At 38.2% G+C, this 72,089-nt stretch overlaps 1 protein-coding gene across 1 annotated transcript; it reads right to left on the minus strand.

Moving 5' to 3' along the window:
• Positions 1-4,140: 4,140 nt before the first annotated feature.
• Positions 4,141-52,646, minus strand: LOC149299793 (solute carrier family 23 member 1-like). The gene is made up of 12 exons (XM_089486056.1): positions 52,617-52,646; positions 43,679-43,834; positions 38,944-39,101; positions 38,467-38,629; positions 35,149-35,330; positions 33,885-34,002; positions 31,477-31,633; positions 18,394-18,647; positions 17,634-17,798; positions 16,886-16,994; positions 7,368-7,463; positions 4,141-4,316 (listed from the first exon to the last, which is right to left on the minus strand). The coding sequence occupies exons 1-12, from the start codon at positions 52,644-52,646 to the stop codon at positions 4,141-4,143; spliced, it is 1,764 nt and encodes a 587-aa protein (XP_089342182.1).
• Between the last annotated feature and the right edge of the window lie 19,443 nt (positions 52,647-72,089).

Here is a 72,089-nt window from a genome sequence, read left to right on the forward strand (position 1 = left end):
TCTGCGTGATATAATAAGAACAAGAGTATAATTCAGCAATTCGACAAGCCATAATCATACACTGGGTGCTGAGATCTATGGATATGACCCATACAATAGGCAGAACAAAATACATTGTCTTTCTTGTTTGTTACTGTAAGTATCAGCAGACAGAAAATTGGTACATAGTGGCAGATTTGATGCAGATAGGCACAATGGTGCTCAGCAGAATGTAGCCAGCATGTTGACTATTGCAACACTCTTCTGGTTGGCATTCCACTGTCTTGACTCTATCCTATGCAGTCTATCCTAAATGCTGCTAGGCATATCTTCCTTGGACACTGTTCTATTTTTGCTTCCCCACTCTGTGAAATCCTCCACTGGCTCCCTATTACCTTAAGAATTAAATTTTAAATCCTTGTACTAACATATAAAGCCCTCCATAATACTGCGCCATCGTACATTTCTGCCCTCATAAAAAATACTCTAAATATGCATTGTAATGATAAAGGTGCCAACTTTCTAAAAAAAAAAAGATGTCGTAACACATCATCATATTTTATAGTATTTTCTAACTTAATGTTAACCCAGTTAAATACTTACCATAGTGTACCACATGAATTCCTAGAGACAGTATATGCTAATTAAAAAATTGCCATTGCAGCATGTCATTTGCATATGACTTAGGCTAATTTTCCAAAGACCTTGAGAAAACATATTTAATTTGGGAAAGTGGGGAAAGTATTGGCTCCTGTAATATTCACTCAATTGACACTCTTCAACATGTGATTTTGGTACCAAACCATATAGACCCCATAATCATTACACAAGAATAGTTAAAGTGCTTCATTGTAACATTAGACCTTTATTAATAAACCCGCATTTCTCATTAGTTGATCATCTCCACAATTTTCTTAGAACAGCAGTGGCTTATCTCAACGCACTGAGATTTAAAGAATAGATACTATTATAAAGCATTGCAGCAAAAAAATCATCCAGATATATTAGCTAATTCTATGGAATACAGCATACAGTGCTGTGTTTACACCAGAAAAAATAGAATTTCTTGAAAAACAAGTTCTTTTGGGGCTTTTTAAATATAGGGGCAGGTAAATTTACAGTAGAGTACTGCATGCTTTTATTTGGATTTCATTCTGTTTGTGCCTTTGATGTGAATCTAATTCTGCATTATGAAGTGTTCTTTGAACTTCTTACTATTAGTTACTGCTTTGTTTCTCTTTTGGAAAATTCCTCACAGAAGGACTACACCCAGACCTTCAACATGCACTCAGTATGCTTTACAATGAACATAATCAATTACCAGTACATTTACATGCTATGACATCACTTGATTTTTTAACCATTTAAAAATATTAAATTGTGAAAATCATGTTTGTATGGTAGGTGAAAATGAAGAATGGAAATATGGGTTTACTTGAATGCCTGTTTCTGCATAGATTGTATTATACAATTATATTTTATGCTTGTTATTACTAAACTGAAACATGTTCAATATGTTACTGCTACAGATACCACCATATCATTTTACACTGTTAAATGGAATTTGTAAAACTGAAAGGTGCCCAGATAAAGGAAAAAGAAAATACAAGGTCCAAGGCAGAAAGGGGCATATATGGACAAGATTTGTATTGCAATGAGTTATAGGGAAAAGGGGAAAAGTCACAACAAGAGAGGGATACAATAAAACAAATATAGCAGAGGGAAGGAGCAAGAAAGCAAGGTCAGAGTGAAGGATAAAATGTACAAAGGGAGGGGATCATGTGTCATGGCTGGGCTAGAAGAAAAACTAGGGAATAAGACTGGATGATTAAAGTAAGCTCAGCTTGGAGGGGAAAGGGGCATAATGAATTAAAAGGATACTTTATGCATATGATAGGTCCCTTAAAAGTTCACTGTGGTTCCATGCAAATGAGGAATTCAGCAGAATGGGACCACAGTGGGGGTGTTACACTGCAGCTTCTCCTAAAGGTAAGTACTTTAACATAAATACATTATTTCACAAATCAAACAGATCATAGATGAACATAATCCTTCACAGTCCTGAAGAAGCAGTTTTGTTAATGGGTTTTTAGTTAATATTCCAATTAACAATATCAATAAAATGTTTATATCACTTGAAAAAACTGTGAACAAGCAACCAAATCTAGTATTTAAATGTTTCCCATACAGCAAAATATTGGATTGTCAGAAAATGTAAATGCTTTCATACAACTGTAGTATTTCCTTTTTAGTGAAACAGATTATGATCTTGTGCTGCCAACAAACAGTAAGGGAGCCCATTTAAAAAAAAAAGTGACAATCTTCCTTAATATATGGATACTGAAAGAGATAACTCAGATATGAGTTTAATAATAAAATAATATCAGCTGCAAAAGCAGTAAAATAATTTTTGCCATTATGACATCCTATGCTGTCATGATAACGAGTTTAAAGACTACTGTGTAGGCTTGGAATGTCACACATAAGGTAACGATGCATACTAAAGTAGAGATGCACTTCGATGCATTTCACCTTTTTCTGGGCATTCCTTTGGGAACCAAAGGATGTCAGAGTCACCTGATTGCTGCGATCACCAAATTGCAGTAAGTACATGCAATTTAGTCAAAGAAGCATGTTTGTCATTAGTGGCCACTATGCACAGGGTTGTGAAATGGTTAAAACTACAATGTGTTTAACACATAGTGTATAACTGCCTGAACTACAGTTGTGTAAGCTGCCTATATTGGGTAATAAATGTTAAAAACTAAGCATGAGAATAAGAGTGTTCTATAAAGACTTAAATAATACATGGAGCAGGATGAAACACACCAGTAATGCTACACATTATAAAAAGAAAAATATCAAACGTAATCTAATATGTCTCGTTATACTGCAGCTTTGGGACAGAATGAGGAGACACACTTCCTACTGCTACAGTCATGCTAAACCTTAATGCACCAAAACCAAAAGGGTATAAATTATATACTTATGAACACCTGCTAAGTGCTCTAAATTATTAATACATTAGTAAAAAGAATGCTGATGGTGATTGTAATATGTTTGCGTTTTATGACTCTGGGTATGCAGCAAGATTTACTTTGTCTTTACTAAAAGTAGATTCATGATATACAATACATTTACTGTTAAGCTACAGCCTATAGGATAACATGTAGCACCCTTAAAAAGCATAACAATACAGGCTGGTTTATCAATCCACAAAATGGCACTAGGAGAATGCCAAGCTACACTGAGCCTAACCAGATTATAAAGACAGTATTACAGTTTATATAACCTAGAGAACGTAGGACAGCTCTTGTCTAAGGAAAATACCCAATATGTTACTTTCAATTTATTGAATACTACTTATAAAACAAGGAATGTAATTATCTTTAAAATCAACATGGGAAACAAAAATGGTGGTCACCAAGGAAAGCTGGAAACATCAGTAGATTTATTGTTATAGAAATGTATGTTTTCTTCAAGGGTTAGCAATAAATACTTTGTATGGTTTTAGGTGACCAGTACCCAGAGATTTCACTTGCTTCCTTGTTTAAGGCAGAGTTGTTTGACTGTAGACTGGTTAAAAAGCATTGGGTATAGATATTTTAAAAAGTTAAAACTGACAGCCTTAATTTCCCATGATCATATTTGTTTAATACATTGTTATTCTGCACATTGTAGATTTAATTAACAATACTTACATCTTGTAAACCTAATATGTTGACACAAATGTAATATATTATGTCTAATATAGACATGTGTCTTTCAACTGTCCCTTTATTCAAACAAGGGGATACTAAAATGCTCCTATGCTTTAAGAATAAAAAAAGGTCATACAGGATAGGCATGGGAAGTAAATAGGTCAAAACATGGCAAAATGTATGGTCAAAATGATCAATGGAGGGATGTCATCATTGAGGTCAGAAGATCCAACCAAATGTACTATTAAAAGAACAAGAAATGGGCTTAATGGTACTTGTAAGTGCAAGCAGGGCTACCACAAGATCACCTACACCGTACTCCCCAAAAATGCTATGTAACCAAATGTCGCATCTGTCATACAGAGAAGCCAGCACTGTCTACAAAAGGGTTGTATCTTCACATTATTTTATATAAAAAGTTACTGCAATGTAAGGAAAACATTCTACTGGAAGAGCAGAGTTAATTCATCTCCATTTGAAATGTTGGTAAGAATGGAATGTATCGGCTCCATGAAAGTCTTCTAAGGTATTTTGTGACAAAAGGCAGATCATAACAAGATTGTCCTGTACTGCCATTAGTCTTGCTTTCGTGCATTTGTTTATACCAAGCCGAGGTTCCTCTTTCTTCATCTGACCCTAAGCGGAAATAAGAAATAAGGTCATCATTTCTGGCTGAGCAATATTAGGCTTTGTTGGTTATAAGCCAAAATAATGCAAGAAAGGAAGCACTTAGGAATCAGAAGCGTGTACACCATTCTTACAGTCATACAGTAGTTCTATTTTAGTTGAACAGTGCTTAAGCAATGAATCCTGTATTGTAGCATATAAAGAACATCCACTTTTGATCACTTAAAACTGCACAAAACATAATGCCACATTTGGTTTTATACTCTATAAAAGTAGACATTATCAATGAATGTGGCAGAACACGCCTTCAACACACCACAAATCACATATGTAAATAAGTTTCTATTATTGAAAGCACAGTGTTAAAAGTCATCCAAAGTGTAGGCTCATTTTCATTAATTACACAGCTGTGCTTGGCTGGGATCCAATGTTCGTTATAACACTTTTTGCTTTATATCCTGTTTTGCGTGAACAAGACATATTGTCCTTGAAGGCAAATATTTTTTTTGTAACGCAGAGCTATATATTAGGTGTATCAAATGACTAAGAAGTACAAGCATTTAGATATGATCATTAAGTAGGCATCATTGGGGCTGAGCCTCAGGGAAGCTGATTTAAAAGTCGACGGTGTTCCCAGGTTGGGTATAGATTATAAGCGCTGTATACAATCAACCTCTGCATTATGTATCTGTCTAGTTCGTAGTTTGATACTCAAATTGACATCTAACTTGTATCTGTGTCTGGTTTCAGGTTTCATGACATGTGTTCTGTATGTTGCCCACATTAAGAATGATTAATAATAATTAAAATGCTGTGATTGCTTTCTCATTAAACTATGTATGACTCAAAGAGAAATTTGAAACAGAACATATTTTAGCTTCTCATGCCTTTTTAATGACAGTCTTACCTGTGGAAAGTTCCTAGCAGGTGCTGATCTTGTTGTGTTGCTGCCAAAACCTTATAATAATCAGTCTTCATCCAAATTAATAAAATATTTCAAAAGCTTGAACTTAACACACAGTGGCCTGTACATCATACATGCGTACAGGGATCTAATTAGCAATGCTGAAGCATTAAATTAGGAAAATACGTTTGTTTGGGTGAGCAGAATGTGGCCATATCCACTAAAAGGTCAGATGCATGCAATTTTGCTCCTTCTCCTACCTGCTTAGAGTGGCTTCTCCTAACTTCTAACCTCACCTTCAGCCACTCCTGATTCCCATGGAGGGGGAATGGAAGACCTTATGGGCCAGTTTCCATGTATGAACATGTCCATGCCTATCCAGAAAGGATTATAATAAAATGTTTAGTATTTCAGCCTGTTACAACCCTGTAGAGCTACATTCTACTCTTCGCCTTTTTATTACTTTTCAGTCCATTATACCCTAAAAGTTACATATGGACTGTGCTCTTCACCTATTGCCAGTATCTGCCTTGACCATATACTACTAGCATATTTCATTTTTGCAATGCACAGGTATAACAATCTTGTTTAAATCAGACAGACATGAGCCAATATGTTATTCCTCCAATGTAAGTGTATAATTATATACCAGTATGTGTGTATATAATACAGTCTTGGCCAAAAGTTTTGAGGATTACACAAGTATTGGTCTTCACGAAGTTTGCTGCTTCAGTGTTCTTTTGTCAGGTATTTTTTTTGTCAGATGTTACTATGGTATACTGAAGTATAATTACAATAATTTCAAAGGTGTCAAAGGCTTTTATTGACAATTAAGTTTATGCAAAGAGTCAATATTTGCAGTGTTGACCCTTCTTTTGCAATCAGCCCTGGCATCCTGTCAGTTAACTTCTGGGCCACATCCTGACTGATGGCAGCCCATTCTTGCATAATCAATGCTTGGAGTTTGTCAGAATTTGTGAGTTTCTGTTTATCCACCCGCCTCTTGAGGATTGACCACAAATTCTCAATGGGATTAAGGTCTAGGGAGTTTCCTGGCCATGGCCCCAAAATGTTGATGTTTTGTTCCCCGAGCCACTTAGTTATCACGTTTGCCTTATGGCAAGGTGCTCCATCATGCTGGAAAGGGCATTGTTCATCACCAAACTGTTCTTGGATGGTTGGGAGAAGTTGCTCTTGAAGGATGTGTTGGTACCATTCTTTATTCATGGCTGTGTTCTTAGGCAAAATTGCAACCCCACACATGAATGGTCTCATGATGCTTTATTGTTGGCATGACACAGGACTGATGGTAGCACTCACCTTGTCTTCTCCAGATAAGCTTTTTCTGGATGACCCAAACAATCGGAAAAGGGATTAATCAGAGAAAATTACTTTACCCATGTCCTCAGCAGTCCAATCCCTGTACCTTTTGCATAATATCAGTCTGTCCCTGATGTTTTTCCTGGAGAGAAGTGGCTTCTTTGCTGCCCTTCCTGACACAAGGCCATCCTCTAAAAGTCTTTGCCTCACTGTGCATGCAGAGGCACTCACACCTGCCTGCTGCCATTCCTGAGCAAGCTCTGCACTGGTGGCACCTGATCCCGAAGCTGAATCCTCTTTAGGAGACGGTCCTGTCGCTTTTTGGACTTTCTTGGGCGCCCTGATGCATTCTTCACAACAATTGGACTTCTCTCCTTGAAGTTCTTGATGATCTGATAAATGGTTGATTTAGGTGCAATCTTACTAGCAGCAATATCCTGTGAAGTCCTTTTTGTGCAAAGTAATGATGACAGCACGTGTTCCCTTGCAGGTAACCATGGTTAACAGAGGTCCTTTTGGGGCAGGGATGAAATACAGTGGAAATGTTTTTTGGGGATTAAGTTCATTTCTATGGCAAAGAGGGACTTTGCAAATCATCTGATCCCTCTTCATAACATTCTGGAGCATATGCAAATTGCCATCATCTAAACTAAGACAGCAGAGTTTGTGAAAATTAATATTTGTGTCATTTTCAAAACTTGGCCGGCCGTATATATTGTGTATATCTTGTGCAGTTGGACTACCCAGACTATTTTTTAACACAATCAGCACCCAATATACTATACCAGCTAACAAGTTCTCAGTTACATTTCAATTGTCTCTTTTCTCTTTTGTACCTGGTATTGTGTTATCCAAAAAACATCCAAAGAATCCTCCCACAAACATATTTGTTGTGAGGAGCACAGTCAGTGTTTGATCAATTTCCTTTATACCTGCAAAATACAAGATATACAATTTAGAGGATTATGTATATGAAAGCATTGTGATTTAGATGGCTTATAATTCTCAGAGGGTATGCACATGGGGAGCACTATTCACAGGGTAACCTAGGCTACTGCCACATATCTAGCCATGGGCCAAAGGAAGCAATATTTGATCATGAATAGTAATTATGCCCCCTTCTCCCCAAAATGATAACCAGTCTACATGCATGGGGGATCCTAATTTGTCACTGCCTATTGACCTTTTAGTATCTACAAGGAAACCAAGTCATCCAAACAATATTGCAGAGAAGAGTTTGGAAATTCTTTTGTCATGTGGAAGATTATCGGGGCTTATTTGGTAAATCATGAGTTTGTAGAGCCATTGTATTTTTATTTTGCCTACTTTACTATGCCACTAAGCTGACTCTGTATAATGAGATGAGTAAGGTTCTGTTTGATTTATTTATATATTATACATGGCTAAACAAGTGTTTTGTTGTTGGTGTTTTTAGGGAGAAGCCCACTGAGGTTGATCCTTCATAATGTATGGTGAGTCCAGGGTTCTGCAACCTTCAAGTTTAGCGAATAAACGCCTTTAGGTGTTGCATTATGTATAAGTAACAATCCTGAAGCAAGTTTACAAAGAGGTAAAAATGGCATAAGAATATTCCTTTGGTTTGTGACTGTACAACTTTATACCATAAATGCTCCTTATTCATAACCCTTTTACCAATATTGTTTTAACCGGGCCTGTACATGACCACATGACAATACTGTGGTCACTCACATAGTGTGCAAGCAGCTAGCAAAAAGACTTTGATGAAGGTAAGGGTGTGAAGATGGTGTGATTTGTGAGATAGGGTGAGTGTTAGAGTATGTGTTTGCATAAGTGTGTATGTGTGTTTGTGTTAGCATGAGTGTGTATGTGTGAAGGCGTCAGCCCTCCCCTGTCAGCCTTTGATTAGCTAGAGGGGAATCAGAGTTAGAGGATGTATAAAAAATATATTTCCATTCTTTAAAATGAGGAATAAAAATTATTTTAAATAAAAAAATTCAAATAAAACATAATAGATACAAATAATTAGCTATAGGCCCCTAGGATGTCCCTATGACATCATCATGAGTACCGTCTGATTCGAGGAGAGATTCACGAGGTCTGTAAAGACCCTAAAGGAATCTCTAGCCAACACAAGTTAAATATAATAAAAAATTCTTCATCCCCTCATAGTAGTCCTGACATATCTAAAAGCAATAGGTAGTTCAACAATTGTGGTTTTTTTTTTAGATTTTAAGAATACCCCCATCATCGAGTAACAACCAGATGGAATTGGGATGTTCCAGATCGCTTCTACTCTGGCAAAAAATAGACATTAACAAACCCTTCCATTTCTAACTTTTTGTTCCCTGCATTTTTCAGTTCACTATACTTTAGTAGTTATGTAATGGCTTTGGATGAACTACAGAAACAAAATAATTAGAAAAATAACAGACAAGCAAAACATTTTCCAGGGAATTTCTTGTGTATTTCTTGGAGCAGCAGCCAAATATTTCAAGCAAAAATAACTCATACTACGTTGTAATATCCAAATATGTTTGAAAAATCAAAATTCACGGTTAATTTTGATCTGTAAGTCAGATTTACCGATGCACATTATGAAATGTATTACCAACATTCCATACATTATTAAAATCTCCATTTAGCAGCATATTTAACCATAGGGCTCTTGTCTCGCTGCATGACTGATGATGTTACCTACACTTTTTAAGCAATATTCTTATGAGTTTTTAGGTTATCAAGTTAGGAAGCTTGAGGCACATTGTTCCAGGTGAGCAATGTATCTTAAACTTGTTTATCTTAAAAAAAATGTATATTACAAGTCCTTCTATAAAGTATACTGTAATTGTAAATATGTTAGAGAAGTACTCTGATATTAAAAGTCAGCTATCCGTTCTTTTAATGACACACAATATGTTTAAATGTTAATTTTTTATTATGTTATTTTGTGACAACATAGGAAGCAGTAACATATGTTTAGTCCATGCTTTATGGGTAGTAGCCATTACTATTACTACCAAAAGCTAAACATTCATTGTTGTTAACTGTTTGTGAAAATAAATGGTTTTGGGATTCTCCTTCTAAGTTTGCATTAGTGGAATCTAATCAGCAAAAACAATTAAAAAATATATATATTCAAATAAATAGGAAACAACTTCACCTAAGAAATTGAATTAGATATGTAGAGTATTAGAGCAACCTAACACCTTCATGATAAAGGTTTTTTCATACCCTAAAGGCTTGAGCTTATTGCCATTTTTACCATTGATATTTGTGTGTGGAGAAGGGGAATCATGGTTTAACAGTTTTTTGGTGTTTTTTTTATATGACCACTTACCTTTCTTGTATAGTACCCTTTCAAAAACTTGTTTTGGAGGCTGTAAAGTTGTTTTTTTAGTGGCAGAGCTATGGGTTAATGGGGCACATTTCTTATAGTAAAACTAGAGATCCCTCAGAACCTCAATGATGTTAGTTTCATTTTTGTTACTTTTCTTTATTTTGTTGGAGGGTAATATTTATTTAGTTACTGGTGCTTATTTTGGATATTTTGGAAAGGGTTTTTTCTGATGTCAAGATTGTAAGCTTGTTTGACTAGGGCCCTCCTCACCTGTTGTTTCTGTAAGTAAAATTGTTATACACCAATGAGCCAAAACATTATGACCACCTGCCTAATATTATGTAGGTCCCCCTTCTGCCACCTAAACAACCCAGACCCGTTGAGGCGTGGACTCCACTAGACCACTGAAGGTGTGCTGTGGTATCTAGCACCAAGACGTTAACAGAAGATCCTGTAAGTCCTGTAAGTTGTGAGGTGGGGCCTCCATGGATGCATCCTGGTGCCATGTGTTCTTCAGGTAAGCGACGCACATGGCCATCCACGTGATGTAAAAGAAAACATGATTCATCACACCAGGCCACCTTCCTCTATTGCTCTGTGGTCTAGTTCTTATGATCATGTACCCATTGTATGTGCTTTTGGTAGTGGACAGGGGTCAGCATAGGCACCCTGACTGGTCTACGGCTACGCAGCCCCATACACAACAAACTGAGATGTACTGTGTGTTCTGATACCTTTATATAAGAACCAGCATTAACTTTTTCAGGATCTGGGGTACAGTAGCTCATCTGTTGGATTTGACCCCACAGGCCAGCCTTTGCGTGTATCAATGAGCCTTGGCCGCTCATAACCCTATCGCCAGTTCACTAGTTTTCCTGCCTTGGATCACTTTTGAGGTACTGGCTGCTGCTGCTGCCCGGGAACACCCCATAAGAGCTTTAATTTTCGAGATGCTCTGACCCAGTCATCTAGCCATCACAATTTGGCCCTTGTCAAAGTCGCTCTGATCCTTATGCTTGCTCATTTTTCCTGCTTCTAACACATCAACCTTGAGGATGAATGTTCACTTGCTGCCTAACATATTGCACCCACTGACAGGTGCTACGATAACAAGATTATCAGTGTTATTCAGTGTCAGGGGTCATAATGTTATGGCTGTTCAGTGCTTACTACTTGTTATGTCCTGTCTACCCATTGTACAGCACTACAGAATATGATGGCACTATATAAAACATTTAGTATTAAATAAATGTATATAATTGTTAATAATTAATATTAGTTATAATAATAATGTCCTTTTTTATATGAACATTGAATAGAACTATATAGTGTGCAATTAGGCATATTGTCTGGAAACAGGAGGGAATGGGGCATCAAGAATAAGGGTGGGATCAATTACTTCACTACAATTTTTTATGGGGCAAAAAAAGCCTGCGCCCAAGGCTCATCACCTCCTACTTAGTAAGTTAGATGTGAGTCTATCAAGGCAATTCAAATTGCACTATATTCATGCAGAACTTGAGCAAAATTGTACCATTTGAACTATTAGCAAAATTGAATAAATGCAAAAGCCAGCTCACCTCCCTATATATTCATCTGCACGGATCCGCACGGACTTGATGCGTGGAATGAACACAAAAAAAACAAAGGGATCGATCCAGCATTTGAAAAAAAAAAAACTTCCAGCTTTATTTTACTTAATGATTAAAAAGCATAGTTCACACCTGTGCATCCAGTACACAGGAAACCCCAAATCTGACGCGTTTCAAGCGGTACCCCGCTCTTTATCACAGTGATAAAGAGCGGGGTACCGCTTGAAACGCGTCAGATTTGGGGTTTCCTGTGTACTGGATGCACAGGTGTGAACTATGCTTTTTAATCATTAAGTAAAATAAAGCTGGAAGTTTTGTTTTTTTTCAAATGCTGGATCGATCCCTTTGTTTTTTTTGTGACCATTTGAACTATGCAGTATATGGTTACGCCATGCAGAACTGAAACTGTAAGTACCCGTTGGGTACCTAGAGAGATTCAATATGCAAGTTATTGATTGAGAATATCTTGCCCTGAATTTATTGATTTCCTGCTAAAATTGTCAAGAGTCAGCAGACAAGCAGATGCATGCAGCCACCAACTTATCAGTCTATGGCTTTAAAGTGCCAGGGGTCACTTTCAGCCCCAGTCTATTTTCGTAATATTTGTACATATGTATAAAATACAGAATATCAATAACACTTCTGGAAATGATTTAAATAAAAAAGGCAATATGTTAGATAGTTATAGCAACTAGAGTCTAATTTTGCAGGTAGATCTTCTTACCAGCCATTACATCTTCCATTGCGGTTGCGATGTATCAGTTGTGCTAAAAATAAAAAATGATCTAGATGATGACTATATAAACCAGTCTATTTCACATTAGTAAAATAAAAAGGAAGCTGTCCTGCTAAATGTCCCTTTTCACAACAAGGTGTTCCCCCAACAATTCAATAACATTGGTTGGCAGGCATGCTTTGTTTGACTCAGTTTATTTACAGAACAAAAGAGTAGACTATGAAGGAAAGTAACTTCTTAGCCACTAAATGGACCGATAGTGAGTCGGGGCGAAGCCAAAGCAAAGAATTTATCTATTCATAAACAATGTTTCATAAATATTAGTGGAAGGAACGTTTATGCCATGTAGGTAATTATTCAAGAACTACTTGCGAGACGAGGTAATTCTGTACCAGTCAAAGCTCATTTTGTGTTTGGGACGCAAGCCAAGCAGAATTGTAGCTTCAATTCAGTTGTTGAAGTTGTGCAGTGATTGCTTCTCCCAGGCAACAGAGAATGTTACTCCTTCTGTTTCTTTTGCTCTTGGAACAGAAAGGAACATTGTAATTGTTGCCAAACTAAATTGTTCATTGACATTTTTTCAGAGTGCTTTTTGTGTGAAAAGAGCTGCCTGTTTGGCATTAGAGAAAGTGTCGTTTACACAACAAAATGTTGACAAATCACTCTGGGGTCATTAATGGACAGTGTACAATGAAGCCAAATGCGTTTGATATTTAACAATGGACTACAGGAATTGTTATTTTATTGCAATTTCCCAGCGAAGAAAGAGTGAGAAAATGAGGCACTTGGAGACAGTCATGCCACGAAAAGAGCAAAGTATGCCTAGTTGACTATAAATCTAAATTATCTGTAAAGAATCTATATTTTAGACAATAGTGTTTCAGACTGCTCATAGTGTGAATTAATATGATACTATTTCAACAGTTTTCATTCACATTTTGTGTATTAAATAATTTAGATTTCTATAACTTTATTATAGATTAGCCCTAGTTAGACTTCAGTAGGCAAGATGTAGGCAGGATGTGTAAACCAACAGAGCCTAAGTAATGGAATCAGAGATATTTACCAAGACAGGTAACTTCATTTATATATATAAGACTTGTGCAAATGGACTAAGAACGATTCAGACAAATTTTTTATTTCGTTTTTGGTCCATTCATTTTGGGACAACACATTTAGTTTTTTGCTCTTTCAATTTAGATAAAATTCATTTTTCATTTGGAAAATTGTCACTCACCATCACTCATGCTCTCTCACACTCTCACTCGCGCATGCTGTCTCACGCTCTCATTCATTATCTTTCACGCTCTCTCAATGTCTCAATGTCTCCCCCATCTGCTTCCATGTCTCTTATTCCTTAGCTATTCTTCTTCTCTTGCCTTTTCTTGTTCTTCTGTCTTTTTTCACTTTTTTGGTATCAGCTCGATTATCCACTGATTTGTGGAAGTACCAAGATGCCAGAATATTGCAGATGGAATCACAGAAATTGGTTCAGAATAACTTTTTTTTCACGAATCCGACTGCCTTTTGGAGTACGTCAGCAAAAGGGCAGAGCCATGGTGCGCACACCACAGGGACAGCTCCTCCACTTGTTCCTCCAATCAAGGGAGAGAGTATATACAGAGGTTTTGCCATTCTGCTGAAGCGCTCTGGAAGGCCTGGTCAATGGAGCTGATACAAGAGAAAACCCAGCAGAAAAAGAGATACAACAGCAGAACAAGAAGAGGCAAGAAAAGTAGCAGAGCTGCAGAAAAGGTGACTAGGACACAGAAGTGGTCAACGGAGAAGGCAGGAAGGAATTGTGTAAGAGAAGGTAAATGAGAGTCTGAGGGTGAGAGAGCAACAAAGACAACAAAATGGAAATTTCAATGGGGTCCCTGCTGATTTTTGGAGGTTCAAATGCACAAGTCTAATATATATTATTATGGTACAACTCTTGTACTATATAAATAATTCCGTATGTGGCTGTATATGACCCTGGCAGCACTGAAAGTGGCTGACTGTGCTCATTACCTTAACAAAAGGTAAGTTCTAAACAGCTGTTCTGATGCAGTGCAGTGAGTACTCTTAGCTAGCTTACTGTAAATGATATTTACCAATAAATTGGCACTGAAATTCTTATTAACTCTGACCAGTGCCCTGGGACTAGTCAGGAAAGCACAAGAAAGTCTGCATGAAATCAAATCACACTGTGATCAGATTTCATTTTACAAAAGGGAAAATGATTTTATTTTTGAGTAGTGAATTGTAGTAACCTCTGCATTGCCATAGAAGGTTTTAGTATTCTGCACAGATGGATACCAAAGGGTTTCTATACAATTAACACTCAATTGTAATTATTTATTGTTTTACATAGTGACATCATATTCAGCATTGCTGTAGAATTATATAATACACTCTTTATATAATCTATATAATAATTGAATGGATTAGCACTAAAAAAATGAAGAAAGATGTACAAAAGTACATGCAAAAAGTAACTCAGGGTTATGCCCTCATTGATACATAAAGAATCAAACACAGAAAATGCCCAAAAAGGAACTTACATTTGGAACTCAATACAAGCATATGTGGTACAGGAGCGGGCAATGCTAGTGAGATTCCATATCACTATAGAGGTAAGTTAATGCACAGCTTTCTTTACAGGCACTGAAATGGTTAATTGTAATAGAATATTAATTATAATCTGTTATGTAATTTTTATAAGATGTATTAGTTTGATAACATTTGTCCCCTTGCCCATAAAGTGTAACACCCATTATTATGGAAATATGTGCCTACCTGTTGGGAAAGTGTATCATGTAATTTTCCTTTTTTTTCTTCTTTTGTAGGCAAACGTACAAAAATCAGAGCAGATAAGACTCATTCAGCCCATATGGTCTGCCTGTTTTATCTGCGACAAAGGCTTAAACATTAATCAGTTCTTGGTCTTGTCTTAGATCCAGGAACTGTATGCTTATCCAAAGCATGTTTAAGTTTCCTCAATGTATTACAGCATCTATCACTTCTGCTGGAAGTATGTTCAACTTATTCATCACCCTCTTAGTTAAGTTATTTTTCATGAAATTAAATAAAACTTCCTTGCATTAAAGTAAAAATCACAGGGATGGTCTCTACCTAAAGGTACTAGTTTTTAAAATTTAGTCTGCGCTACTGCCGTGGGAGCACTACAAGATTCTTCAAAGATAACAAACAGTTGCTTGAAAATTAAACCATTGTTGCATAACTCAGCTGCCCTAAAATAAATGTAAAAAAGTTTTAATTATGTAAGGAAGAATTACTTTATTGAGAGGGTAGTGGATAAGTGGAACAGACTCCAAGAAGAAGTAGCTTGAGGTCCACAAAGCCCCTGAGATTTTTGTTTTCTTTCTTTCATCTTTGCATCTCTCTAATATAAGTTGGTGTTTTGGTTCAGATTTTTAAATATATTATTAAAAGTTTAGTTTTAGAGTGATATATAGTAGTTTTTTAGAATGAGATCTCTGACATTGCAATGGTTAACTATAGCTTTTCTTTCCTTCTGCTGTTTGTAAGAAAGTTTTTCTTATCTGAGGAAGATTTACTTTACTGAAAGGGTGGTGGATATGTGAAACAGCCTCCCAGCAGAAGTAACTTGAGGTCCCTGATATTTTTTGTTATTATATTCTTTATCGTTGCATCTCTGTATTATAAGTTGGTGCTTTGGTTGAAATTTCTAAATATATTATCAAAAGTTTAGTTTTAGAGTGACCTGAGGTAGGATTTTTTTTTGGTATAGATAGGTAACCTTGTACATCCTAGCCTTGATTGTTTCCTGAGAAGTATGGATTTGCAAGTACTTAATAAGCAAGATCTGTTAGATTTTTTGGACCCCTGAATGCTTAACACATGTACCCACTTAGAACCATAACCACATCTTCTGGGAACATTGCCAAAATGCCAATCACAACTTGTATAAGCCTGTCTGACACCAACAAAAGTAACATCTTCTAATTAACTGGAACTAACTATCCAAGAAAATGTTTAAGAAGGAGATGACTCAGCTACATCAGGCAAACAAATTTTAACGAAATGTCAGAGGTTTTGCCATTCAGTTTAGTTTGTTTCATCGGTGCCATCACGTTAGTGCAGATTTGTATGAACGCACAAAACTGTGCAAAATGAATTAAAGATAAAGTTCGTACAAATCTAAATGCACAAATCTAGTAAGCAGTTACTGTGTTCCCTCATAATTTTTTCTACGAGCCTCGATAGTTTAAAAAATATTAATCACACTCTTTGTTAAGCAAAATAAAAACCTCAGGAGATATGGTGTTTTATTATTTCATCTGAATGTCTAAACATACAAAAACAACAAAGGAGCTCTTGAGGATTCTCGGATGACAATCTGTGAGTGTCTGATCTCACATGACAAGTGTCCCAAAAAGTAAGAATGATACAAATGTTTATTAAATAATTATTCTGGGAAGGGTTTGTTTATTTAAACGTTCTAGGTATCATGCTAACTTTAGTTACAGAATTAAGCAATAATAAAGTAATGTTTTAGATTAGATATTTAAAGATGTAATGTTACGAATAGTATTCTGGAGGATTTTTTTAAAAAAAACTTTAACTTACTATGTATATATAATCCTCAATACATAGAAGATAATGGCCAAACTTTGTGCTTCAATCACAAACAACATAATATAACTAAAAAACTGTTCCCACAGTGACTCTTAATGACCATACCTGTATTGATAATCCCAGGGTTCTGCGCCAACCATGTTGGAATGACAAGACCACTGAACAATGAGAATCCCAGAACAAAAAGGTTTCTAGAGGAGTTTAAATCCACATACTGGAAAAAATACAATGTTAATAAATTGTCATGAAATTTACTAGCTTGATTATTAATTATGTTATACATTGCATTTTTAAAAAGAAACAGACATTTTATAGATTCATCTTGAACAGCACATCTATCTTCAACATTTGGACAGTTGAAGTGTTCCTTCAACCCATTCATAGCATCCTATGTTAGGATCTTCCTATTACTTGCTTTGACTAGACCCCCCACAAACGTGTTGTTACTTGCAGCCTAATGTATTCAATATTCAAATTCTGAACACTGTACATCTATACATCTATAATCAGATAACATCAAGCAACCCATGTCTTGTTTTTGCTTTTGGAAACGCAAAATAACCTTGGAGCTGGCTTAAGGCAACAGTCATAAATTGCCTTGGATAGCATTCAAGGAACTTTGTTTTAATAATCCATTGTAAGTAAGCCATTTCTTAACGTTCATATCTAAGATATATCTAATTTAGTGAATTTATCTGTATTTTAAAATATATTTCAATAACTTCATATTAGCAGGGACAAATGTGGCAATGGAGGTCATACATTACTGGTTCCAGTGATGTAAAAGCACTGTGATGATTTGGTCGAGCATCTAAAACAGTAAACCAACATATGATATAACAGAAACCAGTACCTGAAGATTTGAAATCCCCACAGCGGCAATCATCCCAAACATCACCATAAACATGCCTCCTATGACTGGCTCTGGTGTAGTAATAAAAATTGCTCCAAATTTCCCAAACAGTCCAAGGATAATTAAAAGAACTCCTGCAGTCTGCAATACTAACCGACTTCCAACCTAGAAAAGTTACAAAGGAAATAAATATATATATATATATATATATATATATATATATATACACACACACACACACACACACAAATTCTGAGAACGTCTGTATGATATGGCAGAGGAGTTCAATTTTCTGCCACTGAAAAACACATTTATTTGTATGCATACATTTATATGTGCAGTTGTGCACAGTTTTCTGGACTCATTGAAGATATCAGAAGTATTTTCTCCCTGTATTATTTATATTCAAGATTATTTTTTTTACTTAAAGAAATATGATACTCTGTATGACCTGGCATACCCACTTCGTAGCCACCTAGAATACATAATAGTAATTCAGCTATTCTAATCAGCATGTTTTACTAATTCAGTTATTTTTCAACACAGACTCCTGCAGAATACATTGTTCATTGTCAGTAATGTCATTTATCATAGGAAAGGGGTACATCAGCAAAGATCTGGGTTTTAATTACTGTTCTTTCTGAAGAGTATGTAAATATGTGCAATACAATATCATATATATATATATATATATATATATATATATATATATATATATATATATATATACAATACATATAAATACATTATTTTGAAATACCTTAGTAATACCCAAGGCTGCAATATTCTGGCTGTATGATGTTGTCCCATTTCCTGTTCCCCATATCCCAGCTAAAATACATCCAATTCCTTCCATTCCAATCCCTCTGTTTAAAGCATGAGTTGGTGGAAGAGGTGCTCCTGATAATCTTGCACAAGTGTAATAATCTCCAACAGATTCTACAGTGGAGGACAGCACTCCAGATATCATCCCCAGTACTGAAGAAAGACTCACAGTAGGAGTGCCCCACTGACCTTAAAATAAATCATATGGGTTATTATATTAGAATGGTTTGAAATATTTATCAGAACAAGTAAAAACTTCCTTGCTATATACTACAGTACATGTATTGTATTAAGCGCTGCGTAAACTGTTGGTGCTATATAAATAAAAGATAATAATAGTAATAATAATACATGAATAGAACATGGTGAGCCTCTGTCAAAGAAAATCAATGAAATCCTAAAATAGTTTTTTAAGTTTTGTCTACAGTATCTGAGACTTCTAGTCTAAAACCAAATTTGGAAAAGATGATAACTTTATTCGCTAACTGAAGTCTCAAACACTTGCAATCTATCATACTTTAGGTATCCAATAAAGGTATCATCTTTAACTAATTTTCTCTAACAGGTCTCAAACCAGAAATCCAAAGCTGGTTCCAATGCAACTTATACCTCATTAATGGTGCCATATGAGGCCCAGTGGCCCTTTTAATTTATTATGTATAAAGCAACATTAAACTTTTTACCCTTAAGAAAGAAATGTTTCATGACACCTTTATACAAGACACTATATGAACTGTATTAAAATCATTTGTAGATGTGCTTTTTTGAGTGGCTCTGGAAACAATTGTGTCCATGCAATGTATATTTCCTATAGAGATCACAGCTGTATTATAATTTTGTTTGTAGACCATGTAATAGTTTACATGTCAGAAAAAATAGTTGGATTCTAACTTCATATAACTAATATAGACTAAGTCAGTTATATTCTGCCACAAATCAAGATATCAGTTTCTAGCAAACCTATAATAATTTATGTATCTTCAGAAGGGTACATGTAACTCTATTTAAATATCCATTGGTCGAAGCCATTTTGCATTTTTTTGGATACAGTTTTATTCAATTTAAATATTTTTATGAAACTTATAACCACTTTGTATACAGTAAATGTCTTCAGTAATAGTAATAGTAAAACAATTTTGTTACTTAAATGATGATTGTGTGTTGTGTAAACATATTTAAAAAAAATGTTGAAATGTAATGTCCTTTAACTTTTGTTCTTTTGTCTACTGTTCTTTTTTGTACCTTTATCAGTTTGTTTAGTCTTTTTAATTATTATAAGCATTACACATGATATAAACATTCTACAGCAAATGCATGCCTACTGGAGCCGTATTTTAAAGGACAAGGCTACTGAGGCAGCAACAATGTTTAAACAAGTTCTTTTAAATCCCCCAAAGCATCCACAATTTGAATAAAAGTATTTCTCATAGCTTTAGCCACTGCGACATCTACTATGTGGATTTCCCATAAAGCAGTAACATTGAGGAAGTAGCAAACCTGGTTTCAGGGTTACAATATAGCAGAATATGATCTGTGATGCATATCTGTGTTCTAAGCCCAACATGGTTGAATTTTGCAGCTGCTTTTAGCTTTTAACTGGCACATCCACATATTAAGCCTTTGGAGCATAATCAGGGGATAGCTTGAAGCAGAGAAAATGGAAAGGTACGCAAAATACAGAATACTAAATCATATATATATATATTAAAAAGTATTCTTCCCATTTGGACAAGCAGGAAAGAGGCTCAAAAGTAGGACATCAAATGTAGAAATTGTAGTTATGGCCTCCAGCAAGCAAGTGAGCCACAGACTAACTGGAGAAAAATACTGACTGAGACAGTAGCCAATGCAACATGTTTAAAGCAGTCCTACTGATTCAGTAAGAAATATATCCATGCAAAATGAGATAGGAGAAGCCAAACGTGGGGTACTGTATGATCATATAGTGTGACAGAATCCCCAATATTTATGCCTTAGATGGCCATTTTTTCATATTCACTGGGTACTGAATTCTTGCTTTGTTACATGCACTATATCTGATGACCAAGAAGTGACAGCATATGGTAGCCAGGAAATGGATGTGCTAGAGATTTTGAACTTGCACACATTAGCCATATACACAGTGTAAGCAGGACACTGGCACAGAAAGGATAAACCCCCCTTAAACTGGAGGCATAGCCTAACACACCTTCAGGCCCCAAAGGCCCCCAAAAGACTGATTGCTAGACAAGAAGGAAACTTAAGGACCAATTTGCAACCCTGACATTCACTATAGCCTATATGAGCTATATTTATTTATAATATTATATATGGGGCAACAGAAAAAAAAAACAGAGACATGAGCTAGAGAAAGGCAGGAATGAGGGTGGTTGTCAATATGTTGTCTCTTTTTATATCAACTCTACTTAATAGGAAAAGCTAATATCACAGCTGATGCTAGTAGGAATTACAAGGAAAATGAACTTGTATTTTTTGGTTCATAGATAGATCTTTTGAAACTAAATATCCCCAAAACTTAGTTTAGTGAAACATACCATTAAATCATCTCTTAATGTATTATAATAGGATGCACAACGTGTGCTAGTGTCTATGTAATGCTTAGGGAAATCATAACTGGGATATTCTTAAAAATGGGTGCGTGTTTAGAACAGAACACAAGACATCCATATAACAGTCTATTTAGGTTTTGCTGTAAGAAGAAAACTGCCAAATGATGCATGCAGAACATATAATCTTATTGAGGAGAAGAGAAAGAAAACAATGTTATTGTGGGGGTATATTATTAGATTAGAAAGATTTCAATTTTACTGTGATGTAAAAGAGTCAAATGTTATATGGAGATGCATTCAAAGAAATTATAGTAAAGTGCAAATTACAATTTAACTCATTTAACTTAATTTTGCAGACAACAGAAAACAATGTAAAACAATTCTTTGAAGAAAATTGTCCTTTCCATTCCATGTCTGTCATAACTGTGTTCACATGGCTTTGGTTATACAATATCTATATTTCTTTTGTACATATAATAGCTTATCTTTTGAAGATAAGAAGAATCAATCAGTATGCCTTTTTCCATGTCAAATTGGTTAATAACATTAATTACATTTGACCTCACTGGTTTCCTAACTCATTGGTAAGAAGACCTTTTCTATACTTGAGGTGATTACTTGAAGTAATTTTGATTCCACTATGTCTTCGTTCAACCTTAACGTCCCTCTTTGCCATTAAGTGTACCCATACACAGTATATATATTGGTTTTAGTTTTTTGTGTTTTAACTTCTATACAGCTAGTGCAGATGAAAAAAATACATGTATTTACTTTGTCTTGAGTTTAGAGACCTCTCATATGCCAAGGATTTTCATTTGCTTTGACATTTACAAGCCAAATTTTCCAAGATATGCATCACTTTATACAAACTGTAATCTTTTTGTACAGAAGTAGAGAAGTGGACAACCCATGACACATTGTTATAGACACTAAAGTATACGTAGAGAAGTGGACAACCCATGACACATTGTTATAGACACTAAAGTATACGTAGAGAAGTGGACAACCCATGACACATTGTTATAGACACTAAAGTATACGTAGAGAAGTGGACAACCCATGACACATCGTTATAGACATTCTCACTCAACTATTTTCCCTTTAACGTCTTCTATAATATGTGTCAAAATAGCGTGCATGTATGCAATTGTTTTTCCTATGTTTCTGTGAATAAGATTAAAACAATACAGCACAGGCAGCAGAGAAAAAAAAGATATATACCGTATTTGCTTGATTCTAAGATTACACTATAAAACAGTTTTATTAGTAAATATTAGTTCACATGTAAACTGTTTTTTTTATATTTAATAAAAACTTTTTTGTTTTTATTTCCTTTTATTTGCCAACCTGTCCTCCAGTTATGCACATCTGCCCCCAGGCTTGCTACTCAGCCCCCCAGATATGCCACTCGGCCCCCTGATATGCCTTATACCCCCTATATGTCACTCTGCCCCAGATATGCCTTCTACCCCCTATATGCTACTCTGCCTCCCTGATATGCCACTTTGCTCCCCCATATGCCACTCTGCCCCCCAATATGCCTTATACCCCCTATTCGCCACTCTGCCTCCCTGATATGCCTTTTAACCCCCTATTTACCACTCTGCCCCAGATATTCCTTGTTCCCTCTATTTGCCAATCTGCCCCACTGATATGCCTTACACCCCCTATATGTTCCCCCCTGACTTACCGATTCATCTCTACACTTGTCCCCTGTGCTCCAGACTCCCTGGTGTCAAGTGGGGGCAGCCAGTGGACAACCTCCGCTGCTACCTGGGACTTCCGCCAGGGCTTCTATGACTGAGCACCGAAAGTCAGGTCATTCATAGAAGCCCCGGCCGAAGTCTGAGGCTTCTATGACGGGCCAACAGCAGAGGTTGTCTTGCAGACGTTCAACGGCTTCCAGAGAGGAGGATCCAGGTCTCCTGCAGCGCTGTGGGGGATCCTCCTCTCTGGCAGCCGGGGAACCTTTGTGCGATGCGCGTAGACAACCTCCGCCGGAGCAAATATGGTAGTTAATCACCGCCTGAGCTCAATATACACTATTTTAGATCAGTGAATTCCTAGAAAACTGCTATAACATACTGTTATGCAAACACTGGAAATTTCTTCAATTTTTTTGTCAAATTCAGTCCATTCCAGACAACTGTGCCCTCTTACTTAAATTAGCCCTCAAACACACATATGCATTCCATATTTCTAGGACTTACGTAAAAGCTAAATGGTAAATCATTAAAAATGTCCCTTGCAGGAAACCATTCTAGATTAAAGAAAAGGAAGCCCTTGATATCTTTCTGTGTTCTGTCACGTCTTCGCATGTAATATAATAAAAATCAAAAGACTAGGGAAGACAAGAAAGACAATAAAAGAATGATCTATAATGACCATAAATGTTTTGTAGAATGCGACAGCATCTAGAATACACGAATTAAATACATTTCTCAACATAAATAATTTACAGGTAGAGAAAAAGGACTTTTAAATATCTCACTATTTAATATGCCAGTCTCCAGTACGTTATTCAATTTTCCAAATAATTCAAAAATTTAATTTAATGCTTTAATAAGTACAAGTTTGAACTGGAACAGTTGAGATAAAGTACAGGATGTCAATTGAAAACCTTAATTACTATATTAGACGTCTAGAAACATAGATGGACTTCCACATGATCACAAGATATTTTTTTTATGTTTGCAATCTGACATATGACTAAAGATTTATCTTTCATAATTTGGTGTTTTGGTGCTTTTGGAAGAGGCAGATTGTTCTTTAGATATTCCTTGAATATTCATTGACAAGGATGAGGTTTTAGTGAGCATGCCAAAACACAAAAATATATTAATCATTTCATGTGTGTGGTAATTTAATTTAAAATTAATCCTTTCATTTTTTCTATAAATTGCATCTATTATTCATGTTTCCCTGAACTTCCTGCCTTTGTTCTAAATGAAGGATTTCCTCATCTTGCAAGGATATCAGGATTTCACACCCTACTTATTACATCATATGTTTCTGTTTTCCATAAAAATGAGTGCATTTTTGCTTGAGTATTTTTTTCTCCCTAAAGTGTTTGTTAGCTAAAGAATCTGTAAATTAACTATATATATAAAATATGTTTTTTTTTTTAGCTTTTTCTTAATATGTATCAGCAGTTTGTCACAGTCCCCTGCACTTAAAATACTGTTGTATATGTATATATACAAAATATATATGTTGTATAACTCATGCAAGCAGTTTTTCGACGCTTTGAGGGTGTCATTTGTGGATTAGGACATATCCCACTTTAATTACTGTATGTGTCAGCACAGGTTATATGTAAGAAGCAGCCTTAACTGTATGATCCACAGCTCTAAGTATACAACTGTATGCTGGCCGCTGTCATTCAGTAAGTGTGGCCACGGCTCGCGGTCATTAAGGGGGGGAATGGGAGCGAGTCAGCCAGTTAGGAGGACCTTATTGTAATTACGCTCCTGCACTGCGCATAGATGTTGGTGAGAGGAGGGAGGAGGGAGGCTCCTGCTGAGCTGAGGTCTGCTGAGACTTGGTTGGGGGTGGCCCAGCATAACAAGCATTAATAGGGGTGGGGTATAACTGGGTGTGACATAGGGGGTGGGCTTGTGGGGGTGGGGCCAGGGGCGGCAAAATTATGTTTTGCCTAGGATGGCAAAAAACCTTGCACCGGCCCTGACTGTATGAAATAAGGATTACATTTAAGAGATCTGCTAATCTGTTTCCTGTCATTAGACATTTAGTAAACTTTAAACGGACTGCATCAAAATGTAATGGCACTACTTAAAATCAGGGGCAACTTATATTAGGGCAATACAATACTTATGTAAAGTTCCTGGAAGGAAAGTAAAATAATAATAAAAGTTAAATTGTGACTTGTGCCTAGGCTTTATGGAGACTGTTAGGATTCCAGACTAGCACTTGTGGACTGAGGTTACTAATTTGCAGCTCAGGACTCAGGATACAGATAAGAAATTGTTAAAGCCTTATGTCCCTGACACTACCTCTAAAAAGAACTTTGATATGCATTCTTCCAAAATGAAAAACAGTTAACAGACCTAGAAGTTGCAACCCTGTTGCATCAGCTACTCTCCTCCTCTGATATTTAGTTGTTATGGTACCATTCTTTATTATTGCTCAGGCCCCATTTAACCCCCTCCTTCATTTTTGTCATTCTGGAGGGCATACTGTCAGCATATAGAACATCTTCATGTTATGATTCTTCAATAAAACCCTAAGCATATTTCTGACATCATAACTCTAAATATGTTGAGATTTGCATCCCCTTTGTGACCCAAATGTGTAGTCCCTGTGGGGTTTTATGGCACCCTTTGAAGATACCATTTTTGATGTTCTCCATGGTCTACCAATTTCCTGATGGGCTCTGACTAGGTTTCTAGGTAACATTTATAGAGTGATCTGTTTTAACAAAGAGTTAAGTTTTATGGTACACATACAATATGTATTGCTTCCTATACCATGAATATGGGCATTTATTTTACATCCCACTATTAAATTGTACAGAAGAAAATTAAATAACTTATAATTGATTATATCTGCTTTGATTGAAAATCAGTTTAGAAATCATTTCATTATAATAGGTAAACATAATCTGAAGCCCTTAATTGTACTTTTTTGTAAATAAGGTTTTCTTAAAATATCAAGTTTTGCATGATTTTCTAACATGATTAAGTTGTAGAAACATTGCAGTGATATCATTTTCTTTTGTTAAAAGAAGTGGTTAATCAGAAAATCTAATTATACTACCTATTAAAAATCCATCAATTTAGAGATATAAATACATCTATATATACACCGATCAGCCATACCATTATGACCACCTGCCTAATATTGTGTAGCTTCTCCTTTTGCTGCCAAAACTGCCCTAACCCATTGAGTCATGCACTCCACTAGACCTCTAAAGGTGTGCTGTGGTATCTGGGACTTTAGCAGAAGGTCAGCATAGGCACCCTGACTGGTCTGAGGTTACACAGCTTCATATGCAACAAACTGCGATGCACTGTGTGTTCTGACACCTTTCTATAAGAACCAGCAATTTAAGCTACAGTAGCTCATCTATTGGATTTGACCACATGGGCCAGCCTTTGCCCCCCCCATATCGTTCAATGAGCCTTGGCCTGTTCACTGCTTTTCCTTCCTTGGACCACTTTTGCAGACTGAGAACCATTGCAGACCCGGAACACCCCACAAAAGCTGTGGTTTTGGACATGCTCTGACCCTTGTCAAAGTCGCTCAGATCCAGAAAATTTGAGGGGGGCTAATTTGGTGACTGTCTCCATAATTTTTGGTATCCACCATCCTGCCAGCTCTCTCAAGAGGTGGACCAAAGCCCCAGGTCTGACCTCTGCTTTTCTGCTCCCTTGGGGAGTGTGACAACTATTGTTACTGAATGCTGGCAAATTATGTCATACCCGTCGCCCAGTGATGAAGCTGCACGCATTGCGATGGAGCACTTAAACCGAGTTCTGTAGGAACAGACCTCCCGTTCCCACCACAGGACTTATGAAAGGTAAGACATTGGGAGAATGGAAGCGATAGTAAGAAAATGGTGAGATAAAGAGAAAATGTACGGGAAAGATAATGAGGAGGATAGAGAGAATGGGCAGAGAAAGGGGAAAGATAATGAAAAGGAGGAGAGATGGATACAAAAGGGAAAAAGAAAGAAGAGATGGAGAGATGAGATAGAAAGAAAGGAGAGAGAAAATGAGAGATGAGAAGAAATGAGATCGATAGGGAGAAAAGGAGGAGATGAGAGATATTGAGAAAAGTGAAGTGATAGGGAGAAAGGGGAGAGATAAAGAGAAAGAATAGACATAAAAAATACTGTTGGATTTAATGTATTTGCTGACATATTTACTTTTAACATGCATTTATTATCTGATCTGGAAATACTTTCCCCCAGAAGTGTGGTTGGGCAAATCAATCACTCACCACCAGCAAGCAAGAAAGCCTGGTCCATCCATTCATGCTGCTAGGTAGCACGGGAGCCCCAAGCAAACTCAAAGCCTAGACAGACCAACCTGAGCAAGGCTTGGATTGACTATAGTTAAGCCTTTGATTTAATCCCACATACATGTATCTGTAAATGTCTGGAGCTATACAAAGTTAATAGGGCACTAAGGACCTGGAAGACAACACTGGAAGCCAACTCAAGTCAGCTAGCACAAGTGACAATCAAGTATGGCATATACCAAGGTTGAACCCTTTCAGCCAGCTAATCACAAGGACTGGATATGGGTACAAGTTCAAGAGTAGTACTACCATCAGCCACCTCCTTTACATGAATGACATCAAACAGATGGGGTGGAACTACCAGCACGGCACATAGCCGATATACAGACCAGCTACAAGTACCTTGGTATCCCACAGTCACACGGAACCATGATGAGGAGGCAAATAAGGAAGCAACATCCAAGTACCACCAAAGGATAAGGCAGATCCTGTGGAGATCGCTCAATGAGAAGAACAAGATCCACGCCATCAACACATATGCCCTGCCAGTCATCAGATACCCTGCCGACATAGTAAAGTGGCCAAAGGAGGACATGGAGGCTGCTGACGTGAAGACCCAAAAGCTCCTCACAATGTACAGAGATTTCCACCCCAAGTCCAACACCCAGAGACTGTACACCAGCTGGAAAGAAGGCAAGTGGGGTCTGGTAAGTGTCAAAGCAACTGTCCTGGATGTACATCAGTAAGGTGGCACTCGAAGATGAGCTGCTTGTAGAATACCTTAACCAGCAACAGACATGGAAGATCAAGTAGAGGAAGTACCATAGAAAGCCAAGACCCTGCACAGGATGTGCCATCGACAAATAGCTGAGGTGGCTGACATTGGTGAGAAATCCTACCAATTGCTGGATAGGGCTGGACACAAAGACAGTACTGAGGCACTGATAATGGCAGCACAAGAGCAGGCACTAAGTTCCAGACCTATAGAGGCAGGCATCTACCACACCAGACTATGTAGAGAGGCTTCCGAGACAGTTCAACACATAGTGACAGGGTGTAAGATGGTTGCATACACCGAACAGCACAACTAAGTAGCTGGCATTGTGTACAGGAACATCTGCACATAGTATAGGCTAACCCTTCCCAAGTCCAAATGAGAGATTCCACAGAAGGTTGTGGAGAATAACAGGGCTAAAGTCTTGAGGGAAATCCAGACAGACAAGCAGGTATTGGACAACCAACTCGAAATCATGGTGGTAGACAATGACCAGAAGACAGCAGTGGTGATAGATGTAGCGGTGCCAAGTGACAGTAACATCAGGAAGGAGGAGTATGAGAAGCTGGAGAAGTGCCAGGGCCTGAAAGAAGAACTAGAGACGATGTGAAGAGTGAAGGCAAAGTGGTCCCAGTGGTAATAGGAGCTCTTGGGGCTGTGATTTCTAAGCTGAGAGAGTGGTTCCAAGAGATTCCAGGAAAAACATGTCCAGAAGAATGCAGTGCTAGGAACAGCTCAGATACTGTGCAGAACCCTCAAACTCCCAGGTCTCTGGTAAAGAACCTGAGGTTGAGGAAGGCACATACCACCCATAGGGGTGAGAAGGGAATTTCTATATATATATATTGTACTGGTAAACTTCAAATGTATAGGCATGGAAAAATAACTTAGTTATTAATTTTGGTAACACAAAGGTTTCTTTTTTTTAATGTTGAAACTATTGTAATCTCCCACAAAATGATGGTACAGAAAAAGCAATTACAAACAAAGTTTTATTCATTCCTGTCAGCATAGGCTTTGGATGGAGATTACAAACCAATCTTATGTTTCTGTTTGTTTAAACCCTGCACTGAGCGTTCAAGTTAATTTCTGGTCTGACTGTGCGTGATGCTTACATCAGGGGACAACGGCAAGCGAGAGGATCTGTGATCTGTATTATCAAGCACCATACAAGGAAAGAATTAAAGTTGTATACTGTGTAGTCGGAATGTTTTTTTTTTCCTGAAGCAAATCTTCATAAGTCTGTCTGTTTTATTTTAAAAGCAGATGCCTTAGCAAACAAAATATTAAATGCACACATTAGATAATCTGTAACTCTCATGTTTAAAATAAACTTTAAAATTAATTTATATAATGTATTTATTTTCTTATACATTTCCTTTCCTTCTTCCTATATGAAATGAGCGCATATGTACACGTGAAAGGAAATGGTAGACTTCCATTATAATAATACCTAAAATAGCAGCATGTATGCAGTTCTTCGTGAAGACAATAAAATCGGTTTTCCTGTTGTGAGTTCTTTTCAGAATATCCTATTTAACTATTTCATTGCTAAAGTTAAGCTATTTTTATAACCAATTTTAAGTCATTGGCTTTATGTCAGTGGTATTGCATTTGAGCCAACCAGTTTCATTGCATCAGTAATGAAAATATAAGTTATCGCCCATTGGGGTCTATTAAGTAAAGGGGGTTTTGTCAGTAGAGTTTTTCCAGGAGAGCTGTGGTTAAACCATACATTCTAAAAGTCCAACCCTGTTTAGCATCTGTTGCAGACATAACTTAGCTGACTCTGTGTAATGCATAGTTAAATCAGTGATATTTCTTCAATGTCTCCATACACATTGAATTATACATTATGCAAGGCCAGGTCATGACTTCTTGCTGAAGAAGCCTTCCAATGTTTATTGTTTTATATATCGCCCCATCATATTTCCCAGAGATGTATGATGGGTAATCAGAACATGACAAGTCATTTATAGCATAACACTCTGATTTGCAGAAACCAGTGGCGGATCTACCGGGGTCGCAGGGGTCGCGACTGCGACCGGGCCCCGGCGGCAGGGGGGCCCAAGCCAAGGGGCCGCCAGAAATCTTTTTTAAGTTTTTTTTTTTTTTTTTTAAATAAGGCAGGGGCGTCCAACATGCGGCCCGCGGGCCAAATGCGGCCCGCGAGACCTCGAGGTGCGGCCCGCGTAAGATCGGCAGCCAGGGCAACCGATCTTACACGAGCCGCACCTCAAGCCCTGCTACTTACTTGTGGGAGGGTCTTCTGGACAGCACAGAGGAAGCGGAGTTCACGTGACATCCTACTTCCTCTGTGCTTTAGCAGAGAAGGCAGAGGGAGGCCGCGCCCCCTGCTGAAGTCTGTGAGCGGCATCGAAGGGAGATGCAGTGCAGGTAAGGGGGTGGGGAGGGTGTTTGAATGAGTGTGTGTGATTGAGGGAATGAATCTGTGAATTAATGATTATATGAATAAATGAGTGTGTGTGTGTGATAGCATGGATGTGTAAGTGCTGGAACCTAGGCATGATGGGACTGTGATTGCTGTTAGCAATCACACTCCTATCATGCCAAGTCAGCCAGTACATGCTGAAACCTGGCCAGCTGCCCCCCTTGTGTATTGATGCGCCCAGCAGTATGGGGTCTGCACATCACTTACAGCCATCCTGTACCAGCGTGTATTGGCTGACTTGGCATGATAGGAGTGTGATTGCTAATAGCAATCAGAGTCCCATCATGCCTAGGTTCCAGCATTTACTGGATGGATGTGTAAGTGCTGGAACCTAGGCATGATGGGACTGTGACTACTGTTAGCAATCACACTCCTATCATGCCAAGTCAGCCAGTACATGCTGAAACCTAGCTAGCTGCCCCCCTTGTGTAGTGATGCTGCCAGCAGTATGGGGTCTGCACATCACTTACAGCCACCCTGTACCAGCATGTACTGGCTGACTTGGCATGATAGGAGTGTGATTGCTAACAGCAATCACAGCGAGCACAGTCCCATCATGCCTAGGTACCAGCATTTACTGGTTGCCTGGGTATGATAGGAGTGTGATTGCTCTCATGCCAAGTCATATTGCTAATTTTGTCCAATTGTGTGTTACCTACTTTTATTAAACATGTGTTTTTATTATTATTTTTAAAGGTGGGGGTCATTTTCGGTTTTGGCTAAGTGAACCCGGAATGTTTTGGTCCAGAATTTTCATTTTAGTTCATCCCTAGAATAAATCTAGGGAATCCTGAATTTGTAGTCGCAAAACTTTCAAGGCCCAGAAATCAGTGAGAGGAAGAGTAAAGGTTTTGTGTCATTTTACTTTATTTTAATCTGCATATTTTATTAAAGGCCATATTTTTTGTCACAGTGAAAAATGAGTGCGGCCCGCGCACGTATACAATTCTGATGAAGTGGCCCACTGCAGGAAAAACTTGGACACCCCTGGATTATGCCCTTTGTACATGCGCCCCTTTTTCTTTGATTTTTTTACAGATATGATTCAATATGTAAATTGAATTTGTTGAATTAGTTGAAAAAAAATTGTTGGGTAAAAATCATGTTTTTTGGGAGGGGGTGAGGGGGTGGGGGGGCCCTTAACAGATTCTCGCACCCGGGCCCTGAGGCGTCTAGTTACGCCCCTGGCAGAAACAACAGGTAAGGAGGGCCCTGTGAATAAACCCCTTTGTGTCTCAGTCAAATAAAATAAAAATATACCTGGATATGGAACATGAAACCATGGAGAACTGGATATTGCATCAGAGTTAATATCTGTCCGAGCAGCATATCCATAACGTGTTGGAATTTTTGGAAGTACATCAAAATATGTTAAAATATAGCAGACCAGCCAGGATAAACACATTCCCAGTAAAACCTGTTGAAATGCAAAGAGAGTTTGTCAAAAATAGTCAATACAAGCACAGTTTCGTATACATTGGCGCTGAACAATTTTGGGAATCACAATTATCATTGTCCTCTTCCAGGATCCAACAACATTGGATCCTGGAAGAGGACAATGATAATTGTGATTCCCAAAATTGTTCAACGCCAATGTATACGAAACTGTGACCATTGGTTGAAACGGAAATTATATACTGTATATACTGTATTTTTGAAGAATGTAAAGTCATCTTCCACAGGACCTACCTGCCATTTGCTGCCCCCAGTCATCTCCCTTTTAACGTTTCATGGGTGACTAGCCCCATCCACTTCTCTCAGACACAGGAGAGGGACAGCAACTAGGACCATATGTGATAATTACTTATAGACAAGCTAGCCGATGAAAACATACCTCTAAGTCAAGAAAGCTTCATGCATAGAAAAATACCATGAGAGGTGCAAATGGAAGGAGAGCTAGCCTGTGAAGTCCCCTAAACACTGTATCTTTGAAGGATGAGAAATATATATGTGCTTACTTGTACTTAAAAAAACATATGTATAACATATCATTATAACATTACTAATAAACATGAAAATAGAGGTCAGTAATGTTGATTTATATTGTGTCCTGTATGCCAGAACAACAATAATTTTGGATGATCAAAACATACGTTGTCAATATTATGGCTATAGTATGTCCTATGGCTGTTTATAAACCCACATAATATCTTTGTCATTGTGTGTACTTGCTACAGGTTTTTCATGATTACAGCCTTTGTTATTTCTCTCCTTTTTACAGTCTTTAAAAAGGGAGGATGGGGGCAAATAGGATTTTAAAGGTCCGTAAGAGCGACTCTATTAGTTGCCAGCAGGGGCCTCCTCTTGCATCAACCAATGAAGGGCAGCTGCTCTTCATTGGTTGATACCAGAACACCCCCTGGTGGCGACCAATAGAGTCACTCTTACGGACCTTAAACTACAATGCCATTAGTCTCCCTGGGCCAAGTTGCCCAGGTGTAACTTGCCCTGTGCCTTGCCATGGGACTCAAATTCCCGTTCCTCTGAAGCCAAGGTGCTCAGAGCGGTTGTCTCAGAAGCTGTCCTTCATTAGTTGATGCTGGAGGAGCTTCCTGCCGGCGACCAATAGAGTCGCCCGTATGGACCTTTAACTCCTGAGGCCGAAACTTGGTCTGGGGAGACCATTGGTCTCCCGGCTCCAGGAGTTACTGTAAAGGTTGGTACGAGTGACTCTATTGGTCGCAGGCAGGAGCCTCCTCTGGCATAAACCAATGATGGGCAGCTGCTTTTCATTGGTTGATACCATAGGAGGCCCCTGCCAGTGACCAATAAAGTCGCTTGTACAGACCTTTAACTCCTGGAACCTCTCCAGGCCAAGTTTCGGCATCGGGAATTTAAGGTCCATATGAGCAACTCTATTGGTCGAGCTCCTCTGGAGTCTTCCCAGGGCAAGTTTCAGCGTCAGGAGTTAAAGGTCCATACGAGTGACTGTATTGGCCGCCGGCAGGGAGCTCCTCTGGCATCAATCGATGAAGGACAGCTTTGATGGTTGATGCCAGAGGAGACCCCTGCCAGCGACCAATAGAGTCGCTCGTACGGACCTTTAACTCCTGGCGCGATCCTATGGAGGGAGATAAGCTAGGCGATATTAACAAAGACAAACATGAAGATTCTTCGTGTTGGGCTTCTTAGTCTTCGTGTTTGATTACCCATCTCCATATTTGTTTATTCGGTATTCGGTTTGAACAAGGAAAACACACCATTTGTGTTCGTTTTCATGTTTTCCCGAATACGAATGCACAAGTCTAGTTATGACAACTTGGGGGGTTCCCATCAAAAGCAATTTACAGAGCTGCTGGTAGTTGGGACATTTGAGAATAAAGCATAGGTATATGCCTTGTTGTTGGACTGTCACAGCATTTTTAAGACTGTGGGCAACTATGATAATCCAAAACTGTTTTTTAAAATACAGATTAGCAATAAATAAAAAAACGGGGTTCAGATACATACAAGAAAGTGTGTTTTATTAGCTTTCAGGCATAAGATTAAGTTAGTTTGATTTGATATTTAGTTATTTTATCTCTCTCCACATATAAACATTTATATACTTAAGCTTTTAATGCAAAGTGTTTTTATTCGGTCACTTTTAACAGTTTAGAGATACATCATTCTTGTGGTATGATTTGGAATAATGCAAATATCATTAATTTTAAAGTTATTGTACTTACAGGAAATAATTTGAAAACAGGATACTTGATTATCTTCCATTTTCCATTGGTATAGGTTAAACATGGTAATGCTATGTTTCTCAGGTATTGTGAAAATAAAACAATTAACCCAATAGTTCTGTAGGTAAGAAAAAAAAAACATTATATAAAAATTGGCATGCCTATGGGGATAGCAGGGGACTTGTATTCCAAGTAGGATTGTCACCTGGAGAGTGCTGGAAAAAAGGAGTTACCATTTTATGTCCCTGGAAATGCTGAGTAATTTGCCATTTTAGCCTACATTCTGCATTCTAAAGTAGCTAATTGCCACACTTTACAGGGCCATGGAACACATATGGAATGCACGTGAAAGCATGACATTTGGCATAGGTGGAGGATAGAGCTGACGTGCATGCTAGCATTGACATGTGAGAGGAAACCACAGTTTGAGCTATTGTGATGACCCTCTCCATCCTTTTCACGACCCCCTTTCTCTTTTTTCTCTCTACTCTCTCATTATCTCCTTTACTTTCCTATCCAATCTCTCCTATATTTCTTCTCCATCCCTCTTTACTATTCTCTCTCTCTCTCTCTCTCTCTCAATCTCATTGTGGCTAGTCCATCCATATACATTGAATTTTTACTTGGATGGCACTGCTACTATTTTGTGATTTATTCTTTTCTATGAGGTGCGCAAGTATCTGCTCATTTTATTGCCATACCATTTAACTATACTCATTGTTTAGGCTGATTTATGGCAAAGCTTGTAAAGTGCTTTCTTATAAACCTATCTCATGGTATTTACAGACTAAAATAATCAATGCATACTAATTAAAAACCTGCCTTTTTTATTTTATTTTTTTATACACGCTTCCTATTTACTCTTCATTGAGTTATCTCTCACTTATTAAGTTGCTGTTTTTTAATTGTTAAGGTAGCCTTTGTAAGGCGTGGGTAAGGAGAATGGAGAAAATGTTAGGAAAATGATTACATAATGCCGACCATACCACCGGCTACCATTTATCTGAGCTTCCATGAGGTTAAAAAAAAGGTATCTCCAACACAAGTTCCCTGATTGACAGCACAACCCATATAGGCAATTATAATTTACACATTTAGTTATGTTAAAAGCTGCTTTGGTGACAGTTCCACTTTAAGGCGCTCAACAAGAAAATGTATATGTTTGTTTTATGTTTATGTTGTGTGTACTGTAGTGATATTCAAAAATCATTATGCCAATAATAACTTAATTTATCAAATGTATCTGAATATATCTTAAACTTACAAAGCAGCTATCCCCCAGTGAGCGCCACATTTCTTTCCTGCTTCATGAAATAATGAGAGTCCAATAAGTGTTATGGTTGGTGCAATTGAAAGTGGTCCGATAAATTTTAACAAAAATCCAATAAGTCCAGAGAAACCCAGTAAAATCTGCAGAGTAGAAGCCACAAGTATCGCACCTTGAATCTACAAAATAAAAGAATTAAAAATGAATGTTCTTATATTCTGAGCAATTTTATGAAAAGTTAAAAATAAAATGTTTACTATGTCCTTGTTAGGTGTATACCGTATGTATATTCTTGATAGATGTTCTTGTCCCAAAGACAAAATATAAAAAAAATACATGTAGTAGCAACATGGATGCTTTCCTGCTTTTAGCCAGATAACTCACCATTTTGCTGACCACCATGTATAGTGCTACCCTGTAGCGTGTTGGATGCGTAAACAGAAAGAAAGCACAAAGCAATCACTTAATCAAGTTTAAACATCCACTGTGGAGCAAGGAATAATTTTATTGGTGGTGGGTACTACATGTCAAATTTATTGGTGTCCTGGACACAAGTATGCATTTTAGAAATTCTAGATGGCACTACAGCTTTTGGGTCAGATGTCGGTGCCCATTTCGTAGCCTAATATTAATGACATTAAATCATTGTAGTCATATCTAAAACAGAATTTCAAAGATCTGAATGTTTCTGTATAACTTTAAGCAAGGCCAGATTAAGGAGCTTTGGGCCCTGCAGCAATTATACAGGAAGGGCCCCTACTCTGGATTTCCTGCCTTTCACAAGCTCCTTTTTCCTCTGCTGTCTCTCTCTTGCGCTCTTTTTTCCTTATGTTTTTTCTTTCTTGGCGACACGGATAGGATTAATATTAACTTTTTGGCATCATTTTTATATTCTGAAGAAAGCTTTTTTTATTTTATGGATATCTCTTTTCCCTTAGTTGAAGATGAGTAGGCAATGCTAGATGGGTCCTGAAAAGGTAATTGACAATATTTATAGGGCTTGTTTTAATTTTAATGATCTTTTTATGTCATCTCTAACCTGTCATTTGCACACGGCAGGGAACGAAGAGGGAAAGGAAAATGGAAGCATTTGGAACCCCTCACCTCAGTGCAGTCATAGATGTCCCCAAAAGGTATTTTGCACAACCCCATCCCACAGGAAATAGAGCAGGGGGCATTTATTTTTCAAATGTATGCTCTTTCTAAAGCGTGCAAAATTTTAAGTCACAGGCAATTGCATACACTTGCAAACAACTCTCATTTTTCTTAATATGCAAGTTGTTCTGCAAGTGTTAGCATGGGGGGGCAGCATGCAGTCTCAGTCAATGTGGTCAAACCTTAATAACTTCTTAGTTAATAGACCAACATATGTAATGTAGTGTAAAATAAATTAAGTTTTAGGAATGTCTGAAAGTTATTGATTTGCACATTTTTCAAGCTATTCTTTTTTTATCTGCTTTTGAATGCAATGTCATATATATTACTTTTATGTCAACAGTTTATCACCAAGTTGAACAATATTAGAGATTGTTAACATCCTATGCAAGTAATGTAATTACCTATATCACTAAGTTGACTTTTATCTGTGTAACTTACTATGATTTCCTTCAATCACCAGTGTCCAGGAAGGCAATTTAATCAGTGGTCACATTTTAGAAATCTCCCTCATGTGGTTCAATTAGACTGTCCAGAATATTATAACTGACAAACATTTTTATCTTTGAAATACCATTCACGAGTAATCGAATTATCTACTCTCAATATAAAGTAAAAAAAATAGAATTACATTGACTTTTTTTTAGACCTCCATAAATTTATTGACTCTTATCAGGAAACAATTTGTACGGTATGAACCAATGTTTCAATGTACTCAGACATCATCATTGAATAACTACAAAAATATGAAATAAGAAAAATCAGTCACTTAATGCAAACTCAATGCATGGTTTCCAACAGATTTCTGCCTTGTTTTCCTCCTCCCTTAATTTAAATGCTAACTCAATAAATAAAACAAATAAATGCACTGACTTGCATACAGTACGAAATGTAGGAGATTATGCAAAATGGACTCCAATATACATTTTAGTTAAAGGGGGGCTTCAAGAGTTTTCAAGAGTTCCAGATATAAGTGGATTTTATAAAAGTTGCATAACATGCCGTTAAATGTATACTGTATGTGATCTATTACTATTACTAATCATAAAAAGTAATACATAAATAATAAGATGGTTTCAGATTAGAGCTTACAGATGTCTAAACAGGATGCCTTATACTTTAAACAGCTATGTAATTTTTCCCAAATTCTATATTTCACTGTTCTATAGATTAAATAAACCTATGTAATGGCATTTACAGATTATAATAAGCCACTTTATGTGTACACCACGGGAAAAATTACAATATCTTTCTGTTCTCTGGATCTTGATGATCATTTCACCTCATTATGTTATATATTGTTTAGATATTGTTTCATTGGTTCAGGCAGCCTTTGTAAGTGAAGGGGCAGGGTGTGAGGAGAAATGAAGCGAAAACATGTAATTGAATTAAAAAAAAAACACAAGCTGTGGATTCCCAATAAATATATTTCACTAAGTTTAAAACTGTAAAAGTTCATAGTATTAAGGGACATGTATTGATGCCCACGGAGGGTTCAGAATAGGCTATAGCGGGCCCTGACTGTTGCGCAGAGGAGGGATAGGCTTTTGGCGGGTATTTAGGGGGTGGAGTTAGGGGTAGATTATTAGGAACCATTTTTTGTGGTCACCTTAACTGGTTGTGTGTACGACCCTGCCCTCCCCTTGTATTTGTGTTCTAGCTTTGGGTTTGGAGTATTTGTCAGAGTCTGTGGGGCAGCAGCTTGCCAGGTATCCAGGGGGGTTAATGTGGTGATAAGAGAATTGTTGGTTACAACGGGTGGGAGGTTTTTGGCTGTCAGTGCTGGGAACCCTAGGTTTGGGTATGTTCCTTCCTTAAGTGGTATTGGCCCTGGTACCTGGAATACTCGGTAAACTTTGTGTGTTTATTGTATGTATTTACATGTTTGTGTTTTGAGTCATTGTCCTTATTAACCCACCTATGTTTATTGTTTCAGGTTTTGGCATGACAATGACTCTAATAAATAAAATTGGCTGTGGTCTTTTCTTATCCATATTCATTTGGGTGCAGTGTCATTATTGAGGTTAATGGGGGCGTCAAGCCAAGCCCGGAAGTCGAGGCTACAACAGTCATTGTTTTTTCTCCACAAAAAAATCAGAACTATTTTTGTTATTATTTTTGTTAGTAAAGGAATATATACAGCATGTATATAATTATTACTTCTCGAATGCGTTTTTGCCACGATTCTGCATCAACTGTAAAATTGTGCCCGGTTCCATTACGTTCAGCTGTTTCAAAATCTTGACATTTCCATTGAGGTAATGATAATATTGCCAGTGTTGGTGTGATGAAACTGAATGTACCCCCTTGAAGAATAGGAAGTCTGTAAAAATATAAAACAATAGCAAAAGAAACATTTAGGTTTGCGATACATGTCATAGCTTTGAAATTTGTAAAGAGATTAACATGATTAACAGTTTGCTGGAAAATTAAGGATTATATTACATAGTTGCTGTTTTTATGTTAAAACTATTTTATTGAAAGGTTGTGTGTTGTGCTAACTTTGGTAAAAAGGTAAAAAAACAAAAGATGACAGAACAGAGGAGTATAGAGTACATTAACTAGAATGAAAAGATATGATCTTAAAACGAGAGATGAAATAAACTACTTATAATTTTTAAAGTGCTTAGTGATTACCTTGTTCCAAATGTTGTTTGAAGTAATGTACAGATGCCAGATACAAAAAATATGGTGCTGATAAGCTGACTTTTAACATGATTGTCATGTTTTACACATAATGGTTCAGCAAGTATTAGAGGGATTGCTATTATACCTCCAAATGCCAAAATATAATGCTGCAAGGAAAATATATATGCATATTTAAAAATATACAATGATTTAAGTAAATATAACGAAATATACACATGTAGGGGGACGAAGAAAAATGACATGGGGAGAAGCGGACAAAGACTGAAGACAGAAGAGGCAAGAGAAAAGGCGGAACTGCTAGGCAAGGAGACATAGACAAGGAAGTGGTCGGCGGAGAAGATAGGGAGACATTGTGAGAGAGCGTGATAGTCAGTGAATGGGAGTGAGAGAGAATGTGAATGAGAGTGTGAGAGCGTGTGAGTGAGCATGAGAGAGTGAATAATGGTGAGTGACAACAAATTGTGCTTCTGTATCCACAAAGTCCTCCGAGTTTCATCCAAACCAAAAGAGCAGGAAACAAGATTTGTTGTCTGAAAACAAAGTGTATATAACTGTAAAACTATGCATACATATTTTTTTTTTTATATTTTTATAAATACAAATAAAGTCTTACATATATGTGTATGGTTTAAAAAAAGTTCTACTTGTCCCAAACCCCCCCCCACAAAAAAAATGCTCTGGTCCTATAACGTAAAATAGCTCTGCTCCTTAAGAGGTTAAATTGATTTGTATTTCCTTAAGATAGCATCTAAAACTCTTGATCTGTTCCAATAATATTCAGTGTGCAAGTAACAAAATCCCAGGTATAAATGAACTATTACTTGTTTACTTATAACTAGACTTGGGTGCCGGCCAACTCTTCGTGTTCATCTTCGTGGGGGGAAAAATCTTCGTATTCCGTGAATATTCGCCTGCTCCTGTGTTCAGTTCAGGTGAATATTTGTGTACATTCTTCATGTTCGTTTTTTTCCTTAATTTTTTGTAGAAGGGGTAAATACGGGGTTGACGTGGTACGGACTACGCAGCAGCTTTGGTGCCAAGATTTTAAATGTCCATACAAGCAACTCTATTGGTCGCCTACAAAGACCTCCTGTGCCATCAATCAATGAAGTACACCTGTACTTCATTGGCAAACAAACCCCTTGCTGGCGACCAATAGAGTAGCTCGTACAGACTTTTAAAATCGTGGTGCCGCAACTTGGTCGGCAGAGCGACTTTATTGGTCGTTCGTAGGTCGTTCAGGAGTTAAAGGAGTTCAAGCGTTAAAAAGGCCGTGCGAGTGAGCCTATTGGTCACCTGTAGGGTCCTCCTCTGGCATCAACCAATTGCAGGGGCATCAACCAATAGAGTTTCGCTTCCGTCAACCCCTGCGATGCTGCGTAGATGAGGTAGGCTAGAAGGGGAAGGGACCAGGGAGATAAGTAGATGAAGATGAACACTTCGTGTTGTGTGTCTTCGTGTTCGTCTACGTTTTGCCGCCGTCACCGTCGTTTCTTCGTTTTTTGGTTTGACCGACGAAAACGCACTATTCGTGTTCGTTTTCATGTTCGCCCGAAAACAAATTCACAAGTCTACTTATAACCAACATCTGATAACGTACACAATAAATCTAATAGTAAACTAAGTTACAGAGATTCTTCACATTTTTCTTTTAACACCTACCCCTAGATCTAACTTCTGGCTTTAACATGTGCTAGTCAATAAAAACACTGTCATTGATTGTACCTATTCATAAATGAGTAGAGTCCTATGTGCTTCAAACACAGCACTTAACATCAAAGACCAATACACTGGGCTCTAAAGTCACACGATAAGAACATATGGTTAAATGGGGTTGAATGTTATTATATGAGTTTGCCCTTGCCTACAGAGAATGGACTTTTAAAGATATTGTAGCCTAATAATTTCATTCAACTGACAAAACCCTACATATAACAGTAAAGAGAGCGTAAACACAGAAACAGAGAATTAACCCCTTCAAGACCGGGACGTACCTGGTACTTCCAGGTCAAAGGTCATCGGCAAACCGGGATGCACCAGGTACATCATCGATCCGTAGCAGCCACTCCCCCTCAATTTACATATTTTTTTCAAAACTGCGGTCTTCAAGGGAAGACGCAGTTTGCCAATGCCGGTCCTGAAGGGGTTAAATGTAAGATAAGAACATTTTGTTCCATTTTCTATTCATTTTTGGTTCTATCCCATGCATGTATAAATTCCCTCATTGTTTTAACATTGACACCTATTGGAATAAAATGCTTGAGCAGCCAATTCCAGCTGATAACATAATCAGCGACATATCATTACATAATATATGGCACCAATGGTGACATCGTAATTGATTGTGCCAATATCAACATATTAATACCGTATTTGCTTGATTATAAGACGAGGTTTCTTTCAGAGCAAATGCTCTGAAAAATATCACTTGTCTTATATTCAAGGTCATCTTATAATCAGACCTCAAATAGAGGTCTGACTACAAGACTAAGATCCAGATCCCCTGCAGCCGGCACTTCCGTTGCTGCTGCCGGGACTTCCGCCGGAGCGTCTATGACAAAGCACAGGCATGACATGACCTTCCGGTGCTCAGTCATAGAAGCCCTGGCGGAACTAACGGGCAGCAGCAGCGGAGGTTGTCTGCGCGCATCGCACAGACCTCCACCGGCTGCCCCATTAGACACCAGGGAGTCTGAAGCATGGGGGACAAGTCTAGGGATGCACTGGTACGTCAGGGGTGGTATAATGGTTTTCTGGAGGCACACTGTCATATAGGGGGTTAGAAGACATATCAGGGAGGCAGAGTGGCATATAGGGGTGTATAAGGCATATCTGGGGGGCAAATAGGGGCTTAAAAGGCATGTCGGGGAGGCAGAGTGGCATATATGGGTGTATAAGGCATATCTGGGGGCAGAGTTGCAAACTCTTTGCAATATTTATATTGTCAATATAAAGTAGCATTCCAGGTGCATGATAATTAAATGTAAAGTTTACTTACACTTATCACTTATCAGACACCACATTCAGACACCACATTCAAAAAGATTTAAACATGCATTATTGTTGTGGGGTATACCTAAAAAAATATGTATCATTGCAGAAGGATAAGCGTTAAACAGTCATCGAGGATACCTTATAAAATATTCAACAACAAACCCATGAGATCAAGCCACAACCTTATGGAAATAATCTGAATAAACTAAAAGAAGTGTACATTATTTTTGCTGCAGTCAATCAATCACAGCACCTGCTGTACACCCTGTGCTGAATGTTTGACTGTCATACGATTAATCATCAAAATGTATTACTATATCTTCTTCCTTGAATGTAATTCTACTCCTCTTAAACAAATACAAACCAACACTCCGCAATAAACACATGCCAAGGTATGATAGACATTTCCATACAGGCTGTCAATTTTTGGAAAAAAAAACCCAAAGAAAATGGTTAATATTTCACAAAATACTAAGTATTGTAACTTGAACTATGCAAATGATAAAAGTACTGCAAATTCTGATTTATTGGATAGACTGCCCTCAAGTGGTATTTAAAAATGCAGCCTTAAGTGTGCTATGATGATTTGTTTAATCAATCACAGTGGATATTGGTCTTTAACATATAAATATGTAGAAAACATGCTGCCATTTACTACAATATATTGTTATTATTTATTTTAGTAATTGTTCATATTAAACCATGTTATTAATTCATTATAAAATCTGAGTTCATGAACAGGGCCCTCATAAGCCCGCTATTGTTGCCAGATGTTTGTATGAAGGTGCCATAAAGATAAACTGTGGGATTCTTAACTCTTGTTGTATCTGTATGTTTAAGTATATCTTTGTTATATATTCGTTAAGCATCCGATATTTTAACTGTACCTCCGTTCACATTTCTCATTAAAAAAGTGCAAGTGTTCTGTTAAAGAGGAAAGCTATGGGTTTATGTTAAATGCCCTGGTTCCTCTAAAAATAAAAAATCTATACAAAACAAAAGGTCCAATCACTGCATTTAGGCAGTGATCAGCTAATGAAGCTGACTACCTTGCTACAATGAGGGTGGGGGAATTAAAGTGCCAGAATGCTGCCATCAGTAAAAGTAGTTGGCTGGTATGCTTTTAAGGAAAGCCTGATCAAGGATCACAAGGTCACAAATACCCCAACTGTAAAACAGATTCCCACCCATAAAAAATATATGAAATAAAAACCACGAACAAGATGAATTAATTTTTTTTAATGGGCTGAGTTAATGTCGACTTCCTTCACTCTCAACCATGGGAGTTGTTGAGAGTGATAGAACTAATGCAAGATGTAGTCCTGAAAAGCAGGTGCACCAGAGGTGGAACAATGTTGGCATATTTGTGGGCATAAGCATTTTCAACCTTTTCTAAAGACCTAGTCTGTGTCTTTAACACGATTATGAAATGTGACCCCTTCTTATTTGTCCATATTCTTGTGTACTGTGTCCTTCATGGACTGCATATGTAATCTATGTTATCTATTGAATACATTTACTAAGGGAAGTGGTGGATTTTAAGAAAAATATTGTTTGTTACTTTTACTATTTGGTTTGGAAAATAACAGGGGATAAATTCCATTTTTGTTTTGCTTGTGATAGTATGTGCAGTTTACCCTAAACTAGGTATCTATGAATAGTTTAACTGGTCCTTAAAAACTTTCTTAGTTTACTGTTTTAGTGACTTTTTAGTTACAAGGACACCAACCTGAAATGCCAGCATAATACATAAATACCATGGTGGTCTGTCATTGATAGAGTAGATTAACTCATTTCCATTACTGTTTTCTTTTATATTCGATAGTATTGTAGTCTGTCCGTATGTAGTATCTTCTTCATCCGCAGACACGATCATTTTTTGACCCTGTGGAAGAAAAGCAGCGTAAGAACAGTTTAGAATGTTAGTTTACACTGTTAACTATAAAGTCAAATAAATATTGAGAGTGTAGTACAGATTTCTTCATTTTTTTTATTGATCAGTCAGGTTCATCAGAATGTCTACCACAGAAAAGTGGTGTTTTGAACTTGCTTGAGTTCTTCATATTGATATATCACTAGGACATTTTGATACATTTTAGTATCAAATATACAGCCATCAAAATATAATACACTTATGTCAATGCCAGTCCCACTCTAAATAAGACATATATGTTTGTATATATACACAGAGCCGGCCTTAGGCGTTGTGGCGCCCTGTGCGGACTACTCCTCTGGCGCCCCCCCTCACTACCCCCCCTCTCTGCCCCTTCAAACTACCCGCCCTCTCTGCCCCTTCAAACTACCCCCCCATGCCCCTTCAAACTACCGCCCCTCAAACTACCCCTTCAAACTACCACTCCCCTCTGCCCCTTCAAACTACCCCCCTGCCCATTCAAACTACACCCCCCCTGTCCCTTCAAACTACACCCCCCCTCTGCCCCTTCAAACTACACCCCCCTCCCTCTGTCCCTTCAAACTACACCCCCCTCTGCCCCTTCAAACTACACCCCCCCTCTGCCCCTTCAAACTACACCCCCCCCCTCTGCCCCTTCAAACTACACCCCCCCCACTTACCTTGTTGCCGGAGTCCTGCGGTGAGAGCGGGAGGCATCCGTCTTCTCGCTCTGCCGCGGTGCAGGCATTTCATGTTGAGAGCCGGAATAGTCCGGCGCTCAACATGAGATGCCGGCACAGCGACGGAGTCACGGAGAGTAAGGGGCGCCGAGCGGTTGCCGAGAACTTCACGAGCAACCGCTCGGCGCCCCTGACCGGGACTTAGATTTAAGCATCGTTTTTTTTTTAAACTTTATTTAACATGAATGATGTTAAATAAAGTTTAAAAAAAAAACGATGCTTTAATCTAAGTCCCGGTCAGGCGCCCCTGCAACCATGGCACCCTGTGCGGTCGCACAGGTCACACACCCCTAAGGCCGGCCCTGTATATACATATTGTAAGACTGTACAGCCTCAGTTTCATGCAGATTCTATGCACAAATGGTATAAAAAGGCTGTTTTAACACTTTTGCGGTGCTTGTGTTTAGCGGTAATTTTTAGACTTGTGTATTCGTATTCGGGCAAACATGAAAGTAAACACAAAGGGTGCGTTTTCGATGTTCAGCCCAAATACTGAACATAAGAACATGGCGGCGGCAAAACGTATACGAAGACAAAGACACAAAACACGAAGAATCTTCGTGTTCATGTTCATCTTTGTTTACTAATCTCCCTGGTCCCTTCCCCATCTAGCCTACCTTATCTACGCAGCATCGCAGGGGTTAATGGGAGCAGAAATCCGTCAGGGAGTTAACCCCTTAACGACCTTTGGGCCTTCACGCAAAAACCATCTGTTAACGACCTTTGACGGTCCTGAACCGTCATAAAATTAAAAAAGCTTAGAAAGTGATCAACAATCACTTTCCTCGCTTAAACGGCGTTGCTGTAATGCCTCCATGTCGAGGCATTCAGTTACACCGAGATCTGGCCCCACTGTATGGCGGCGGACGCCTGTTTTAAAAGAGTTTAGGAGGCGATCAACGATCACCTCCTAAACTTCAATGGTGTCGCTGAAAAGCCTCGATAGCGAGACATTCAGCAACACCAAATACACACCCCAGGACGCGTCGTGACCGCTCCGGAGAGTGGTCACAACCGCCACTGCGAGTGATTCGCAAGATGGCGGCACCCTTTTAAAAAAAAAAGTTGAAAAGAGTCCTCAGGAGAGTCTCTCCAGACCCTCCTGAGAATCTGGCTCCACTTGCAGGTTGAATACAGGTACTGCATTCAACCATGCAAGTCAATGGAGCCCAGCTTTCTAATCACAATGTGATTAGTAAAATATTAAAGAAACAGCAATCACAATCTTATCATGCCCAGGCTCTAGCATGTAGTGGCTGACTTAGCATGATAGGTCAGTTTGATTGCTGTTAGTAATTTTATATATATATATATATATATATATATATATATATATATACTGTTATTGAATTTTTCTGTCCAAATTTTGTGTGTTATTTACTTTTAATAAAAGTGTTGTTAACACACCAAAATTGGCCAAAAAAATATAATTGATAACAGCAATCACACTACTATCATGCCCAGGCAGCCAGTACATGCTGGAACCTGGGCATGATAGGAATGTGATTACAGCCTCCCTATGCCATGCTAACCCCCACTTACACACCCATGCTATCTGAAACCCTCATTCACAAACATTCAACATAAACTACAGCATAACACCCATCACTCTCACACACTTACTAATCCACTCTCCCTGAATAGTTTCCTACCTTTCCTCTGTCACTGTCACTTTTCCTCCTCCTCTTCGTTATTCCTCTTCTTCTTCTTCTGTGTCTTGTGCTTCTGGCGGTGCAGTGAGCATGGAAGACGGTGGGCATGGCTTCAGTGTTGTTCGCCGGGATTTGACATCGTCTATGGAGGCGTGCCGGCGTGGTGGCACCCCTCAGATGAGCGGCAGCCGGGGCAGATTGCCCCCGATAGGTACGCTACTGGCACGACAGCCACTTTCAATCCCGCTCGCAGCCGCTTAGTTTGGAACTTTGCGGCTGCTTTGAATGTTCGTCTGCCGGCTGGCCCGGAATGATTGCCCCCCGGCCCAGCCCGCCCCTGGTTCTCTTTGATGGTGAATACTTATACTGCATAAAAATTGTTGATCACCTCCTAAACTCTTTTAAAATGGGCGTCTGCCGCCAGGGCCGGCCCAAGACAAAATGCCACCTGGGGCGAATTTGAAAATGCCGCCCCCCCCCTTGTATCCTTCCTCTCCCTCCGTCCCTGCCGCCCCCCCCATATCTACTCTTCCTCTCCCTCCCTTTTATCTACCCTTACCCCCCCCTGTACTTATCTTTCAGCAGTCCTGCGGCAAGTCTCCCTGTTTGGTCTCGGTGCCGGCTTGTAATGCTGAGCGCGGGAAATAAGGTAATCTTACGGCACTCGGCATTACATGCCGGCACCGAGACCGAACAGGGAGACTCGCTGCAGAGGAGAGAGAGGGGCGCCGAGCGGGTACTGACAGCTTGGTAAGCGAAAAGCCCCTTTCTCTCTCTTTTTCGCTTGCAAAAAAAAGGGCTTGGGGCGGCAAAATGCCATTTTCGGGCCGGCCCTGTCTGCCGCCATACAGTGTATGGCGGTCGTTGACGCCCCAGGGAGGAGCCAGACATGGTCCCTGATGCCGATCTCGGTGTTGATGAATCCCTCGACATCAAGGCATTACAGCAATACCATTTAAACGAAGAAAGTGATCTAAGCTTGTTTAACCCCTTAACGACAATTGCCGGTCCTGGCACGACACGGAAAAGCATGTGCTTTACGACAATTGACGTGCCAGGACCGGCACGTCTTTAAACGGGTGCAGAAAGCGATCTACTTTCGCTTTCTGCACCCAAAAAGCGTTGCTGAATGCCTCGACATCGAGGCATTCAGCAACGCCGCGATCGGCACGAAGGGGCCATCTCTGGCCCCTCCACGGGGCGTCAACATCCGCCATACTTTGTATGGCGGCGGACGCCCGTTTTAAAAGCGTTTAGGAGGCGATCAACGATCGCCTCCTAAACTTAAATGGTGTCGCTGGAATGCCTCGATCAGGAGGCATCCAGCGACACCAAACACTTACCTTTCGGTGGGCTGTGACCGCTCCGGAGAGCGGTCACAGCCGCAGCTGCCGGTGATCTTCGCCATCAAGGAAGATGGCCGCCGCCTTGCAAGAGAAACAAGCAAGTTTTAAAAGCTCGCTAGACGGTCTCCAGACCATCTAGAGAACTCTGGCTCCACTTGCAGGTTGAATACAGGTACTGCATTCACCATGCAAGTCAATGGAGCCCAGCTTTCTAATCACATTGTGATTAGTAAAAAATAAATAAAAAAATAAAATAAAATTAATAATTAGAAAAAAATAGTAAAAAAACAGTAAAATGTAAAAATCATTTCCCACTGATGTCACTATCAGGGGAACCTCCAAGTTGAAAAAAAAATGTTTAAAATTTTTTTTTAAAAAAGGCAACAAAATATAAAATATATATATAAAAAATATATTTTTGTGAGAAAGTCCTAAAATTAGCATATTAGCTTAAAACAATTCTCGCATGGAAAGAGTTAAAATACTGGCATATTAAATGCCCGTGGGGTGTCTACTTTTAAAAAAGGTATGATTTGATGGGGTAAATTGAATTGGCCAGGTTCAACAAGGTCCCAATTAACACCGGGGGAAGGATGGCCACACATCTAATTTCCAATTAGAAAAATGCACATGTACCAAATGTGGCCTTTTAGTTCCCCCAAAAAATGACAAATTCATGCATGTGGGGTATCACTGTACTCAGGAGATGTTGCTGAACACATATTGGGGTGTCGTGTGACAGCGGCATATACCAGGAGCTGTAAATTCATACATAAAGTAGGTGTGTGTGGGAAAAATACACACACAAAAATACTACTGCAAACTTTGAAACAATGCTGGTGGTAAAATGTGTGCATGCAAAGAGTTAAAATACCAGCATTTAAAATACCCTGGGGTGTCTAGTTTTCAAAAATATATGGTTTTGTTGGGCACACTGAAATGGCCCGGCTCAAAGATGTACCAAATAGGGCATGGGCAGTGGATCCCCAAATGCCAAAGTTCAACATTGAAAAATGCGCATGCCCCAAATGTGGCCCTTTTGCCCCCAAACAGCCAGGCAAAATCATTCATGTGGGGTATCACTGCGCTCAGGAGATGTTGCTGAACACATATTGGGGTGTTTTGTGATAGTGACATAAACGAGAACATTTTAATTCATACCTGAAGTAAAATGTGTGTGGCAAAACAAATGCAAAAAAATGACTACCACAAAGTTTGACAAAGACTGGTGGTAGATATGGTGCATGGAAAGAGTTAAAATACTAGCATTTGAAATACCCTGGGGTGTCTAGTTTTCAAAAATATATGGGTTTATTGGGCACACTGAAATGGCCCGGCTCAAAGATGTACCAAATAGGGCATGGGCAGTGGATCCCCAAATGCCAGAGTTCAACATTGAAAAATGCGCATGCCCCAAATGTGGCCCTTTTGCCCCCAAACAGCCAGGCAAAATCATTCATGTGGGGTATCACTGCGCTCAGGAGATGTTGCTGAACACATATTGGGGTGTTTTGTGATAGTGACATAAACGAGAACATTTTAATTCATACCTGAAGTAAAATGTGTGTGGCAAAACAAATGCAAAAAAATGACTACCACAAAGTTTGACAAAGACTGGTGGTAGATATGGTGCATGGAAAGAGTTAAAATACTAGCATTTGAAATACCCTGGGGTGTCTAGTTTTCAAAAATATATGACTTGATGGGGTAAATTGCATTGGCCGGGTTCAAAGATACCCGACATGGCACATGGGGGGAAGAATTACCAGATTTGGAAAAAATGGCTTTGAAATAGCAAAACGCTACCTGTACTTATTGCCCCATAATGGGTAGAAAAAAGCAAAAAAACATAAAAACATTGGGTATTTCTAAACTCAGGACAAATAGTAGAATCTATTTAGCAGGTTTTTTCATTACCTTTTATAGATGAGTAAAAGATTTTTCAACTAAAAGATAGAAACAGTCATTTTTTTCTAAGTTTTTCACCATATTTTATACTTTTTTTAGTAGTAAATAATAAGATACAATCAAAACAATGTCATCTAAAGAAAGCCCTTCTTGTCCTGAAAAAAACAATATCTAATGTGTGTGGGTTCAGTAAACGGGAAAGAAGAAAATTACAGCTAAACACGAGCAGCGCAGAAATGTTAAAAAGGCCATTGTCACGAAGGGTACAAAAAGTAAAATCAGCCTTTGTCACGAAGGGGTTAATTAAATGTCATTACCTGACCGTTTGTGTCTAACGTGCCTTGCCCATCATCGGACGTTAAGGGGTTAAACAAGTACCACACTGTGACACACCCTATTTATTAACTTATCAGAAAAGAGAGAGGGGTTGCCAACATTAACCCTTAATGCACTAACAACAATGTGACCAAAACTTAATCCCACTCAACGGTTCCTCTACAAATAAGTACTATAGTGATATTACCCACAAGCCGTTCGACACACAGGAAATAACCAAAAACTATAACTTAATTCCTGTGTTCACAATACATCAATAAACCATCTAAATGCAAATTGATTATGCCCAAAGTAAAGATGGGACCCTTCAGCCTCTGGGATGGCCTGCATATTTGACCCCTTGAATGCGCTGGCTCCTCCATGATCAAACAGCCTTATCCAAAAGTCACATATCCTTCCCAATGTCATTGAGGTGTACCTCATCCTTATGAAATAATGATAAATTATTACCCTCCAAATCAGGGTAGGCCTCAACAACCCCCCAAAACAACTAACAAATTGTGATACTGCTTTACTAACTTTTACTCTCACTTGATTTATACCCTTTAAATTAAATTATCACGTGATGTTTGCCAAGATCTCCTGAACTGAGTCCCTTTTAATCGTGAATGCTGACTATATTATTATCATTATTATTATTTATTGTATTACATAGCGCCATCATATTCTGCAGCGCTGTACAATAGGTAGGTCAGGACATAACAAGTAGTATATAACATAGCACTTACAGAAAGAACAGTTGAGGTGGGCCCTGCCCAAATAATCTTACAATCTAGAGGCAAAGAATCATAATATGAGAAACAGGCGATCTATTGAAAAAACTTTAATGAAACATTCCCTTACCTCTGCAAACCACCATCTGAAACCAAGCACTAAGTGAGGCCCTTGCAAGAATCAAAAAGGTATTCAACCACATTTGGACTTTGCCAGATCTGCAAGCAAGTTAACTCATTCAAATTTTTATGCATGTTTTTCCCGTACCAAATGTGTATCTTGGAGACATTGTTTCTTTTTTAGCCAAATGTTGTTTACCTTGGGAAAGTACATTCCTTTATCTAGATCACCCCACCCTGACCATTTTTTGTGTCTAATGTTCATAATTCATATATAATGTGATGCGATGAACTTTTTCATCTAACCACAACACAATGTTTGTTGAATAAACCCCTTATCTCCCAGGTAGACCATCAAACTGAAACACTATTGTACATGCCGCTGAATTGTAGTTAAAAAGTTAACTCCAATGTTTTACTAATTTAAATTTTAGCTCTGTAAAATTAGGAACATAATACATGTTGAATGAGACCTTGCAATAAGAATTATCAGATAACTTTTATTTGTTTTAGTTTCTGGTAGTTGTTTTTTTTTGTTTTTTTTTAAATGAGCCATGACATAGGTGGTGCACACATTTTATTGCTGCTACCATATGTTGTGTGAAGTGGGATATCTAATTAAAGTGTATTACTACAAAACACACACATAAAAGTGTCCAGTTGGAAAACAGACACAAAGTTCATAACACCCATAGCTCCACTTTCATTAGGAATGTTAATGAGATCTACAGGTTGCTTAAGGATCAAGATACATTGTTTAACCTGCTTTGATCAAACTCATGGTCAACTACAATTTTTTTTGCTATTGAAGGGTTAAATTGCCAGATGTTTCTGGCACTTGCATTTTACAGCATTACAGAATATACCGAGACTTTATGAATAGATGATAATAATAATAAAGGTTACTTTCTTCAAGTGTCATTTGCAAACAGCAAGCTTAATGGGTGTTATTTTCTAGGTACTTTGCAGAAACACACTACACCATGATTTCTATGTCAGTTACATATGCATATAAAAATCTAGGTAGTTCTGCTGTTTGTAATATGTTGTGTGGAATTCCACACATTGTCACACCGTGTTCAAGCGGTTACCACACCTGGGAACTTTGTAGGGTTGGCTCCCCTGGGGCAGGGCTAGCCCCTCACAACCTTTAGTGGGAGGATACTAGGTGGGTAGTGAGAGAAACATGGGTGGGGTGTGGACAGGATATACAGTGCTGTGAAAAAATATTTGCCACTTTCCTGATTACTTTTTTTGCATATTTGTCATATTTAAATGTGTCAGATTATCAAACCAATTTTAATATACACAAAGTTCATTTTTTAAATGGTCATTTCAGTTATCGATGGAAAGAAAGCTATTCAACCCTATCTGGCCTAATGTGAAAAAGTAATTTACCCTTTTAATTTACTAAATCCACCAATTAACCAAATGAAATTGACCATTGGGTTAAATTTCTCTAGACACACCCAGGCATAATTACTACCAATTTTCACATTTATACTGGCTGTGAATAATTTGTATGCCTGTAAAAATGTGAATGTATTTTTTTTACCCTTTAATTTAATAGTGTCTTACATATAGGAATTTTGTTTTAAGAGAAGCCCTACTTGTCCCGAAAAAAATATATAATTGTGGGCTAAATAAGAAAGAATTAAGTAAAGTTTAAAGACATAAAGGTTGACATAGCAAAAACATGGTCCTACAGCACAAAACACCTGGATCCTTAAGGTATTAACACAGTTTCTCATATATGAAACATTTGTGACATAAATGTTTGCCTTAAAACAGCAGAGATTTAGTCCATTTCCTTTTATTGACAAGTTGAAGATACATTGTTTCATACGTATCATGCCATGTTACAAAGGGTCATGCATATAGTACACACAAAATATGTTAACACAAACATTTGTGAGACATGTAAAGTAAAGTGTATCACCAGCCGTGCTGTTGTTTACCTCAATTTTTGGTAATTTAGCATCATCCATTTCTACGCAATTACTTCTTTCCTTCTTATTATGGGAGGTCATTTTCAGATTTTGGACTAGGAAGAAAGACTTGTTCTGGAAATGAGTTCATAATTCATTTGAACAATCTGACATTTATATGTGGCACATGGAAAAACATGCATGCTTTGTAATTATTTACTTTCTCGTGTCATGACCATTCCTCCTATCTTATTCCAACAGCATCTGCTTCTGTACATTCGATTTTAGCCTTTTTGGCTAATGTTTAGCATAATCCACTTAGGGAATGCGGTACATGACAAAGTTCTTTTCAAATCAGGTTTAACCTTTACATTATGCACACACCAAATAGTAATATGCAAATGTGTTGAAGATAATAAATAGTGGATACCATTTTTTCTAAAAAATAAAACTGTTAATTCTTGTGGCAAAACAGGTGAATTGTTATTTATGTAATTCCAGTGCTTACTTGACCTATCCTGTGTAAAACATTAACTTTAAGGGGCTGGTAACCTACCAGGGGTCACATGTGATATACCTCCATAGGCCAAGGACACCTTGTCTGTTGCTTTAATGTAGGTTATTTGTTTGGCTTTGGGTAATGTTTTTTTTATAGTGCTAAATATTTTTTTTAGGAAGTCAGAATGTTATCTTGGAAGATTGGTCCTCCTTTGCTATCTACTCTTTCATCTATGACCTCTAGTGGCATGTGGCTATTGAAGCCTTACCATGGTCTTCCTACATAGAAGGTCCTATGCCTGCTTTTTATGGCTGATCCAGGTTCTAATTTAAAAGGCTTAAGGTCCCAGCGTTTAATTGAAGTGGTATTTACACTTGTAAATGTCTATAAATTGGGTTGTCCTGGTTAGGCAACAAGCATGTGTTATTTGTATGCCAAGTTATTGAGATCCCTTGAGACAGATTTAAACATAGGAAAGCACTGTTTGTTAGTATTTGCCCTTTAGTAAACTATATTGTCTGTGAGTGTGGTGGATATGTGTTACAGATTTATATATACCCTACGAGAACAAATAATTTGATCCAATGGTTTCTGTAAGATTAATTTTAAACATTTAGAATAGTGCTGAATTTCCAAGCGGTAAATTTTAGCTTTAGTTATTTCAGCACTTTCATGGTATTTGGAAAAGGATACAGGGAAAACGAGTTAATGTTATAGTAGTTATTTGCTGGACACTACCTTTACTTGCGGTAATAGTGTCCTTGTCTGCACTATGTTGGGTTAATGGGTAATGACTCTAGTTACATTAGTTATTTTAATATGTATATGAATGATTCACTTATATTGGCATCTGCTTAGTACAGTGTTTTGTAAGAATAATTTTTAGACCCTTAAGTGTAAGACATTAAATGATTAAAGTAGGGTCAAAGCACAATAGAAACATACAATTTGACAGCAAATAAGAACCATAGGGCCCAGCTAGTCTGGCCATTTTCATGATGTAGATATTCAGACCTTAATCGGTCCCTTGTCTTGTCTTAGATTTACAATTGTTTTGTGCCTGTCCCATGCATGTTTAAATTCCTTCATTGTATTACCACTTCTGATGGGATACTGTTCCATTTATGTACCACCCACTCAGTAATGTAAAACTTCCTTATATTACTTCTAAACACAATGGTAACAAAAAAATGTTGGCATTAATAGACAAAGTATATTAACAGTAATGAATATTGACAAAATCCAAATAAATATCAGGAATTAAGGTTTTTTTCAATATAATCATATGCAGATTTTGTTCTATAAATTCCAGGACAGATGAACAGTTATCTTTTAACTATTCTATTTTTTCATACCTATATTTGGTTAATCGACAAGCTTCCAAATTGACTACACAAAAACAGTCATCAACATTAATGATGTGGCAACCTAAACTCTCCATAACATATAACCCAAAGTATTCTGGTGATGTTTAAAATATATACAATGGAGATAATATAGATATAATGGAGTTAAAGAGGCTACATGAATGAGAGTGTGTAAAAGAGGAAAGTTTATTTATTACATTTTCACCATATGAAAATACTAAGAACCTACGTTCTTCTGTAGTACATTCACTCTGAACCCCCACTGCTCTAAGCAAACATGTAGAAACATGAAGAGTGGGGCCTGGTGCATGAACCTTTTGGAGTTCACAGTAAACTACAATAACAGTCTTGCATAGGAAAATAATTTAAGGGTCCTTTTTCTGATTAAAAACACAAAAAGATGGTTCAGAAATATTTTTTATGTTTTTTCATAGGAGTTCAAGAAGGGTCATTATATGTGTGAAAATTTTAAATACAAATAATGTTAGGACCTGTTGGTTCATATGGACATTCTTGGGGAGCATTTCTTAAAAGAGCGTTTCTCTGGGGCAAATGGTATGTGGGTGTTTTTTTTTTCAAGTAGGTATTTTTTGGGTTGAGGATTAATGGCAAGTGTGGTCAGTGGCGTCGGCAGGGGGGGGCCAGAGGGGGCCATGGCCCCCCCTACATCATGCTGTGCCCCCCGGTGTGCCCCCCCAATTGAAACGCCGGCTTTTTTTTTTTTTTAATAGACCCGGAGGAGAGAGTGAGAGGCGCCGAGCGGTTGCTGAGGAATAAGTTCTCAGCAACCGTTCGGCGCCTCTCACTCTTCTCCGCGACCGCGAGGCCTCTTCCTGGTTCGCAGTGCCGGCATTTCAAGCCGAGCGCCGGTATATGTCGTCATATCCGGCGCCCAGCTGTGAAGCCGGCAGAACCAGGGATACAGAGACCTCGCGATCTCACCGCTGGACAAGCCCAAGGTAAGTGAACTTCAAAGGGGGGGTTAGAAAGTTAGGAGGGGGTTAGAGAGTCAGAAGAGGTAGATAGGAAGTGAGAAGGGGTAGATAAGGATAGATTGGGAGGGAGAGGGGGGTAGATGGGATAGATTGGGAGGGAGAGGGGGGGTAGATGGGATAGATTGGGAGGGAGAGGGGGTAGATTGGGAGGGAGATGGGGGTGGATGGGATACATTGGGAGGGAGAGGGGATAGTTAGGATTGATTGGGAGGGAGAGGGGGGTACATAGGATAGATTGGGAGGCAGATGTGGTAGATAGAGAGGCAGATGTGGTAGATAGGGAGGGAGAGGGGGTAGATAGGATAGATTGGGAGGGAGAGGGGGTAGATAGGATAGATTGGGAGGGAGAGGGGGTAGATAGGATAGATTGGGAGGGAGAGGTCTTTATGGGACAAAAACGGCGTACGTTCAGCTGTTTGGGGACAAAGTTGACATAATGTGTAACTTAGGTGCTGGTCAGGTTCTATGTGGGCAGTGTGGACACCAGGGCTGGCTTTGGGGTGTGTGACCAGTGATCTATGCCTGTAATTTAGGGGGTTTTATCTATACCTTTAATGCAGAGTTTATATGTAATTTCCAATTGATTTATATCTGCAAAGCTGGGTTTTGTGTCATTCTGTTCATCTGTATCGGCTATATTTCCATACATTATTAATGTTTACCTGCAAATATAGGATTTGCATGTCTTATTCAGTTGATCAATACCTGGAGTGCTGTTTCCATGTGTTGATTATTTGATCTAAACCTTCAGTGCTGAGTGTACATGTGATTTCCAGTTGATCTATACCTGCAATGCTGGGTTTGTGTGTTCTGTTGGTTTATACCTGCAATGCTATGTTTCCATACATTATTTATGTATACCTGCAAATACAAGGTTTTTTTTAATCTCATTCAGTTGCATGTGCTGTTTCCATGTGTTGTTTATTTGATCTATACCTGAACTACAGGGTGTAAGTAAAAGAGCGGTATGGTTTAGTGAATGAGGGGACAAAGGGACTCTGGGGATGATTACAGGGGAGAGGACCTCTCAATGTCACGGTGCAGTCAGAAGGAGGGAACACTGCACTGACTCTCACTGTCTTCCCCTGATCTGCAGTCAGTGTGGCAAATATATTGGCAGCAGGGTCTAATATTAATATATATTGGCTGCAGGGGCTAATATTAATATATATCGGAAGCTGGGACTAATGTTTATATATATCGGCTGCAGGGCCTATTATCAATAAATATTGGCTGCAGGGGCTAATATTTATATATATTGGCTGCAGGGACTAATAATATATATCGGCAGTAGGGGCTAATATTAATATATGTTGGCAGCAGGGTATAATTTCTATGTATATCGGCAGCAGGGTATAATATAAGTATGTATCCGCAGCAGGGGCTAATATTAATATATATCCGCAGCAGGGGTTAATATTAATATATATCTGCAGCAGGGTCTAATATTTCTATATATCTGCAGCAGGGTCTAATATTTATATATATTGTCAGCAGGGGCTAATATTAAATAATGAAAAATAACTGTCACTTTAGCTGTTATTTTGAAATCATATTTTAATCACAGTCTTTACTTCAAAGAGATAAGTGCACATTATGTAGTTAAAAATGCACGTCTAACGTGTGTGTGTGTATATATATATATATATATATATATATATATATATATATATAGTGTATATGTACCGTTTTATAATTGGCCCCCCTACTTTGGTCCCTGGCCCCCCATGTGCCCCCCCTAAATATGAAACCTGGAGACGCCACTGAGTGTGGTTGGTATTTCATTTAAATGGGCATTTTAAGTATTCTGTCATTATTTTGGTTGTGTTTTCCAGGTCTACTTTACTGATTTGATTAGAGGCCTGGATTGGCTCAAGAATGTTTCCACCAAGTTGAGTTGAAGTTGGATTTGGTACAAAAATTTCACAGAGACCTTATTAAAAGATGAAGTTACATTTTCCTGCTTGTATAACACATTATACAAAATAAATAAACAAAATAAACATCTTTTCTATGTATGCACAATAAAAAGGTATTGAATTGAAATGTTATATTACATATTAGCCTCTAGAGGGTAGTACAGTATTATGCATTTTATTAGCTTGCTGACATCACTTATGAATAGGAATAAACATGTTTACACATTGATATATGAAAACAAATAATATATGCATGCACCTGCATAAGGAGAATGAAACACAACAAGTAGGTAATAGGAATGTAACATTATTTAGTTACAGTATTTATGGATTTCAGGTATAGACAAGAAAATTTTAATAGTTAGCAAGCATGAATAAATACACTTGTTTAGTCATCAGTACCATAATAGAAAACTGTTATTACTTTTATTACAATCATTTAAAAAAAAAATCTTTTTCGCTATATTGTTGGTTCCTAAGTGGTATATGGCACAAGGCCTGCTTTTCCAGTCACCTAATTCAGTAAGTTGACTCTTCATATGTTTTGAATTGCAATGGAAAGCATAGCAAAACACAAATCATTCAAGTGGACCAAAAACTTGATTGTACACTTGAAAGTTGACACAACTCAGTGGAAAACTCAAACTTTTAAACTTGCCAGCCCTCAACACAGCTTAACTGAGCGAATAAACAAAATTGCAGTGGTTACCTCAGTAACTCAACTGACAACTGGGATTTTAGTCACTAGACTTATTATTTACACATGTATTAATTATTGTTGAACATAAGCTTGCTACACAATAGAGAGATCCTATTAATCCTGTCTTTGTATAACTAGATTATTGGGAAAACATATTCAAGCATAACGTGTTCCTGGGTTCACTTTTCAAAAGAAAAATGGACACCTTAAGGCTTAGAAAATTAAGTACAGCTGCTACTAGCCTTACAATGGGGTTACGTTCTGATTGAAAATATTGTGGAAATAACAATGCTAATGTGATCCAGGCTTCCTTGTTATGGCTATAATAAATGGGAAGTGTATTCTTCTTCACATTCTTGAATGCTCTGGGGTCCTCGGAGTGGTAGATTAGGAAAGGCTTTACTTTAAAACCTGCAACATTTCAACCCAGAAGCACCGTAACTCTGCATTGTCTTGGCCTCTTGATTATTTATTTTGTGAGAAGCCTCACACTGTTCAATGCTTTATTAGAAGGGGTTTATGTGTGACCCACAAAAATATAAAATCAATCATATTTAAAATTCTGTGATGTTAAATTGATAGATTTTACAATGTGGTTGTGAAAAGAATTACTGTATTTTCTCGATTATAAGACGACCCCCCCAAATCTGAATATTAATTTAGGAATAAAAGAAAAAGCCTGAATGTAAGACGACCCTATAGGAAAAAAGTTTTACCAGTAAATGTTAATTCATGTAAACTATTTTTTTTTAATAAAAGCTATGATTGAGAAAAATATTTTGGTTTTTATTTCCTTCTATTTTCCTTCTATTTCCTTCTATTTCCTTCTATTTTCCAACCTGTCCCCAAGTTATGCACATCTGCCCCAGAAATGCCTTATACCCCCTATATGCCACTGTGCCCCATAATATAAGAGTGGCATTAAGGGGGTTAACGGCATTTCATAGAACACTCTGCCTGCAGAAATGCCTTAAGCCCCCATTTAACACTCCCTCCCCCTCCCTCCTCCAAACTTACCGGTGCTTCTGACTCCCCTGTTATGCAGTCGGGGCAGCGTGTAGATGTCTACGCGATTCGCGTAGACAGCTTACGCTGCAGCCGGAAGGAGGTGTGGTTAGCAACGGGGGTTGTCTGCGTCCATCGCGCAGACCTTTTCATTTGCTCTGAAAAAAACCTGGTCTTATAATGGAGCAAATACGGTATATTTAGAAAACTGGATGGCATTGTTGTATAATTTCCATAATGCTAATAGCAGGTCCCATTTTACCGTGTTCATCATGACAAAGTGATGTGATAACACACCCTGATATGCTATTATCTCCCAAGTGTCCATCTTTAGTAGGGACAGTCCCTCTTTCATCCCATGATAACTCTGTGTTCTGAGCCCAGCGTGTGTGGCAAAAGAAAATTCATTTATTTGGGTTTAGCCCCAGACTGCAAGTAGCTAGAACTTGTCTGATAAGAATCAGCTTTATAAATATACTTGTTGGTGACATCCATCTATAACTAAAACATAAGAATCAGTAGAATGAATAGTTGAATAGTTTATATTTCCCCATAGTCAACAGTTATGTCAGGGGATTTGTGCCTTAAAGACAATTCAAATAATTAGTGGGGGTTTTTTACATTTGCATTCTTCAGGATTGCACTATAGCTTTGTAAATTGTAGATGAATGTGCTTTATTGTTACGCTCCTACGCTTTTTGTAGAATTGTACTTTTTATGGGTGTATAATGTGAAATATTACTGTGAGAATTTGAAAGACTTGAACTGGAAATAATCAATATAATGCCTAAAGTGTATGCCAATCAAAGCATCCCACAATGCATTCATACAACATTAACTATTACTATCTCATACTAGACAGGGGCTGGTTTATCAAAACATTTCCCTTATTTCCATAATCTGATACAATAAAACAAGTTGCTTGCATTTTATCAAAACCCAGCTTAGGCATCCATGACCCATAATGCTTGCCATGTAAAATATATGGGGGACTCATATGAGAAGTGTCTACATGAGAAGTATTTTCATAAATGATTAGTTGGCCGATTATTTTTTGGATTAATCGATTAATCAGATAAAAAAAGAAATGTACATTTTTGGTTTTTTAAAACAACTGGATGTTAAAAACAAACAGCAGAATAAAAAAACTTTGAGAAAAATGCATTTCTTGTTTTTATTTCCCAACCTGCCTCCCCCCCAGTTATGCACATCTGAGCCCAGACTTGCCACATTTCCTCTCAGATATGCAGTATACCCCCCTGTATGCCTTATACCACCAGATATGCCACTCCACCCTCCCCAGATATGCCATAGTGCCCTCTCGTATACCTTATACCCCAGATATGCCACTCTGCCCCCAAATATGCTACTCTGCCCCAGATATGCCTTATATCCCCTATAAGCCTTATACCACCAGATATGCCACTCCACCCTCCCCAGATATGCCATAGTGCCCTCTCGTATACCTTATATCACCTGATATGTCACTCTGCCCCCAGATATGCCACTCTGCCCCCAGATATGCCTTATACCCCCTATATGCCACAGTGCCCTCTGCTCTGCCTTTTACCACAGATATGCCACTCTGCCCCCAAATATGCCTTATACCCCCAAATGCCACTGTACCCTCTGATATGTCTTATAACCCCCTATATGCCAGATATGCCACTCTACCCCCTCAGATATGCCTTATACCCCAGATATGCCCCTCTGCCCCCAAATATGCCTTATACCCCTTATATGCCACTGTGCCCCTGATATGCCACTGTGCCCCCCCCCAGATTTACCCGACATAATCCATACTCCTCGGTGTCTAGTAGTGGATAAACCTGGCCGGCACTTTCAATGGAGCTTCTATGAATGTGCACCGGAAGGTCATGTGACGTCGCACAGACACCCACCGGCTGCCAGAGAGGAGGTTACAGGTCCCCTGCAGCGCTGCGGAGGATCCACCTCTCTGGCAGCCACGAACGTTGCGCAATGCGCACAGACTACCTCCACCACTGGTACTTCCGCCAGGGGTTCTGTGGTGAAGCACCGGAAGGTCATTTCACGTTGGTGTTCCATCATTGAAGCCCCGGCGGAAGAGGAGGAAGGTAGCAGAGGATGTCTGCGCACATCTCACGGACACCCGCCGGCTGTCAGAGAGGAGGATCTGGTTCCCCTGCAGTGCTGCGGGGGGTCTGGATCTGCGGGTATCTTTACACATGGTTTTCCTTTGTAATATAACTGGTTTTCCTTTGTAATGTAAATTGATATTGGTGAGTTTAAACGACAAGACTGTGTGTTTTTAAAAGACAAGAGTGAAAACACTCCAGCAAACACTTGCCTTAGTGAATAGACCACAATATGCCACTTGCATTATGCATTCAATGTCCCCTTTGTCATTTTACAAAAGCTTTTGAAATTATGCCATGAATTCCTAAATTCATAAATGGGGGTTTCACATAATGATCTTGATTAAAACATATTGTAAAGTGTCCACCACAATATCGTTGGAGTATAGTGCAAAACGGAACCAAACATGCATTTGTTGTGCTAAATGATTTCTCTAGCATCCTTTTCATAAATATTCCTGCTGTTATTTTTAGCTGGAAGCTTTTCTGTTTCCTGTGTGGGCGTTCAAGTCTACATAAAAGGAGACATTTATAACCATGAAGATGTTATAGAGAAGCTCGAAATAACAAGATAATAGTTTCAAACATGATTTACCTGTGACTATCATGTAGTTTTTAAACACTGTTTATGGAAAATAAATGCACTTCAGTGTCTTAACAAATTGCTTTCCTTAAAAAGATTTGCATCTTTCCAGCATAGATGATGTAAATGAACAGTATTAATCAGGCAGTGGAGATTTTTCTTTGGCTTTTTTTAAATGGTAACGCACATATACATATGTAGGTCTGTGCCATCCTTAGCAGTATGAATTCATCAGGACGGTGACTCACTTCCATTTAAATGTGATTATTTCAAATTATGGATTCATAAGCTCTCTGTGTGGAGTAATTTATTTATTAAACTTTACAAAAGGTGTAAACAGTTTCTTTGATTGAATAAAAGTGTGACTTGCTCAGCAAGTGAGAAGATCGGTGAAATATTATAAGGAAGTAAGTAGTGAAACATCCGTAAGCCTTATTTACAAAACATAAACACTTGTAACTAGTGTTTTGTGTTAGAATTATACATTTTTTTTTAATGTATTTTAACCCTACAAAGCTCATAAGAGGTTAAGTCTGAAATGGTACAGAGCATACAGTATCATGAAAACTTGCAGATTGCCAACAAATATTATATTTCTTGTCTATGTGATATTACAAACTGGTTTAAAAAAAAGTGCTCATTACCACTATGGAAGAGAACCTTTAAAAAAAAGGTAGATTTTGGTAAGCTGGTAACTGGCTAGTATAGAGCACCCGGGTTAGTTATAACATAGTTATAGGCACCCCTCTTTTCTTTATTTTAATAATGCTATCCAGTCTTAACACATGTTAAGCTCATCTAAGGTGCTATTCTACCTGTAGTATAGTAAATGGCCCATGTACTTGCAGTAGGGTAAAAAGCAGGTATGCCCAGAGTTAATTGCAAGAAAGTGCCGGTAAAAAGTGTAATTAAGTGTTTATGGTGCATATTGCCAAACAATGTACATTTTAACTGAATAGAATAACCACGCTCAACACATTTATTTTAAATGTCTTTGTAAAGGCATTCTTCAATTGTAATATTTAGGTGCATATGTGTGATGGGTGTTATGTTAGTAAGGAGTAGTCCACTAATCCATGTCAGTGTTTGTAGCTAAATGAAACCCTAACTGTTAGCTACAATAGAAGACCAATAGAACAATAGATTCCTTCCTGACACCTAGCAGCCAGGAGGTGGTAAAACAGCCTAGTCAGATTTTACAGGAACTGATTACCTCAGTAATGGCAGTAAATACCAACAATAGTTGATGTCAGGAGACCTGTACAATAAAAAAATTGCCATCAATGTAACTCAGTGCAAACAGTCTTAATAAACCTTTTTTCGTAACAAGGGTACTCCAAGTGTGAAACAGTAATCCCCCTTGACCTATAGTCTTGCAGACCTGGTTAGACACACACAGTCCACAGAGTCTCTAGTGCTTAGAGAAAGGTGGTTAAACCCATATCAGGGGGTACAGCTTTCTAAATTGACCCCCTTTACCCAACTCCCAAAAACAGACCCCTTCCAAGGCCAGGGTCCATTGTCTGTAAGAAGGAGGCTGGTCCTCAGTCTTCTCCATGTGCTAAGGTAACGGACCATTTTGTGTGTGCATAACTATATCAGTGTGTATAAGTATGTTACTATGTGCATGTGTTTGTATGCTAATGTGTGTGTAGCTATGTTACTGTGTGTATGTGTGCAGGAGGAGCTTGGGGCCACATCTTGCCAGGGGCCTCTGCATTTTTTGTCGCACCACTGCAATATTCAATATGCTGGCAGCCGGCTGCTAGAAAAAAGCTTAGAAAGCGGTCAACAATCACCTCCTAAACTGAGTCCAGGTACTGCAGCCAGCCAAGAAGATCAATGGAGCCCAGCTTATCAACTACTACTGAGCCGTAAAATAAAATAAAAAAAATGAAAATTTAGAAATAGATTAAAAATAAAAATATAAAAAAATTAAAAAGTCCCAAGTGATGTCACCATGACAGCAAAAGGGGAAAAATTCATAAAATTGGTGCTATATCTTGCCAAAATCGAGGCATGGAAATTTTTTAAATACCACCTGTCATGGAGCTGGCTAGTCCGACCGACTACCTCCGCTGTCTTGTGCTCCCTTAGCCTGGGACAACACACTTTCTTCGGTTCCCCAGTCACTAGCCGAGACTCAGTGTAGGGTAAAACCAAACGAAGACTAATTTATTTTAGACACACAGAGCTGGATATATCCAGCAAAACACACATTAACATAAAACAAGATATTGGGACACAAACCGCCCCCTTAATCTGCCTCTCAGAGACAACAGGGGCAGTAACGGGATTAACAATACAATAGGGGGGAGACTGATTTATACAACATTAAACATCAAAGAATGGTGGTCACTCCCTGGTGGCAGATCCTGGCTGTCTGCCGGAGATAATCCCCTCAGCCAGTGATGAGATGATACTGCTGGGGGTAGCCACAGAAGTCTTTACAAACCCAGGGCCCATAGTCAATAGGGAGGAGGCTGGCAGTCAGGCTTCTCCAGTGGCCCCAGTGATGGAGGCTTCCGTCACACCACCATTTAAAATACCCTGGAGTGTCTAATGTATGTCTAGGACATAGACACAGGATGACCAGATGGCAAAATTCTAATTTGAAAAATGCACAGCTACCAAACGTAACTTTTATGGCCAAACAACTAAACAAACCTATGTGTGGGTAGTATCACTGGACTCAGGAGATGTTGTTGAACACATATTTGGCATTTGGCAGTGACATCTACCAGGTGCTGTAAATTCACACTTGCAAAACAAAAATACCCCAAAACACAAAACCATTAGATAATTCAAAACTCAGGAGATCTATTAGAATCTATTTAGCAGGGGTTTTCATTAGCTTGAGTAAAGGATAGTTTAAATGAAAGTTAGAAAGTTTTTTTTACATTTTTCAACATTTTATTATTTTTTATCGTAAATGACATGATATGAACAAATTGTATCTAACAAAAATAATAAATAAAGTGTGTGTATATACTAACTGAGAAAAAGGAAAATTACAGCTAAACACCCCAGAAATGTTAAAGCAGCCTCGATCACAAAGGGTTCAAAATTGGAAAAACATCTTGGGTTTTAAGGGGTTAAACCACTGTGTTATCTAATAAGAGCAAAAGAAAACCTCTAATTGCAGTTAGCATTAATCATTGCCAGAAGGTTGTTGCATCCAACATGGTACAGCCAGTAACTTAAATCCTTTGATGTTTGCAGATGTCGGTTTGATGTCTGACTATCCCTTTTCTACATGAATATTTTTGACACATATATATAATTAATAAATCAGTGAGCAATGAGTTGCCACAATGAAATGAAGGTTTTGAGTTAGACCAATGTATTGTATATGTCGTTTACCATATATAATAATATACAATTACCTTATTATGATCATATTATTGCTTTGTAAATACCATAATTTAAAATTACTTGGCACTCCAGTGTTCTCCATTATTTTTAAAACTACTGACAAATTTCTTATTCATTTTATCTAATGTGTTCTTTCCATGAAAAGTTAATAAAGAAATGCACGGAACTGTAAATCAATCACAAAACAATCTGCAATAACAGCTTCAACTACTTTTAAAAAACCTCAACCCAAAAACATAAAAATTAATAGCAGCGCTTTCTTCTATTGTGCATAATTTAAGACATTACACTATTCTGTGTAAGTAATCATTTTTTTTTGTAAACTGTAAAATAAAAATCAAGTTATTATCTTGGGTGTGGGAACTTCAAAAATCTGGTGCAGTGCATGTATTTATTGGTTTTATTTCCCTGCTGACCATCTACCAAATTGTCTAAACAGAAAATGCTATATCATGAGCTACATAGTCTATATCGGATATCTAAATGCATACCCCAAAATGCTCAATATAGCTTGACATCTACAATAACCTCTTTTAGAATGCTCATTATTCTCAGCTTTTTCTTCTAAATTTATAACAGTTTCTTGCTTGTTTGTTGCTGTTTCTTTATCTGTGTACATGTCTTGCTGGGATTTAACAGGCATTGATCTACTGCACCACGATGAAGCCAATTTCTGACTTTGAGCGATCTCTGTGTGAGGCAGAAAAACAATCTTTCATGATTCACAAACAAGTCCATGCATGTGTCTTAATTTCCTTTTTTTCAAATTTCACAAATGGCGAGTTATATATCCCTTTTCCACTATCCAACTTTTTTATGTTCTGTCATCTTAATTTCTGTCTGTTTTTATTATCTTATTTGTGGCTGTATCAGATTCCCTCTTATGTCTGTGACCTCCATGGCCTTCCTTTTTTAAAAATGGACTAGAAAAGTAGAGCATTGGTGAGACAGGCAAGACCACCTCAGGTGGGCAGCATGACTAGCACAAACTAGGCGTTTCTAACCAACATTTAGGACATGGGTTTATTAGTGACTATTTTGTGCTATAATATACTTCTGTATTCAATTTAATCAGGTTTCAGTTGGTAATACTGAAATCATTGTATGGTGGAATACCTGAGTGTGTTTGTATTATGTTGTTTGGGGTTTATTGGGAAAACTTATAGCAGAAACTGTAAACATGTTTATCACTGATACATTTATGGATTTTCTTTTTAATATGCCAGTTCAGGCAATAACAAAGTTACATAAACATCCAACAATTGAACTAATGATCGCTAATTTGAGGAACAACAATACCGGTCTTTCTTCCATGCACAGTTAGCTGGACATGATTTAGACATTTTCTGAAACTACTGAAAGTGCCACTTTTGTGTTAGTTAAGCTCTGTACTCCTTCAGCATATATTTCTTTTACTTGCTCCCTAACCTGCCCTGATTTTAACTACTAAGTTTTAAGTTTGTATGCTTTACTTGCAATTCCACATCCTACCACATGGGTGTGTAGACAACAAAGACTTTAGGTGAATTGACATGATAACCGGTTATGTGTTTAGAGGTTTCCTGTGCATATAGTGGTTTAGGCAGGACTAGATAGTGGATATCTAGCATGTTGTTTGTCAAGTATGTTTTGGGCTGCTTTATTATTGGGCAGTTTGGCTGGATTTGATCATAGGGCTGAATGTTGTCTGGCCTGCCAAGGAATTAATACAGAATGGCAAACTTATTATTATTATAGTCACAGCTGGAATTAGAGTACAATGTGAAAAATATATTAGCTTAATATTAAACTCAAATGACCTTTATGATGCAAAAACCTGCATTATATCTTCCATAGTTGATAACTACTCAACAGATGGGGTTTTTTTTGCTTTTTGACAGAAAAGTTAGCTGTTCTTTATAATTTTGAAATATCTATGTAATTTAAGATGTGATTCATTAATACAAGTAAAACATCTTAAAATAGGACAGCATATAAAGAAGGATTTATTAAAAAAAGCACATTTTCAGATGTGATGCAAAGTACACCTTTATGTCCGCAATACAACCTTGCTTACCTCTCTCCAATACCTTTGGCTAAGCAGCATTTCTATCTATGAGCTATTAAAGATTAAAAAATGGGGGGCAAGGTTTCTCTGTAAAAACACTCTAAAGTACAAGAGGGAAAATAAAAACAATAAAGTTTTACATTCTCTCTGAGCATGTAAGGATAACTCCTAATAGAATTTCCTCACGCCCTCCAAAACTAAAACTAAACACAAACAACTACGATCCAAGTTCGCTCTAGGAGTATACAATTACACATACAAATGCTCACTATCTCCCTCCTTCTTCACCCACTAACCATAGGCAAGCAGATATACTAACATCAAATATTAACACACAGTAGCTCACATACCCACACTTAAGCATTTACCTCACATAGTTCCTCCCCATTACCTCACTTGCCCTGTCATCATCGCTGCTCGCACTTTTGCTGTGCTGTTGCTGCCTTACCAATGGATAACTTCTATCATTATATACTGAGGCAGACATTGACCGTGGTACAGCATAAATCCTATCACTATATACTGAGACAGACATTACAGTGGAACAGCATTACAATTATCACTATACACTGAGTCAGACATTGAAAGTGCTACAGCATAACTGCTATCATTATATACTGAGACTAGGGTGACCGCATCAGCCATGTTTTCCAGGACACACCTACATTTTATGTATTGCTGACCAGACCAGATAAAGTGCTGCCCTGCAATATGGAGGATGTATAACCGACTAATTGGTTACCTATGGAATCTGCTGGCGCTATATACATTCATATCATGTAATGTCTGGCTCAGTACATAGTTATGGGAGTTATGATCTACTTTAGAGCAAAACTGAGCTAGGCACTGATCGTAGTACAACATAACGCCCACCATTATACACTGAACAAGACATTGACAATGATACAGCATAGTGATTGTCTAGGTAGTGGTCAGGTGCTAAAATATATTTTGGCTAGTGCAAACAAAAAATTATATCATAAAAAGTGCTCCAGAAAAAATGCTACAAACACTAAAGGTATAACCTCCTATACCAAAGAAACAGATTAGAAGACATATAAAGTGTTGCGCAAAGAACCAATATTAAAATTATATAACAACCATGTGAATAATTTTCACCAAAAGATATACCGTATTGGCTCGAATATAGGCCGCACTTTTTCCCCCCAATTTAAGTCTTTAAAGTGGGGGTGCGGCCTATATTCGGGGTCTAGCGCCCGACGCCCGGGACATGCAGTTCCGGGCGCCGGGCAGGCAGCAGAGTTAGGATACAGATCCCCCGCAGCGGTGCAGGGGACCTGCATCCTACTCTCTGATACGCTCAGACAGCCTCCCCTGCCAGCACTTCGTGCAGACGTTCACCGCCTCCGCTGCCGGCACGTCTGCACGATGTGCTTTAACAATCTCCCTTGCCGGGAATTCCCAGGGGGGGAGTCCCGGCAAGGGAGATTGTTAAAGCACATCGTGCAGACGTGCCAGCAGCGGAGGTTGTTTACGCGCATCTCCGCAGCCGGTGAACGTCCGCACGATGCGTTTTACCCCTGCCCCCAAGACTTACCAGAGCAGACTCCTGACTGTCTTGCGGAAGTTGTATACACGTATTGCGTAGATGTCCCCCGCCGGCCCCGCAAGACACCCGGGAGTCTGCTCTGGTAAGTCGGGGGGGCAGAGTGGCAGCATATCTCGGGGAGGTGGAGGACAGTGGCAGCATATCTCTGGGGGGGGACAGTGGCAGCATATCTCGGGGGGAGGACAGTGGCAGCATATCTCGGGGGGAGGACAGTGGCAGCATATCTCGGGGGGGACAGTGGCAGCATATCTCGGGGGGCAGAGTGGCAGCATATCTCGGGGGGGCGGGGACAGAGTGGCAGCATGTGTATGAAAAAAACTTTTTCTTTAAAAAAGCACCAAACTTTTAGGGTGCGGCCTATATACGGGGGCAGCCTATATCCTAGCCAATACGGTATATATATGATCCTCCCAAAAATGTGAACACAGTGTATAATACACAAAAAATTATTAAGGTATATACCTAAATTATGTATAGGTATATACGTCCATCCGTTTTACAATGTGAACGTATTGACATGTGAAAATAAAATTCAAAAACAAACAAACATCATAGTGCTTTCCGTTTTGTAATGAATATGTGTTTAAAGTTCCCCCCAGGATAATATCTCACTCACGTGGAGCTTGCTCAGACTAAATCAGGCATAGTGGGATTCCTCCTCTGGAATATCTCTCCTCCGTTTGCAGATTTCAACTGGTTTCCAATCCGTATGTCGGTATGTTGAGAAACAAAATACTGGTGGAGAGGCAGGGTGAATGATGCAGAAGATTTATTGTATGGCAAATGTGCTAACGTTACAAAAAAGTTTGTAGGAGTATCAGAGTCTCTCTTGTTTCTCCAGCCTAAGAGACGCGGCTTCGAGGGTATTACTTATTGACGTTGACACATAGACGCGTTTCGCCCAATCAGGCTTCCTCAGTAGACACATGGTTGTTATATAATTTTAATATTGGTTCTTTGCGCAACACTTTATATATCTTCTAATGGTACAGCATACCTAACATCACGTTCACACACTTACTAATGGTTTCTCACTCTCTCACACCCTCTCTCGAGCCGGATAGAAGGAGATCTTTGATCTCTCCAACTGAGCCAGCTCCTCTAGCAATGGACATTATAGTCTCTGGAGGCCTGGTGGCACCCCCCTGATGAATGGCACCTGGGGCGGGCCACCCTCACGCCTCCCCCCACCCAGATAGCTACTCCCCTGTGCAAAACATTAAAAATTAAAAGAAAAAATAAATATGCAATAAAATTCAAAAATAATAAAGTGATGTCACCAATGTCACAATACACTGCTTGCAACTTGCAACAAAACATAAATACATTGTGTATTTCTTAACTCAGGACAAATATTAGAATCTATTTAGCAGATTTTGTCATTAGTAGATGAGCAAAATGTTTTTCAAATAAGTCAGATTTTTTTTTAAATGTTTTGCTATATTTTATTACTTTTTTTATAATACATTACACGATATGATCAAAATACAACTAAACACATTGTCATCCATGGTTACAAAAAGATAACAAAATGGGCCTTTGCCTACATTAAATATGTATACTACAACATTTTATCATAATTTAAGGATGCAATGGACATCTTAATCCTAAAGATCTTGATTTTGAAAACTGTGTATATTTTTCTCTCATTTACTACATTGTTGATTTTCGTTTGCAGCTTCCCAGGTACTTAACAACTTTCACATGTCTTGCAAAAAAAAATCAAAAGAAGATAGTACATAGATTAGCTAAAATGTGGCTTTTTCTGTGGATTTCAGAAAAATATAAAATGAGTATTCTCCACTTGTCTGGGCACAAAAATCTGAAAAATATTGTGCCATAGGATTTAACTTCTCACATAGCTGTAAAGCAGTCTACATATTTCTTTCCCCCTACAATAAATGGGGCTTTTTCCAAAACACCTTTTTTCAATGCCACTACAATTTGTATACATTTTCATGTTTGATGATACCACCATTACCTGGGTCAGTTTTAATCTAAATGTAGTTTTTCGTTGACATGTAAAGTTTTGATTGTGGTTTAACCAGTGGCGTCTCCAGGTTTCATATTTAGGGGGGGCACATGGGGGGCCAGGGACCAAAGTAGGGGGGCCAATTATAAAACGGTACATATACACTATATATATATATATATATATATATATATATATACACACACACACACACACACGTTAGACGTGCATTTTTAACTACATAATGTGCACTTATCTCTTTGAAGTAAAGACTGTGATTAAAATATGATTTCAAAATAACAGCTAAAGTGACAGTTATTTTTCATTATTTAATATTAGCCCCTGCTGACAATATATATAAATATTAGACCCTGCTGCAGATATATAGAAATATTAGACCCTGCTGCAGATATATATTAATATTAACCCCTGCTGCGGATATATATTAATATTAGCCCCTGCTGCGGATACATACTTATATTATACCCTGCTGCCGATATACATAGAAATTATACCCTGCTGCCAACATATATTAATATTAGCCCCTACTGCCGATATATATTATTAGTCCCTGCAGCCAATATATATAAATATTAGCCCCTGCAGCCATTATTTATTGATAATAGGCCCTGCAGCCGATATATATAAACATTAGTCCCAGCTTCCGATATATATTAATATTAGCCCCTGCAGCCAATATATATTAATATTAGACCCTGCTGCCAATATATTTGCCACACTGACTGCAGATCAGGGGAGGACAGTGAGTCAGTGCAGTGTTCCCTCCTTCTGACTGCACCGTGACATTGAGAGGTCCTCTCCCCTGTAATCATCCCCAGAGTCCCTTTGTCCCCTCATTCACTAAACCATACCGCTCTTTTACTTACACCCTGTAGTTCAGGTATAGATCAAATAAACAACACATGGAAACAGCACATGCAACTGAATGAGATTAAAAAAAACCTTGTATTTGCAGGTATACATAAATAATGTATGGAAACATAGCATTGCAGGTATAAACCAACAGAACACACAAACCCAGCATTGCAGGTATAGATCAACTGGAAATCACATGTACACTCAGCACTGAAGGTTTAGATCAAATAATCAACACATGGAAACAGCACTCCAGGTATTGATCAACTGAATAAGACATGCAAATCCTATATTTGCAGGTAAACATTAATAATGTATGGAAATATAGCCGATACAGATGAACAGAATGACACAAAATATATTTTATTAATGACCTTGTAGAGGGATTGCATAGTAAAGTATCAATCTTTGCAGACGATACTAAGCTCTGTAACGTGGTTAACACAATAGAGGACAGCGCACGATTACAAATGGATCT

The sequence above is a fragment of the Sceloporus occidentalis genome, unplaced genomic scaffold, assembly GCF_023333645.1.
Source record: "Sceloporus occidentalis isolate IW3139 unplaced genomic scaffold, rSceOcc1.0.p SCAF_28, whole genome shotgun sequence".
Taxonomy (NCBI): Eukaryota; Metazoa; Chordata; class Lepidosauria; order Squamata; family Phrynosomatidae; genus Sceloporus; species Sceloporus occidentalis.

Bases quoted from the DNA above. Each gene is read 5' to 3' on its own strand.
- LOC149299793 (XM_089486056.1), bottom strand. From the start codon at position 52,646: ATGGATGATGCTAAATTACCAAAAATTGAG. The intron at 43,835-52,616 runs GTAAACAACAGC...TTTCTTCCACAG, and splicing joins CTAAATTACCAAAAATTGAG to GGTCAAAAAATGATCGTGTC. The intron at 4,317-7,367 runs GTACAAAAGAGA...ATTTCCGCTTAG, and splicing joins TTTGGATAACACAATACCAG to GGTCAGATGAAGAAAGAGGA.